The sequence below is a fragment of the Pseudorasbora parva genome, chromosome 22, assembly GCF_024679245.1.
Source record: "Pseudorasbora parva isolate DD20220531a chromosome 22, ASM2467924v1, whole genome shotgun sequence".
In the NCBI taxonomy this organism is placed as follows: Eukaryota; Metazoa; Chordata; class Actinopteri; order Cypriniformes; family Gobionidae; genus Pseudorasbora; species Pseudorasbora parva.
In genome coordinates, this window is record NC_090193.1 from 23,142,803 (window position 1) to 23,214,891 (window position 72,089).

The 72,089-nt window shown below is 36.3% G+C and overlaps 1 protein-coding gene across 1 annotated transcript; it reads right to left on the minus strand.

The window, feature by feature from the left end:
* Positions 1-993: 993 nt before the first annotated feature.
* mapkapk2a (MAPK activated protein kinase 2a) lies at positions 994-55,101 on the minus strand. Its single transcript, XM_067430859.1, has 10 exons — positions 54,446-55,101; positions 12,662-12,801; positions 4,372-4,436; positions 4,152-4,231; positions 3,931-4,057; positions 3,764-3,839; positions 3,519-3,643; positions 3,297-3,382; positions 3,104-3,184; positions 994-3,013 (listed from the first exon to the last, which is right to left on the minus strand). Exons 1-10 carry the CDS (start codon positions 54,653-54,655, stop codon positions 2,864-2,866), a joined length of 1,140 nt encoding a protein of 379 aa, XP_067286960.1. The 5' UTR covers positions 54,656-55,101; the 3' UTR covers positions 994-2,863.
* Positions 55,102-72,089: the final 16,988 nt, after the last annotated feature.

Consider the following 72,089-nt stretch of genomic DNA (forward strand, 5'->3'; position numbering starts at 1 on the left):
TGTTGACTTGACCTCAAAATTCCAGAGATCTCAATCCAATCCAATCTGTGGGACGTGCTGAATAAACAAGGCTGACCCATGCAACCTTGCTGAGCAAAACTTCAAAGAGCTGAGTGAAACTGAAGAGGCCACAGATAGAATCATAATTAAATATGAATAAAGTATTAAGTATTAGAAAAAAAAGTACTGCTAAGAAAAATAATGGAAGTACACTTAAATTGCGATGTGTGATTAGTAGAGTCAACAGCAAGATGTCGGCCTCTCACACAACAACCCAGATTCAGAAGCATAGCATATAAAGAATGAAAGGGAGAACAAGTCGAGTCTTAATGTGGATGTTCCCCTTAGCTTAACAAAAATGCTGGAATTTGCTCACCCTGAAGTTGTTTCAATCCTGTACAAATTATTTTTTTCTGCTGAATAATAAAAAATAATAAAAAGTGTAACACTTTTTAAGTATAAAAAGTGTAAGTTGATGGGCCCCACATAATATGGGGAGAAAGTAAACCAAGTCATGGGGTCCATCAACTGTTTGGTTACACATATTCTTTAAAATATATTGTGTGTTGTAATAAAAATTCATAGTTTTGGAAAAACTTAAGGTGAGTATGATAAGATGACAGAATAACATTTTTGGGTAAACTGTCCCTTTAAGGAAAATACTGCATTTTAAAAAGGGCCACCTTAGGCCATTCTAAATTCCCATCAGGGCAGGCAAGGCTAACAGAGGATGGGAAAATGTGAAATCAGTTATGAATCAAGGATCTTTAAACGTCATAAAATGTCAGGATTTTATTAATTGGTTTGGAAGATGAGAATGATTACACGACTGTGCATAATCAATCTCAAAGTGAATAAGAGGTTTTAAGAGGCAAGTTGGTATGATAAAAACATTTTTTAATTAAAAAAAAGACATAAAATATAGATGAGATACTGTTCATACTAGGAATGATGGTCATAACATAAACCTATGTTTAAATGAGACACAGGCAGTTGGTTTTTTTGGTGTTTTAATCCAAAGTTGAAGCAGACCAAGACATACGTACAGCAGTCAGATACTAAAAACTAGACGTATATCACCATTTTCCGGTTAGTATAAAATGTTGTGGGAATTCTAGTCGGTTTTTCAACTTTTCTCAAATTGTAGTCTTTGCTTTGAGAAATGAATGCATTAGGGACAGGAAAGATCTTAAGTGGCAATATCAAAGAAAATGCCAACATCAAGTTTCCAGACTTGACTAAAAATATGCATTATTTGCAAGAGGGGCACTGAAATCATTTGGGAGATATCTGCTATTTGAGAGTATACTCTACATGTTCGACATTGTGAGCATTAAATCATGTCCTTAAAAAGATGATTAATCACAAGACAAATATGAATTATACAGTTCAGTTAAAAAAAAAAAACGATATAGAAAAAAAAAAAAAAGGACAACCTTTCAGAATACATCAATCAGTGCAGCTCAGTCCATTGGTTGCACAGGATTCCCTTAAACATTTCAATAACACAAGGCCTTAAGTCAAAGGGGCATTTCTTTGTTCCTTTATCAAACACCTGGTAACCTATAAGCTGCTTTCAAACACTTACTGCATGGTAGGCATGGAAAGTACACACAAACAAAAATGCACTGGCATAATGAAGAGTACAGTCGACAGTTATCAAACACAGTATGTTCATTCCAGAGCCAAAAGAACAACCAACTTAATCCCTTTCACAAAGATCCCGTTTCATAATTCATTCATTATACACTTTAAAAAAAATACAAACGGACTTTGCGGTTCAGGGTGGTGACTATGTCTACAGGTTATTTTAGTAGGTACATGTGAAACGAAATGCCAGCATCGGTTAACATTCTTTACAAATCTCTAAGGAAAAACCAGCTGGACACAAATATGCATAGAATCGATTCGAGGCAAATCAAAGAAGTGTGCACCCAAAGCAGTGTGCAATAAGCGTATCGCAGAGCATGAATTAAGAAGAGGGCTGAAAAAAAATGTGCTGAACTGGCTTCCCATGATAAGCTTTATCAAATACCAAGGTGAAAGCAAAGCAGTATGATATTTTTTCCTCTTAATCTGATGACCAACATAAGGCTAATTGGCTCTAAAGCTCAAAAAAGATATACTTGACAGGACCCTGAACAATACTGACAAACAATTTCACAGTAAAGAACAGAGTGTATCTACATTCAAAGAGTCATTTCAGAAATACAGTTCGTCTGGACACCAGTACTGACAGCGTCTCTTGGAACTAGTCTTACTGTAAAAGAGCATTCAAGTGCAGAAATGAATGACAAATGTAATGAAGAACAAAAAGGAAAGCAAGCATTATGCAGAGGCCCCTCAGAACATGAGCAGAACAAAGGAAACTGAATAATCATGCTATTCCAGGGAAACTTTTTTACAAGCCATCCCGTAACTCTGAACATTTTTAAAACAAACAGTGGTAAATGTGTGTATAACTCATGAACTCATGTACCGATGGCTTTTGATTTTGTTTAAAAATGAGAAACAGGAAAAATAAAATGCAAAAGAAAGGTAACTAAATTAGCATTCTGATTACCCCACTAAACACAATGTGAAAAACAGTACTCGTGAACACTTTAAGGAGCAACTTAGTGGATGCCGGCTGCTTCACAACTCCAAAATGAATAGTTTTGTCTCATAATTGTACAGCCCCTCTTTTGGTAGCAAAGTGGTGTATTAGTTACAGATGTTGAGTGATTAAAAAGAAATAAAAAAAACAAACCTCTTGTTTTAACTTTGTTTTTTTTGTTGAGTTATTGCTTCCTTAAATCAAACTTTTCAACTATTATACGAGTGTAAAATGTGTGTGCGCATGTGCAACAGAGTGAACGTGTCCTTAGCAAGCAGGCGTCTCATTTTCAGGAGCCATATTTTTGGCTTTCTTTCTCCTCTTCATCAGCAGCGGATTGGATGAGTCTTCAATCGTCTTGATTTTGATTTGCTCATAGTCAACTCTCATTGTTGCCAAGGCACTAGTCATTTCCTCCTATGAAATAGAGATATTAACATGAATTAAGATATGGATCTCAAGTACAGTAATGTTCTGAAAAGCCTTTTGTGTCGGAGGAGGCCTCACCTTGACATCCTCCCATGTGTCTTTCTCTTCTTTCAGAACACGGCTGGTGTGTAGCGGCGTCTGTGGTACCTCCATTGATTGCTATAGCCACACAAAGAACCACATAACATAGTAAGCCAAATATAATGTACAAAGAAGACCCATTTGTCATGATCACCACAACGTATATTAAATAATGCAAACATTTACTCACATTGATCCAAGGGTGGTTCATGAACTCTGTAATGGTCATCCTCTGTGTTGGCTCAGTTTTCAGTAATGTTCTGATGAGCTGTTTAGCTAATAAAATAGGAAGACTGAGTCACTCAAATCTATAATCATTCTTAGAAATGTGCAAAGCAAATGACTTGAAGATAACAGCATTCTAGGAACGGTTTCTCAAGTCACTTTCACAAAACAGGAACTTGATAGATACCTTCCTCTGACACTTCCGACCACTCAGGATTTGGAAACTCGTATTGTCCCATACGAATTCGTTTCTTCATACCAGGGGATATAGCCAATCCATGGTTGGAATAAAAAGGTGGGTAACCACAGAGCCTGGAAGTTGAGTAAAGTGAGAATTTTACTATATTAGACATACTTTAAAGGTCAGGAGTGACAAAACATTTAAACAGAGAAAAATGGTGTATGCATAACATACGAGACAGATTCACTTACAGAATATACATGATGACACCCAAAGACCACATGTCACAGGACTTGTCATACTTTTCTGGACCAAGAACCTCTGGGGCTATAACATGAAAAAGGATGGAAAGGTTTCACGAGTGGGGGAAAAAAAATCTATTTAATCAACATCTAAGTACTGATTATGATATTCTTACCAACATAATAAGGAGTATAGCAAGGGGTCGCCAGAGAGTTGTGTGTGGTCGTTTCCTTTGCAAACCCAAAGTCTGTCAGTTTGAGAAGGGCAGTGGGCCTTTTAGAGGTATATAAGAGGTTCTCTGGCTGCAAAGTGGATTTACAGACATAATCAGTAAAGAAAATGAGGAAGGCAAACCACTTTCCATCATTTCAGTAGTGGTCATTATAAGACACTTACCTTGACATCTCGGTGTGCGATGTTTATCGCATGTAAATACTGAATGGCCTCTCCTATACTCTTCATGATATCAGAAGCCTCTGAAAAGACAACAGAATAAGAAATCAGACAAAATATTAAACACACAATTGTGGCAAAAATCCTAATTAGTATTTGGGCATTTTTAAACGGATTTATATAAATGTATATGATTTGCAAAGCAAGAGAGTAGACAACTTGCCTCTCTCTGTGAATGCCTGGTCCCCTCTGTCCTGAATCCGACTGAACAGCTCGCCTCCATCCATGCTTCAAAACACATAAAAAACTCAAATTAACTGGCATATCACAAAACACAAGTAACTTTTTATTATTTTTATTATTATTTATAAAACATTATATGACATTAATACATAGTTAAGTGGAAAGACTAAGATATATATTTTATTATTATTAAAAACAACATCTGAAATTTAAGTAGCAGTACATTCAGCCAAACCACAGTGGATTTGAAATAGAAATTGTGAAATAAATTAGCTGTAACAATTAGTGACATATGTAACATATGTTTCTTCTAAAAAGCAAATTCTGATTGTAGACTGCCAGACATACACGTGCTGACCTACCACCGAAACTTGCATACAAATAACTTTGATCAAATACATATAAAAACCACATGAAGGGGGGATCTTTTCACCCATGTCCCCGTGTAATCATTGTGGTTATCATTTCCGACAAGCAAACCACTGCTGGGTGTGCAAGTCGGGTGAGCTCCATTTCTTGAAAATTTGCCAGTTATGAGAAATTGGGTCAGTGGGCATAGAAAGAGTTTCTCTCAACCCAAAAGAGAGGAAGATGAGGGAAGAGAGAAAAGGGATACAAAGGAGAGATCCGCTTAAGACTGCATTGTTATGATTTTGTTCATAGGACAATGATTTAAAACCCAAATTTAATCTACTTGACGTGGTGCTTGCACATCCATTATTGTAATAAAACAAAGCAACTAATTTGAAAGGAGTACACAGTGTGCTGCTGATAATGGCACATCTAAGCAAATACGAAGAATTGTGCTGTTCTCATATCTCCACTATGGGCCACGGCGTGCATGTTTAGTTTCATTTCTACAGCTCACCTAGAACTGCAGTCAGTTTCACGTGAAATCTTCAAACGCCTGACAGAGATAGAAAAACGCAGTATGAGTCTGACTGAGAAAGCTCACTGTGAGAAGGGGCTATGAACAACCACAACACGTTTCACCACTTTCAGTCTCACTAATCCCGACACTGTGTCCCAGACAAGCGATATATACACACTATAGCTAAAAGTGTGTGTGTGTGTGTTATGTATATATATATATATATATATATATATATATATATATATATATATATATATATATATATATATATATATATATATTTGTGTGTGTGTGTGTGTGTGTTAAGCGTTGAATATTGAAAGGCATGTGTTTTATGGTACAAACCACTAAAGCCCCACTGTAAAGTTGTGTTACATCATCATTTTAGTGTATAATTTTTCTTAGAAAAGCCATATTTGAAGCTAAACAACAGTGTTGGCATTTTCCATTTCCATCACCTGCTGCACACTCAGTTCTGATGACCTGTAGATTCTGTTTCCTGTGAGCTGAGTAGCTGGATGCCTCTATAACCTGATTTCTTGTAATCCATTCATGATCTTTTGCAGTCTACGATATATACCTTCAGCCAGCGTATCTTAATATTTGTATTATGACTAACAGCAGTGATATATTGATGATTCTATAAGATGGTAATGATGATACCCCATGAGCCACAAATACCACACCATCACTCATGTCTGGAAGCTACTCACACACTAATTTCTGTCAGACAATCAGGGAAAGAATCAACGTTTCTAAAGAAATACTACACTTCCCTGAGTCTCTTACATCAAAATGATGTATGAAATCTTGCATCATCCATAAACAATATTGCTCTTAATAAAAAATTGATTTATTACTTTATCATTTAAATAAAGAGCATTTGTGACATTTAAAGAGTCAAAGCAAGTCAGTAATGTACATACAATTGAATTGTGTAGAAATGTAAAGCAGTGAGAGGTCAAGTAAAAACAGAGTTGACTCCTTATGTTCACTTCGATGAAAACATCATTAAAGGTCCCATGGCATGGATTTTATTTTTTTTATGTTTTCTGAGGTGTACATATATTGTTAGTATGGTTTTTACATAAAACATTTCATAATTGAGAAATAAAAGTCATTTTTTTCTATACTGATATTAGCCCTGTGTCTTGAATGCTGTTTCAAGGGGCGTGTCTGCTGCGAGACTTCAGTGAAAACATCCACTGTTGTGATTGGCTGACATCTTTGCATTTGAAATGAGATTACAGAGGGGGCGTGGTTTAGTGAGGCGAGCAGCAGCACTCACTGCCAGTCGAGAGAGAGACAGAGCTGGGGAAAGATTGCTGAGAAAGTATTATTGTACAGAGCTCACGTTTATTTTGTTTGTATCTGAGAGCTCTGAATAAACATGAGTGAACTTTGCAACGTTATTTGTCTCACAAAATCCTTTCACCACAGCTAACAACAAACATGGCATTGACATCAATACAGTAAGAGCTTCTGTTGAGCATAACAGCGTCATTATAACGGCAGTTTGGACAAGTGTGCACTGCAGATATATGAGTGATTGACAGATCCGAACATTATAAAGAGTGTTCTTTGATCTCTCTCTGTAGTTTAATCATTTAAATAACAGATTTGTGTTATGCTACTAACAAAAACGACGAAGTTGATCGTTTTAGTCACTGGCTTGATTCACTGATGCATCAAGACGGCCAGCGACGGGACTGACAGTAATAAACGATTTAGAAAGAAAGTCTGTGTGAACTTGAATGATTAGCTACACATCAGAAATCACTGATTCCAGATCAGGCATTAATGAACACTGTTATTCACTGTTTGTGGTGGTGCTGTCGAATCCATATGGTAAAGCCGGTGCAGTGCTGACATCGCAAATGATAAACTGAACCCATTCTCTACTAATTCTCTGTTATCACGTCATGACAGGAGAATTCAAGATCCGCTCATCTGGGCTCTCATTTTCTCAAAGGCAGAGAAAGACAGCCAGAACTCATTTTACACCAATTAACATTTCTAGCCATGTGGGGACAATATTCAGGCTAGGGGAACTTGTACTAATGTTTAAAAAACTCATAAAATGAAAATATCATGCCATGGGACCTTTAACATTTCTGGAGAACACAAGGATGTGAACAACCTCCAGTCCGAAGACTACATGCAAAGGCTAGCTTACACAAAATGGTTCTGCTAAAAATACTCTAAATATCTGTAACGTTTATATTACACAAAATTAGTCCTCACATAATAGATACTCTATCTGTCAGTCACCAGAAGCCATTTGTCAGACTGCAGTGTTCCACATCAAAGACTGTCTCTTCACAAGATAAAATAATCATCTTACTAATAAACTTGTAGAGTGTGTATCATAGAAGGAATATTACTTACAGTATTATGAATTAACAGTAAATTTACATGCAAGCATTGTCTTTTGACAGCTTGGCCAGTAATGGAGTGAAGAAGAAAAAACAAAAGAAAAAAACATTGCTACTGCATAGAAAGCCAAGTTTTGCCCAAAAAAACTTGGAATAGAATAGAAAGCATAGAAAGCCAACTGCCCCTTTAAAAATGAAACTTCAGACACTGATAGACAGTGCTGAAAACACTAAACAAAAACATTCTCTAGAAAGTGGTGTTGACTTTTATTAGAAAATGACCGCTAAGACAAGATAACCATTCATTAAAAGCCTAGTGAAGATTATCCTTGCACATCCCATCCCTAAAAAAAAACGTATATTTCTAACCTCAAAAAAAAAAAAAAACCTTTCCCAAAAAGCCTAACATTTTTCAAACACACTTTGTAATGCACTTTGTGCTGTTGAACAGTGGTGACAAGTGCAGTTTGATTTCCTACAAAACAGGCAGTAAAAACATGCTAGTCAGCACATACATGACACCAAAAGAATAAAAATAAAAAAGAAACTGGGAGGTGTGATTTCTGATACAATAAAGGTGTGCGAGTTCAAGGCCAAGCGCATCCCTTTGATGTATTCAGTAAAAGCATGCAATTCAGCTAGTCAAATCATGGTGAAACTAGGTGAGATGGAGTCATGAAATATCATATGATGAGAAAAATCAGTATAAAAGTAAATTCTCCACCATGCAAATATTATGCATTTAGGGCAAGGTCTGGTTGCATATTTAATTTTGGCTTATATGTTTAAAATCTTATATTACTAAAAGTAATTTAATTTCAAGATTATACATATAAACATTGTGCTAAAAATGTGCATGTTTTGATGTTTAGACTGCTTTTTATGCCAATCACAGTAGCCTTGTAGAAACCGTACAATAAAAACTTTAACCGGTTGAAATTTTTGTACTGGTTTTTCATTTAAACTCTTTATTGACAAAATATACACAATGAGGTAGAAGGCAATATAAAACTAAACTACAAGATGAATATTGAAATGATTTTAAAATACTATATTTTATTTGTATTACATTGTTGGACTAGTTGAGAACATTAAAATATTTTAATAGCACCTTGAGTTTAAATTTAAAAATAAAATATGGTTAGCGTTGGTAAATTGCTATCAAACTGTTTCAGCGGCATTCCATTTAAATCACCAAGACTCTCAAAAGCCTGCCAGTTTCATAATGAAGCGGAAATATTATTTCGTTTTTGCAGTAACATAAAATGTTTTTGATGTTGTGTTTTGTGGCAAAGCATTAAATGTCAAACAAACAAATCAAAAGAGTGATATGGCTTAATGTCCTTTTGAACATCACAAAAGGGAATGAATTATTGAAATAAGTTTCGTTTGTTGCGTCGCGTTTCAAAGCGAAGCGTGCACTTTGCTTACGCAATCAGCTCATGATCCGATGTCATCTGCGTATCAGAGCAGCTCAGTCAATGCAGCAAACTCCATCTCTGCATGTGCTGTGAGTTTTACTTGCTTTTGGAAACGCAACTGGAACAGGTTACAAATTATTGGCACATTCACATAATTTCCAACATCTCTGAGGACAGATAATTGCAGTATCTCACCTGATTTGTAATGAGGTGCATTTGTAAACCTTTTTTCACTGAATCTGCATGTTTCCACCAAAAAACAGCTAAAAAAACAGCTCAATGGTTTAACTCTTGCAAGTGAAGAATTTAAGACGAATGTTTTATAATTTCCTAATCTAAAATAATATAGCCTACTTAAAAAATATTAATGTTTCATTTACATTTATTTTATGTAAAGACTTTTTATTCCCTTGTGTAATTTGAACATTGGAAATGGGTTGGATCTCTTTCATTTTTAACTCTCAAAGAGCACCAGATTGATGCATTGTACAATATTTTCTACCAGTATTGTTTATGCATGCCGAGGTCCATCCCCATTGTCTCACAAAATCCTGCGGGAAAAGCTGTTCAGTTAATTGATTCAAAACTCTGATTGAATGATAGATCTATAAATAAATAGGTCTGTACAAAAAAAATAAAAAATACTTAAAACACTTTCCACTTTAACAACTGTTCCCTTCTTTCTTCCCTGAACTCTAAAATCAGTAGTATGCAATTGAAGTAATCTATTGCAGACTTAACCAAAACATGATTATTTTGTGTCATTATATGAGAACTTGCATCCATTCGACTTGCATTTGTTACAGCAGGGACCGTCCCAATGAAGCAACCTGGGTTCAACTGCCTTGTCGAGGCGAGGACTACACAATGGTGGTAGGCAGAGAAGGTTGGTACCAGCTATCATACATGTCAAAAGTGTGGGAAACAACAGCATCTGGTTATGCAACTTGAAGTCTATAAGGAGAGGTCAACAACTAAGGAGTTACGTCATCAGACAAGGGACTTTTCAATTCACTCAAACATGAAAGAGGCACAAAGGTGTATGAGTGTTTACCGTAAGTAACCTCCAAACACCTGCTGGTAAACTATTTACACATATGAGGCAACGAAACCTTGACAAAACAATACAAATGAGTTAAGGGGCTGTGTAAAAAGAGTAACTAAATGAATCAAGGTTTTCATGACAATGCAATTCAGGAGAGACAGACACAATGCTCAGTGCATCGCAAATGTCAAGTCATTATATTTATCATGAAATATCTACTCAGACTGCAATTGGCCAAATGTTACCGATAAAACAGGAAGTGATTTGACGTTGTGTTCCCATAATAATGACTATACTTGTATATAAAAACTAGGGATGGGCATTTTCCCAAAATATTGTATTCGAATATTTGGGCTCATAAAAATCGAATATTCGAATATTCGTTTATTTAAATTAGGTATTTTGAGAAAATTAGAGAGACGTTTATTTCTTTTTTTCTCTAAACATGTCGTCACCATTTCTGAACAAGCTTATGATTAGGCAATGTACACAACATGCTTACGTTATATGTTAAGGTTTTTAAAACATTAAACAGTGTGTAAAAACATGTCTAAAGAACAAAAGCATTATAAGCTCAAGGAGAACGAGCGCAGAGCGCGTCAGTTAGCATGACATACACACACACACACACACGCACACGCACACGCACGCACGCACGCGCGTGCTATAGCCTACCGACCTGTGTGTGTGTGTGTGTGTGTTTGATATGGCTGATGTGTTTACTTTGTATTGTTTCACATTTTCATGTAGAGAGAAACTATAATGTTATTGGATTATGATATTTTTCTCGGTTGAGAAAATGCGCCACTGACAGGCGTTGCAGAGACAAAGATAACGGTTAACGTTAAGTGAAGTTTGAGTGAAGAACTTTGTGTTTTCTGTTCATAAACCCTCAAAGAACTTTAAAGGAAGCATTTGTCTCAAGATCATTTTGCTATCATAAGTTATCTCTGTCTCACTCGGGGTAGCCTTCAGATGAGCTTACCTGCACTCCTGAGCAGTGATCGCTCATTCCACTGGTGTTTGGATTTCATGTGATTCTCGTTTGTGGTGGTGATATCATTATAACTCAGTTTCAGTAATTGATTTCATCAAAAGTAACTCCATTTTGTAACAGCATTTTCAATTTTCATTGAAGTAATTCCAAACATTGCGAGGCAGACGACGACATTGTGATCAAATGCACTTAACTTATTAACCTGCTCCACAACGCCACCCAGTGGATTGAGATATAACTGCGAGATTTAGAGGGATTTCTCATGGATTCACTGTGTAGCCAGTTGCTTGTGACTTTTTATTTTATGTCATCCTACTTTTATTATTTTATTTTACCTTAACTTATTTGTGTTGAAAGAAATATTTTTGTAAATGTGTTAACTTCATCAAAACTTAATGTTACCCTTTCATTGTTATTTATGTTTAATTTTCAATGGTTCCAGTCGGGAGTTCCTACCAATTGTTGTAGGTGGGGCCTTAATTAGTGGCGCTCCTAAGGATGCGTTATCGCTTCCCCTTTAAGCGTTCGCGCCAATATATTCAAACTTGTATTTATGGCAAAAACAAATGCCTGATGATTTTATTCATATGTTTTACAGCCGGATGGTTAGGGATAAGGGCCACAACAGCAAAGGATACCAAGGGGGTAATCTAGCACTCGGAAAGCGTTCCACCCATAGGAGCGGCCATTGCTAACCAAGCCATCACCTGCTGTTAGTATCCCATTGACTCCCATTCATTTTTGAGTCACTTTGACAGTGAATAACTTTACATCTTCGGTGTTTAAAGACTCCATTTGTCCATTGTTTATTTATAAAGAAACACGACAATGCATAAAGGCTCCATTACCTTGTATCTTACACTATTGCCCCGTAGAAGCTGTTTTTATAAAAATTGGCTATTGATTGCGTCATAAACAACGCGACTCTGTTGCACAGTTGAGAAATTACCATAGACAGGAGGAGACGCTCAAAGGCAATCTTTTACTGTCTATGAGACAGTCGGGGGGACGTGGAAACAAAGTCTGATAAAGTCAAGGGAGAAGAATGGAGAGAAGCCGATAGTGAGCCAAAAGCAAAGGGAGAAAATATTTAAACAATGTGATTCAGATTTTACTTTCCACAACTACTAGAAGACCTACAACTGTCAGACAGGAGGCTTACGTCACATCTACGTCGTCAAGCTCAGTCTGAGCCTGTGCAGTTCGCTCAGCCATCAGGAAGTGAGTGCCTCTGATTGGCCTCATTTTCTGCTGTTGAAGTCAATGGGATCGCTCTGTCCATTTCTTTTACTGTCCATGTTTAATACCAAGTTGGTATGAACAAGGAAGTAAAGATAGTGCCTTGCCATAATGTTGATCAGCATTTACCATGGAGCAAATATAACCTAAACTAGGGTTGCTCTAGGTGAACCGTTTGTGAATGGAACATTCATATTCACAGAATTGTAAATTGCTTATGAATGGAAAGTTGATCAAAAAGGAAGTGAAAATGGAAATGACCACAAAAAATAGGGCATTTTGATATCTTTACTGAAGACAGCAGAAGATGATGACTCACCACTCCATTACAATAAGAAGGCACTTCCTGTTTTGGTAGAGATTTTCATAGACGTCAACAATTCTGACGATATGGGTACAGGATGAAGCCCGCCAGTGCATCTCCACCTCTCGTCTAGCTTTGGGACAGTCATGAAGCATCTACAAGAGGATGAAAAAGACAATTTACTAAAGTTTGTGAAAAAAGATTTACTATTAATAATAATAATAATAATAATAGAACAAAGCAAAACATAATGACATATTGGGGGGCACAATAATTATTATATTATATTAACATATACACACATATACACACACACACACACACACACACACACACACACACACACACACACAGAGATCAGGCATAACATTATGACCACTGACAGGTGAAGAGAATTACACTGATTATCTCCATCACTGTTAGTGGGTGAGAAATATTAGGCAGTAAGTAAATATTTTGTCCTCAAAGCTGATTTGTTAGAAGCAGGAAAAATGGGCAAGCATAAGGATTTAAGCGAGTTTGATGGCTAGACGAATAGGTAAGAGAATCTCCAAAACTGCAGCTCTTGTTGAGTGTTTCCAGTCTGCAGTGGTCAGTATATATGCATATAGAGAGAGAAAGGCTGGCTCAAGAATTGAATGCTGGTTGTGATAGAAAGGTGTAAGAATACACACAGTGTATCACAGTTTGTTGCGTATGGGGCTGCATAGCTGCAGACCAGTCAGGGTGCCCATGTTGATCCCTGTATGTCAAAAGTGCCAACAGTTAGCACGTGAGCATCAGAACTGGACCACGGAGCAACAGAAGGTGGCCTGGTCTGATGAATCACGTTTTCTTTTAACATAATGTAGATGGCCGGGTCGATATCTGTATTACCTGGGGAACACATGACACCACAATACACTATGGTAAGTCGGCAGAGGCAGTGTGATGCTTTGGGCAGTGTTTTGCTGGGAAACCTTGGGTCCTGCCATCCATGTTAATTTGACACGTACCTCCTACCTAAGCATTGTTGCAAACCATATACAACGTTCACGGAAACGGTAAAAGATCTCCTGCTATAGTCTTGGTTCCACATACCACAACACACCTTCAGGGGTCTAGTGGAGTCCATTTCTTAATGGGTCAGGTCTGTTTTGGCAACAAAATGGGGACTAACATAATATTAGGAAGGTGGTCATAATGTTATGCCTGGTCAGTGTATATACATAATATAAGCTAGATGGACTAAATTTCAAGTGTCCCAGAAAAAGGTATGAAGAGTTTTTACTTAATGTAATTATTATTATTTATTTATTTTAAATAAATTTGTTTTGACATTATGGTATATAGTATGTAGATTAATTAAAAAAATGTTTTTTTACTTTTTTATTATTATTTAAAAGAGTTATATAAGGCATAAGGCAGCAACATGTTAAATGTGAATGGAAAAAAACCCCAAACAAACAGTGGTTTTTAAGTGCAGAACAACCACATTTGAAGGTGCCGTTGAAAAGATCATTTTGGAGTACTGCCTCCCTCTAGAGGTAACAAGCTCTACATACATCCAAATCTATGAATTATGCCTTTGCCAAGAAGAAAAGGTTATTCTAATCTAATATTAAACATTTAAATATTGTAATTTTCAAATTCATACCAATGCAAGTGTGATTAAAAAAATAAAAATAAATTAAAAAAAAATTTAAAAAACTATTTTTTTGATGCAGCTCACTGGTAAGTGGCGCTATGGTGATCTATTATTAGAACAGGCCCACGGGCGACTCATGTGGTACTTGCGTGCAACCTGGGGGCCATGTTGGTGACCCCTGTTTTAGATGATAGAATATTATAATGTTATATAGAGTTATATTCGAACGTGTATTTTTAAACTGATATCATCCATTGGGGATTGGCTAGAATTCAGTCATGGCAAGTCACAATTGTTGTGGTTTGATGATCAACCATGGCTGTCATCAGTGTTTGTATCAATTCTTAGGACAAGATTATATGTAGTGTATATACAGTGACACAAGTGTAAATGTAATAAGTAAGTCAAGAAACTCGATGATCAGAAAGTGGTCAATCCTGACAAAACTGATTCTAGTCCACTATGCATCTTTTGAGATTGTGCCGATTTCTTTAGATGATCATCCTCCAAGGAAATGGGATTTAAATAAATCTTAGCTTAGTACCGTATTGAGTATTGAGTCAGGGTTGCACTAAAATGAAGCGGTGCTACTCTTTTAAATGTGTTTTAAGAGTGACCTCATAAATCCCCAAAATAAAGGAAAGTAATTTACTGCAGTTAACAAGCCTACGGTTTTGCCCAAATGTAAAGACACTAAGCAGAGATAAATGTCCTGCATACATTTTAAAAGGATGGCCTTTTAAAATATGCCACCATAAATGTTAAGAGAACAGCCACTTTCACTCCCAAATAACATTTCAGAGCCATGTAAAATTGAGCAGTGTTTTATGACTGCTAACAATTACATAATTGAAAATGTCAGACTCTAATTCCCAAGACCTGTAAAGTCACTGACAGCCGAATGTGGTATGGTCATAAAGGTAACTGAGGTTAAAAATAGCACTCTTTTAACTCTGAAAGAGAAAAGAAATGGAAAGAGAAATTTGGAATATCTAGGAATATCTAAGCATAGCGATTTAGAGACTCTTGTTTCTGAAATTGATGCTTTTAGGATAATAGTTAGATATATATAGCAAAATTAGCTGTCTCGATTCTAGTTTCCACACAAATGGTTGCATACGGGGTTTTTTATTGCTAAAAAAGTCTGACCTTGAGTCGTTTCCATAAATAATTTTACGCATATAGCAAATTATATTGTATCTTTTCCCATCCCAAATATTTGTAAAATGCAGAGTAGGGAGACAATTGAAATTTGTCAAATGAAAGAAAGAACACAGGATGCTTACTATCATAAAGGAAACAATAGAAAGATATTCTTGTCCATTCAAACAAAAGCACTTGAGTGAATAAGTATAAATAGAAAGCACAAAAAAAACTTATGGGATACAAAAACAAAAAAAAAACACATGAAATAGCTTTGGAATCTCAGGTTTATCCCCTCATTAAAGTAGATGGCCACTATTATGGCATGTTGTACTGCACCACAGTTATGTGTGACAAGCAGTGGAAAGAATCCCTCTGGGCAGGGTGGGGGGGGGGGGGGGGGGGCATTCGCTCTTGTCCAGATCGACAGCTTAGAGGTCTCAGGATTCCTCTTTTTGCACACCACCCACATCAGGCCTGAGAAACCAGCCTAGTTGGCAGAGCTTTTAGGAACTTGTATTTGCTTTATGCCAACCAAGTATACAGGTGTTATTCAGACCTACTTGACAAATGTGAGAAGATGGGCATCACAAATGTAAACAAAGATGGACATATATTAATATGTAGCATGTCAACAATGAAAATGCAGACAAATCTGATGCAACCCACATACTGCACACCAGACAAAGGCAGTCACAAACCCTCTCCCAGACCAAAGCCATCTCTTCTCAAGCACAGACATACATTTTTCATTTCAAAGTGGCATTTCAATAATGCACAACAGAACAAGTTTTTTTGTTCATCTTGGTAGAATATCACCCCTTATTTTTTCCTCAAACTCACATACATCAAGGTCCAGATTCACACTGTAGTTGCTTATCTGATGTGTAAGTGGGCAGACAACATGAAAATCTAAATTTGTTTAAAACTTTTGAAAACATGCCAATTATTTTATAATTATTACCCAAAACATTTTCATGAATTACACTAAAGTTCAATGTATTACACACTCATTCTCTAAAGTGTTCAGGTTAGGGGACTGGGACTGTTATGGCAGAAGCTTTATTTTGTGCTCAGTGACACATTTGTTTGTTGATTTTGATGTTTGTTTTGGATTGTTGTCCTGATGGAAGATCCAACCATGGGCCCTTATAAGATTTCTAGCAGAATCCATCAGGTGTTGATTGTTAATCTTTTGGTATTTGCTAGAATCCATGATACCATATATCTGAACAAGTCCAAGTGCAGGACCTCCAGCAAAGAAAAAAAAAAGTGATCCTTGGAGAGTCTTTGTCCACTCAAACGGTCCCTCTTGCCGTGCATTAGAACAATATACAAAAAATGTAACATCCTTTTGTGGCATATTTGTAACATCTTTAGTTGATTGGAACTTAATTATTGCCCTGATGGTGGAAATGAGGATTTTCAATGCTTTAGCTATTCTTCTGCAGCCACTTTCTATTTTGTGAAGCTCATCAATCTTTTGCTGCACATCAAAATTATATTCTGTGTGAGATGTGCAGATGTGACTCATTGAGATGAATGATTAAGGGTATATGGCCTTAGTGCCTCCTTATTTGTATACTCCTGTGAAAAAAGACATCATAGCTAGACAATTTAATGTCCCTTGTCACCCTGGTGTGCTAAAAAATGTAAATATGAATGTAAATATACTTAAGATTTTTATTCATAAAAAATTCTAGGGGTACCAACAATCGTGGCCAACGTGTTTTGGAGAAAAGTATTTATTTAATAATGTGATTTAGCTCCCATTTTCAATTATTTTACTTCAATGAAAGGTTGGTTTTTTGTGATTTTTTTTAATAAAAGATCAAAAGAACAAACAATGCAGATTTATTTTTTACTGTCATTTTTCATCATATTTACCAGGGCAGGGGTACCAACAATTTTGACCACCACTGTGTGTGTGTGTGTGTGTGTGTGTGTGTGTGTGTGTGTGTGTGTGTGTGTGTGTGTGTGTGTGTGTGTTAAAATCAATGAATATGATTCATTTTCTTTTGGTTTCTCTACCCAATATATTCAAAAATTATAAATGCAGTGAAAATACAGGAATCATTATTGGACTCGTGGAAAAAGGCATTGGTGCATCCCTAACCATTACAATTATCTGTTTTTACAAAGAGGTAATTTTGTTGCAGCTTACACACAAGCGAATTATTTAAATAGTTATATACAGAATTAATTATTTCAACCCTGCTGTTTGCATTCACTTAAGACCTAGGCTAACTGATCATGCTTACAGAATACGCAGGCCAACCTTAAAATTATTCTTCTTTGCCGTAACCCAACCAACCCTGACAATTTAGGACCGACTCAAATCTCATTTTAATTTTTTTTTGTTTTTAGTCCGCCCGATTTGCCGGTTGTAAATTTGCGTCAACACCGACCAATTTCTTTTTTTTTAATTATCAAACAATACAAAAGCAATAAAATCATAATTATATTTTAGTGAGTATTGTAAATATATAAATTGCCTAGGCCTACCTACAAAAGAAGGCTACTAGGGGTGCAACAGATCGAAGTTGGACCCACGGTTTGGTATGCACGTGACCCGCCGCTTTTTTTTTGTTGTGTGGATTAATCCTAATTGTTTAGCGATCGCAGAGTAAAAGACGGTTTCATTTGCCGATATTGCTTTTTAAGTAATGTTGTTCCTTTAAACTCGATGCCGTGTTTCAGTGAAACTACACACAGCAGTCGTTCACATGAACAAGACATAATCAGTCAACAATGGCTAGTGGAGGAGCAGAAAAACTTAAAAAGCCTCCTGCATCATTTACATTGCATGGGAGCATTTTGGCTTCCCCATGAAATATAAAGATGATGAATTACAAAACTGTAACAGTATGTAGGTAACGTTACTGTGGCAGCATGAGAAAGCCGTGTGAAGACCTGCTGATGCCTGTTTCACACACAGCCTACTCTGTTCACAAAGCGTGTTTTTTTTTTCCGTACCCATGTGAACAGATTACAGTTTTCACACTGCACGCAGTTTCAGTCCATCAATACGAAGTACAATGATATTTTCCGCAACGACTATTTTTTGCCGTGCTAGACGCGCTGAATTAAAGTGACCGCGCACTGTCTGCATTAAAACAAACATGTATTGATTCGAAAATCTAGTAATTTCTCCACAGATGCATATAATGTAAAGTGTACTCTGTTTCAAAGTCAACACATGGCTTTTTGCCTCGGGTAAAGCAAGGAAAATGGCATTTAGCTTTAGGTAAACAAATGAAAAAATGGAGAGCACTCTTTCTTGGAGGTGGAAAAACAAAGTTATTTATGACCTGTCGGATTTCTTTTAAAAAGATTTTTTTAAAATTAAAGAAAAAACGAGTTGGCTGTTTTTGTCTATTGTAAGTTCTAATTTAAAATGATAGTTATTCTAACATAGTCTATGGCCTGTTTCTAAGGTACTAGGCTATATAAATATAGAATAATACATTGATTTAAACATTGTTTAAATGTAGTGTGTTAAACATGATATCTATAAAAGAGTGTAGGCCTACAAAGAGAATTGCAATGCTGACAAGCCATGTTCAGTACCAACTTTTGGATTTATAAATAAATAAAAATAATGAATGTGTGTCATACAGGCGAAGGAGGTCTACTCTCTTCCTTGAGAATGTTGACGTCCTAATCTTTTGGATTTTTATTTATGTTTCATTATATGCTCAGGTTGTTTTTTAAATACACTTTAACAACTGAGTAAAATGTGATTTATTCAGCTGATCATTTATTTTATATTTGTTAAAACCATAACCATATAGGTTATGCTAACACCAAAAGTTGTTATACAATAAATGGAAAGCAAATAATAATAGTCTCATCCCCTTTATAGTTTCATCTCCCCTAAATGCCATTTTCCTTGCTTCTGATCCAAAAAATGATCCGATCCGTGACTCTTGATCCGTGATGTGATCCGAACTGTGAGTTTTGTGATCCGTTACACCACTAAAAGGCTGTTCTTTCTTTTAAATAAAAACCTGTGATGTCATCTATGTTTACTCTATTGGTTAACGGATGTCACACTATGGCCTGTGCGTTGGCTTCGTCTCATAACTCTCATTCACTGTCAGAGTCAACAGTTTCGGTTTCAAGAACGGTTCGCGCTTGGTAACGATGGCTGCGGCTACAGTAAACAAAATGTTTGCGGTCACCGTTCAAAGTCATATGGGTTCGGGCACCATAACACATCGAAGGACCAGGTCCTTTTTTTCCTGCAATAATGGCGAGTTTGTGTTCTTGAGTAGCACAGCAGATTTTTTTGTTTTAAAGCTAGAATGCATAACCTACTAGCTTTCCGTTTAATTTTAGAAGCTAACTTCAAAAGTGTATGAGATGGGGAATTATGAGATATGCTTGTGAAATACATCTGTATGAGCCAACATTTAGGCATGCGTTATTCAAAAATATTAATGGTCATTACCATGGAGTAAGCAATGCATTGAGTCACAATGAAGGCTAACGTTACGCAGTGACTGATGTAACCTAACCTGAAATACAAATAGGCAAAAACATCATAGGAAACACCATACTTCAGTTCTCAAAAATATAAATGCATAACTTATATATTTTTTTAAATGAATAGCCTTGTCAAATGACTATCGTTTTAACTTATATGGTGGAAAAGGTGATGTTTGCTAGAAGGATCGAGTGAACGATCTACGCAAAGTATCTACGGTTGTATTTTGTAATACAAAATAATACTACCCTTTGTCATTAGACACACTATTTAGTTTGGTATGGTACTTGGTGTTTCGTATTGTTACTGTACTAGCATCTTGCGTTATCTAGACAATGCTGTTTTTAAGAAACTTTCAATTTAATCAGAAATTGATTAAACGGTCAATAAGTGGATAAAATCGCTACTTACTGATTGTAGGAATATAGTTGCCACTTTCTTTAGTTTAAGACGCTGAGCGAATTTAGCTTGAAATGGGCCGAACAAACAAACGATCTTGAAATAAATTGTTGTGGTATCAGATTATAAACATCAACCATGACTGTTGATATGTTTTATCTGTGGGAAGGGTAGAGAAGCCCTCAGGTCTCCTGCACAGCCTGGAACATGACGTGTGTCCATGCGAGCAGCTTATTTTGTTGATTTGCTCCATTTCAGCCTGACAATGAACATGTTCGGACAGATGCAAATGTTGGGGTCGTGCATATAAATGATCCCCAATGCTTGCGTCACGGTTGGCGTTATTTTGAGAAGCACTTTTTTTTCGTGAAGTTTTGGATTCACGAGATTTAAATAAGAAGTAGGAGGCAATGATGTTTGAGACTCACAGTATGTGATGTCCATGTACTGAACTCTTATTATTTTGCCATGGCAAGGTTAATTCCATTTTTCATTCTAGGGCACCTTTAAGTTTAATTGTGGGTGACAGGTTTAGAAAATAGAAAACAAAAAGCTGTAAGAAACTTTGCTTAGGACTGTTATCAGTGTCCCTGCAACGTCTGTCAGTGGAGCACATTTTCTCTGCACCCGGCCTTATTGTTATCAGACTGAGCCACCAAGTTTGACCAGAGCATGTATATATCCTTTTTTCTCAACATGAACATGTGAAACAATATAAACACGATAACCATATGCTGACTTGAGTGTGAGTATACGTTCTGCGGAAAAAATGGTCCATTCTGCTTTTTATTCCATTCGCTCTGCTTCAGATTAAATGCTTTTGTCCTGTATATTTTTTTGTTTAAGACGACAAGATTTTAATAAAGTATTAGTAAATAACAATTAAAATAACAAATAAAACAAAGATAAAAAAAATGCCTCATAAGTCCAGCTCATTATTAGTTTGTTAACTAATTAATCTTTCTGTAAAGTGTAACCAAAAAAAAAAAAAAACTTGTCCTTTGTTAATGTTAGTTCATATTATTACTTTATGGTTTTATTATTGTTACACACTTTAATAGCCTTTATTTTAATAAAGAAGTTTAAATAAGCCAAATTTTAAAAAAGCTTTAAAAGTATTCATTGTTAGTTAATGATAACTATTGTGTGCGATAGTGTTAATGGCTACACAACCTTACTAAAGTGTTCCAGGCATTAAACATGCAATGCTTCCATGGAGAGGAAATATCAGGCACTTTTCAGCTAATCCAAAAAACACGTTTCCAGATTGATGCATATGCATCGTCAGGATTTGTAATCGATGCAATCGATTGGATTGTATGGAATCGAATGGATTTGTAATCGAGAAAACGAGTAAAACATTACACCCCCAATTATTTACCCATGAGCTGCAATTAACATTATATAAATGTGTCTAATTCCCACTTCAGATAGAGCTTCTGTGCCACTTCCGCAGTGCAAAGACGGATCGTTTGATGCTGATTTTATTAGATTGGTTACTGTCTGATTGTGTCTAATTGTTCTAACTGAATGTATTGTTTAAATTAACATTTTAAAAACAACTTTTTAAAAAGGAATTGACTCTTATAATGGTAAAAATGCCCCTGGGCAGTCATTTCAAAGGGACAAATAGCATCCTGTAATGGGAAAGTTATAATTGGAATGCATTTGATTGATTAGAAAGTGCTCCAAAATTTTTGACTGTGCTCCTTAAAAAAATGTTTTTAGAAGCAAGTGCTCCTCAAGAAAAAAAGTTAGCGTAGAGCCCTGCTATGCAGTGACTGGATTGAACAAGCTCGTTCTCATGAATAAATGCAGAGAAGTGCTCAAAACCGGATGACGTGGAATCATGCCGGCAGCCAATTACACACTCTGCATATGAATATGGAGATGGAAATATTTATATATTTATATATTTAATTGAATCAGTCGTTTTGAATTCTCAATAGCTTCATCTATGCTGTAGTATGGTATTAAAAAAGTTTTTAATAAATCAGGAAGCCTTTAAAAACAGTCTAATACGTTTCTTGGACTCCCATCCAAGGACTCGACATGGGTAACGCATTTATTAAATGGCAGTACTTTTTTCAAATAAACGAAATTTTATCGCAGTCTATTGCAAACCTAAACAAGATGACAAGAAACTGTGCCAGGTCTGTGAAAAACACTATTGTATAGATCTAAAATAAAGCCCAGTCTGGTAAGTTGAGACACCTCATTGTTCAAGAGATGTAATTATATGCTGAGCTGACGAACGGAAAGTGTTGCCAAGCCAACATAGACCAATTACTGCCGTCACTGGTCTAATGCCTTCTTTTTGTTAAGATGAAGAAGAAAAGCTTGAAACACATCCCTCAGAAACAAAGCACAAGGTTTGATCTCTCTCAAACGCCATGCGTTTCAGAGTGGATGGCAATTTACAAAGCATATGCGCTCAAAAAATAATTAGTATTTTTGGACAATTATGCACCAAACTGAAATGTCTTCTCCAAAATCGAGAGCCATTAGAGTTTTAATTTAAGTGGCACCAACTTTTGCATAAAATTACACTTATATAATGTTGACAACTTAAACGGTTTATAAAAATATTTTAAATGACAAGACTTTAATTTGCTGTCTGAATGCTAAATCATTTGTTACACCATAACTTTGGATTGCACAGTCATTCTGAGTAAGGTTTAAGAGTACACATGCTGTGACTGTGTAAATAAGGGAACACTGAAAGAAACTGCGTCATAAAGGGTCTGAAGGTGCACTAGGTGGATGTAGCTTGCGTCAACGGATCAGAGATTTGAAAGGCAGCCACCTGTTTACCTGAATGCAACTGAAACAACTATATTAGACTGTAGTGCCTCTAAGATATTAGATGGTTTTAACAAATCTGGCATGGATCATTTTGATTGACAGGGAGGAAAGGACATATGGCAGGTGGTAGAAGCTTTGTTTTGCATGTGAAGGGGGATATGAAAGAAGGGGTGGTGTCATGTGTGGTGTCTTGTTAGGGGGAGGGTGTTGGTTTTCTCCAATGAAACATGTGGTGGGACTGACAGTGCTCCAATTTCACTGCCAAGCCCCAAAGCAGCCTTGATATCCTGCTAATATCCTGACGACAAACAACTAACAGCTAAGACTTCAACATACAAACAAATAAGACTAACAGTGGCATATGGGTTCAATGTTTAGGAAAAACAAAAAGTAGTCATCGTAGTATTTTACAATACCATCAATCAATAGTTAATTTAAAGCTACACTGTGTGATATTTCCCCCCATCTAGCGGTGTAAAGGTATATGGCAATACAGTGAATAATAGTTTCTGTTCCTTTCAATTCTGATTTCGTTTCAACTCCTACGGTGGCCTATTTAGTCCAAGATTAACAGGGCAATCCCCCTCTTTACATTTGACACGGTGCCATTGAGTGTTAAAACGTGAAAGGCGAAAGTTGAATTTACGGGTATGTCCCTCTTTGGCTACTGTACTTTCAAGATGGAGGGGCAACATGGTGACCTGCATTCGAACCCCTCACCCGTATGTATTTTCAACGGCATATTATAAACTTACGAGAATACTTTATTACTTAAAAGAAATATACATTATACAAATATACATTAATGAGCGCATCTGTTTTTGAAAGAACTAAGTGTTTTAGCTAAGAATAAACTAAAAAAAGTTACGCAGTGTAGCTTTAAAATATATTCAAGTTCAGAACACCAATATGGAGGACCAAATTACTCAAAATGAAATAATTAAATAAACAAAGAATTCAATAAAACAACAATTAAATGTACCAGTTTATTCTGAAATAATTAAATAATTTATAAAAAAAATTTTTTTTATTAATTTAAAGGGATACTTCACCCAAAAAAGAAAATTCTGTTATCATTTAACCCACCAAACGGTACAAAAACTATGGAAGTTAATGAGTGCAGTCAACTGTTTGGTTACTAACATTCTTTAAAATATCTTTTTTTGTTCAATAGAAGACAGAAACTCATACAGGTTTGGAACAACTTGAGAGCTAGCAAACTTTGGGTGAAATATCCCTTTAAAGAATTAAATAATTTAATTAAATATTTAAATAAATAAATGTATCTATTTATTTTGTAAAATTACATGAACACAACATTTCTTGTTTAATATATTTCACAATTACCACTTCCACACACACACTATTGTTGTTTAAAAATCTATTTTTTTTCCTTATTAAATGTGCTTTTTCAAAAAGCTGCTTTTCATAATAATATGCTGCATTTACGAATGACGCCTATTTGACGAATCATGCATTTCCAAAGCACAATTTTCCCAAAGATTTTTTTCATAATAATAGAGGAAATATTACAAATGCTAATCAACAGGCAGTGGGCGGGGCTTGGTGCTGATTGGTTTGAAGTTGAGTCAACAGACACGACAGATTGATCTGTGTGTGGTGTTGTGACATCACGGAACACCAAGGGTGTTTTTCATTTCTTATTTGTGAGTGAAAATGTATTTTGACTCTATTGAATTTTCTAAAAACCTGAAAACTATGAGAACTGTGGCTGTGTTTATGTTTAAGGCAGTGCGTTTTTCTCTTGATCAATTCCTACCGTCATATTAATTTCCAAACAATTCCGCAATTTCCTCTCGCCACTTGCCAGACCCAGACAGAAAAAGTAATCAATCTGAAAAGATTTTCCAAATATTGCCAAGCTCTGTCCACTGCCTGTTGATTGGCATTTGTGAAAAGTCCTCTATTATTATGAAAAAAATCGTATTATTATATTCTATTATTATGATAATATTCTATCATTATGAAAAAATAATAATGATGATATTGCAATAATTTTTCAATGTTTTCAAATAATGTGATCATTTTGACATTTCAACCGATCAGTTAAGACACAAATCATAAACTGACATGATTGCGACTGCGAGTGCGTCTCAAAATCCATATCGAGTTTAAAAAATATTGATATATTTTAAACATCGAGATATCGCCCCACCCCTAGAATTAAGATACAAATGAAATAGAGAAATGTTATTGGTCTAACACCATTCATTTTCTGTATTATTTCGGTCCTTAAATACTAATCAAATGTTAAATAAGACTGGTTAGTCCTGTATAAATTAAATACTTTTAATCCAGACTCCTTACAATTAAAGCTATCTTTTGTTATTTTGTCAACATTAATTACAGACACATATTAGACGGCTGTCACTTTAAGCTGGTGCACAGATCCATTATACTGTCACAAGACATGCTGTTTCTTTCTCAGCTGTATATATAATTAAGATATAATAGACTGCGTTTACAGGGATACTGTATACTGATTGTTAAGACCAGAATTTTTAAATAATTTTGTAGGTTTTTTACTGTTAAAGTGCTCAAATCCATGAAAAATAACTTGCTCGCAAGCTGTTTGTGATGCGGCTCTATGTATGTTCTGAATAGTTAAAAAGATTAAAATGGTAAGACTTTAAATATATATATATATATTATGCAAAATATAAACTGTAGTGAAGATGCAACACTGGCCCGATTGTGTAAAACAAGGCTTCAACATATTCCACAAGAACAGAGAAAAAAGTTCTCGCTCCCAAGGTTGCGAGAACAAAATTACGTCATTTTGTTCTCGCAGTGCTGGTTTGGAAATTCTCTCAGCTTGTTCTCGACACATCGTCTGAGCAGAACATTTTTCTTGCGGCTGTCTGAGAACTATTGTGTGATTGGTCATACATTTAAAGTGGCCGTGGTTAATGCGGAGAAACGCAGATGATCGGCACCTGCTTTTCTCGTGAAGTATGGAATGTACTGGCCAGAACAAACTTTTATTCTTGTTCTTGCCACCTCAAGAAAAGAGTATAGAAATACTTGCAGAGTATGTTCTAAGCTTAAGTGAAAACTCTGTCAACTGTCCCGACTCAAAACAGAGAGAGACAGAAAAGACTCAGCAACACTGAATCACTCAAGTGGTTTGCAAAGTTGCGTCTCACAGAGTTTTAAAATGACAACATCAAAATACAAAATACTCCAACTATACTATCAAACAACTATGCAACCATCAAAGTCCTATCTTTAATACCAACATGTGTGCTTGAAAATCAGGTCCATCTGTTATCAGTGATTTGCCTTTTACTCGCTCGGTGGGAGCATAGCAGATGTGGCCCATTCACCTTCCTGAGGCCTAGTACAAAAGGTCCCCGCCGCAAGCACACAAAAGAACGGGGTGAGGGGTTTCTAGAAGATGGGAAGGAGGGGTTCGAGGTGGAGGGCCAGCATCTTCCACCTGCTTCTCTTTAGGAACTGAGGAGACAACCAGTAAGCTACTTACCATCTTACTTTGTCCCTGAGGATATGTTTGGGGAATGTGCATGGGTGTTTGTTTGTGATGAAAGACTATTGCTCATTGTGATGACTGGCCATCCACATGTCAGAGTAAACATGTTTGTGTCTTGATCTGATTAAAGACATCTGCCAGCTACCCCTCCGACTTAGCTCAAAAGAAGCTTTGTCTATGAAACATAATAACAAAGACACATCACAAATTACATCCTCTTATTCGTTCAGAACAGATATACGTTTTTTCATATAGTACTTTACATCCCCTTCCAGAACATCTCCACCAGCTTGTAACACTTACGGTCACCGCAGCTCTCTAATGTGGTACACCATGCTTGTCTTCCTGTGACAGAGTTTAGGGCCAGACACATTTCGGCTTACGCTCACATGAAGAGCTGTGGAAAGGGAATGTGTCTAGAGTTCACTCCGTTGCTCCCAAAACAACATGTCATCTGAACAAAATTGTCACAAGGTTTTGAGTGTGGAATCTGTATCTGAATGTGCTAATCCTTTAATATAAGGTCTGCCAAGTTTTTTTGTAATTGAACACTGAAGGACAAGTGCCAGATTGAACCAAGCATCATTATACATGGACCAATAGGGTGACCACCTGTCCTGCTTTACGTTGTAGTGCACGGCATTTTCACCCATCATCCTGCATGATGTCGCATATTGAGAAAATGTCCCTCATTTTCCTCACTCTGGGTTTTCAATCATCATTAAAACAAGCATGCATTATTTTGCCTTTTTAAGAAAGCATTTTTTGTGGCATAGTTTTTCACCTTTATTTAACAGCGCTTTGTCAGAAGCAATGTCCTGCCTTACACAAATACAACAGCCATTTTTAAATCATATTCAATGATTGAAAAGAAAGAAATAAACATGGTCACTAGTAGTTTGTGACAGCTGTCAATCAAAATATGGAGCTGTGATTTGTCAGCATGTGTCCTGTCAGAAAATAAACGGATAATTTTACAAGGTGGCATAATGAAAGAAAAAAAATGTTATTAGTAAAGACTGGGCTAGGACATATAGCTGAGTGAGGCTGATAGAAGGGGATATGAAAGTGTTTTGCAGCATTTATGTAAAAGCAGCATTTTCTATTTCACATAGAGTAGAATATGACGTCAGGTGTCAGTGCGAATCACACAAGAAAGGGAGCAACAGAAATAAGGAATTTAATGTTTTATATTTCATTTGTTAATTTTTGGGGGGATTTTAGTTGGATAGAAAATAAAGACATGTTAGGCTACATTGTGAGGTAATTGTGTTTTATGGAAGGGACTAAAGAAAGTATTTTGGGGTGATGGGGGTCACCCTATGGACCAATAATTTCATTAGTTAATAAAAAAAGCGTATGTGTAACATGCTCTTCTGATGCACGTTAAAGGGATACTTCCCCGCATTTTCATATTAAACTATGTTATTCCTTTAACTAAAATGAGTTGAAGCATACCTCTCTAGTCTCCGTGCGTGCACTTAATCGCTCTGACGCGCGGTGACATTGATAGCATTAAGATTAGCCCACTAAGCCCAGTTCATTCAATATGGTACCAAACAGAGATCAAGTTAGAAGCAAACAAACACCTCCACGTTTTCCCTATTTTAATACATTTACACGAATAGTTGAACGATCAAGTATGGTAAGGTAAGGTTTACACTTTAGTAATGCTACTGCTTAATGTTAAATAAAATGAGGCATGGTATGATAACTGTAACTTACATAGCTTGCATTCAACCAAGGGGGTAATCTAGCACTCGGAAAGCGTTCCACCCATAGGGGCGGCCATTGCTAACCAAGCCATCACCTGCTGTTAGTATCCCATTGACTCCCATTCATTTTTGAGACACTTTGACAGTGAATAACTTTACATCTGAGGCGTTTAAAGACTCTATTTGTCCATTGTTTATTTATAAAGAAACACGACAATGCATAAAGGCTCCATTACCTTGTATCTTACACTATTGCCCCGTAGAAACTGTTTTTGTAAAAATAGGCTAACGATTGCGTCATAACCAACGCGACTCTGTCGCACAGTTGAGAAATTACCGTATAGACAGGAGGAGACGCTCAGAGGCAATCTTTTACTGTCTATGAGACAGTCGGGGGGACGTGGAAACAAAGTCCTATAAAGTCAAGGGAGAAGAATGGGGAGAAGCCGATAGTGAGCCAAAAGCAAAGGAAAAAAAATATTTAAACAACGTGATTCAGATTTTACTTTCCAACTACTAGAAGACCTACAACTGTCCGACAGGAGGCTTACGTCACATCTACGTCGTCAAGCTCAGTCTGAGCCTGCGCAGTTCGCTCAGCCATCAGGAAGTGAGGGCCTCTTGGTTGACCTCATTTTCCGCCGTTGAAGTCAATGGGAACGCTCTGTCCATTTCTTTTACTGTCTATGCATTAAACTCTATCTCGCGGCTCAACTATTTTACCTCCTACCGACCAAAATCCAAAGTACTTCCAGACATGGCTTTTTATATTTTGGAGGGTTAAAATCCCTTTCTCTGCCGCCGTTGAGTTGGGCTCTGCACTTTCTGCCATCTTCCATGCAAGACTGCCATCTTACTTCCAAGCTTCCATGCAAAGCAGACAGCTTTCAACAGTGACTTTTGTGACCTGTCCCTAAATACGCCCATGCGCAAAGCAGACAGCCACGCCTCTACTACCGCGGGCCTTTTTTCCCCACTTTTTTAAAAAAATTTGAATATTAATTTTCACCTTTGAAATACTTTTTTTTTTTAACTATTCAAATAGATATCGAATTTAGAATATTCGTTGACAGCCCTACTTTTTAAATAAATAAATAAATTGTTAGAGAATATTAAAATCAGATAACAGTGGAATAAACCAACAACACCATAACATCATAATCCATTTAAAAGTTGTACATTAAGACAATGTTAAAGAGCAGTCACACTAAAGCACTCCATTGACTTCCATTTTCACATACAAACAACAGAGACCGGAAACAAAAGCACATGAGAGGAAGTTTCATCTTCCACTTTGTATTTAATTCGGTGAACTTTGTCTTTAAAAGTTCAAAAAAGTGAGAATTTAAAACAGACCTTTCAGTTGAATCAAAATTACAATAAGATCAATGCATTTAGAAAAAAGATAATTTTTAATTTAATGCCAAATATATAAAATAACAAAATACATCAGGAAATTACTCATTTTAATAGGGTGCTATGAAAGGAACATGGAGCAATTTTAGACAAATTTGCACAAAAAGGAAGACAAATATTGCTTTGAAGAGCCATTGTCTTCACACTACAAAATTTCTCCACCAGGTGTCCTTAAATGTAAAAGAATACATGCAACGGTTAGAAGTTTCACTTCTACAAGTCCTCCGAACATCCTTTCACCACTTCCTCCAGTTGGCTGTGCAGTTGACACATTAAAGCTCACTACACTAACCCATTTGATTCCCACTTCTCATAAATGCAATAAAATAAATAAGTTAAAAAAAACTGCCAACAAATCTGACATTCTGCCTGATGTAATTTCCCTGTTATCAGATGACATTTCAATGTAAATCACCATCACTGAGCTAATGATAATGATCCTTTCAGCAGTAATGACTCTCTGTTTGGTTAAGTCATCTGTTTTCCCTTAGGGGGTTTCCACCTGTCTTACTGTTTGAGAAATGGGAAACTCCTTAGTTGATGTGGTCAATTAACATTCATGGAAATGGAGGGAGAGCCACAAAGAGATTTCTCCTGTCAAAGTCTAAAAAGCTGATTTCATATTCATTAAGCTGGGTTGACAGCTTCCAGAGACAGCCTCCATCTTTGCTAAAATAAAAAGAGAATGCTTTTGCAGGGCTCTAGAGTGCGACGAATTTGGTCACATGCGGCCAAAATTTATAAGGGTGCACCTACATTTTTTTACTAGGTTGCACCAGTGCACCTAACGTCCTTGCATCTGCTCAGCAGCCTCCACGAACCAAGCGCTTTTTATCTCCTGTGATGGAAACTCACACACACTCATGGTTGGATGGAGTGCCTCTGATTGGCTGTGGTCCGCGCGTGCGTGCGTGTGCGTGCGAGAGAGAGTGCATAAACTACTTCATTGTCATGACAACCGCCTGTCAGCACCAGCTAAGGCAGCGCGAGAATCAAAACATCTATTCCGTTAACAAAATCATTGTATATATGCTTTTGATGTTCGCCGTTTGTAATCTTCCTTTGAAGATTGGATCAGAGATGGCAGATCATGCTCCAACATTTCCCTCAGTACGGTAATGCTTAACGTTAACCCAGTCAGTTGGCGTCACTGTGATTGTGCATTGCTATTTTATATTACAAATATAATCTCTTTGAGAACAATATTTGATGATATACTGTCCTAACTGAAACGCTTTGAATCAACATTAATTTGTTGTGCCTGCTGCAATGTTACTTTCTGGCTCTTTGAGAAAAACTTTCCTGCGTTGATCTACCCATAATAATTCATAATTTCATAACATTTGTTCCAGCTGGCCCAATTTTATTAAGAAATATAAAAAATATAGTCTACCGCAGCAGCCTACAATAGCCTATTAGAAACGTTCCCACATAACTTTGACAATCAAAGTGTAATATAATATAGCAGGCAGAGGAAATAAAAAGAAATGTATTTCATTGTTTATAATTTGTTTTTTTAATTATTAATTTATAACGCTCTGTTAAATATGTCTTTTTAAAATAGTAGGCTAATGTTCATTGTTTTCCTTGATTTTAATTCCTGTGTAACTGCATATATCACGTTGTCCTTTACAAAATATATATGAATTTATATAGAGCATGCTAAAAAAGGTGACCTTGAAATTGGTATTAAAGGTGATGCAAGCCGGGGAATTTTTTTGGTGCACCTAAATAAAAAAGTAAGGTGCATCAGTGCAACCAAGGCAAAAAATTATTCTGAAGCCCTTGTTTTGTGTAGCCAAGCTGGTCTGATGTCTGAAGGAGATGTGAGATCTTGTGGGTTGAGAGATGTTTTGTACAAAACACAATGGCCCTCATTTATCAATCTTGCGTAGAAACTGGTGTATATGTTGGCGTAAGATTATGCTTACACTCCTCTCACCGCCTGATTTATGAAACTGTGCGCACCTCTGCAATCCAGGTGTACGCAATACTTGCCCTTGATAAATGTGGTGGCTGAAAACGATCGTCATTAGAATAACACGCCCTATATATTCAAGTCTCCGCCTCTCCCACACCCTCATTTTACGCCATGGACAAACATTAGACGGCAAAGAAGCGAAACTTCTCCGACGTGGAGATCGGGTGCGCTCAATCATCTCACTAGTCCACTAGTCAGGGCACTGATTAGGACATAAGTCAATGGGCTCACTCCCTGATCAGTGCCCTGACTACTGAACTAGTGAGATGATTGAGACGCGCCCATCGAGACCATCACCAGGGAAGTGGAAAAAAAAAAAAAAACGAAATTGTTTTATTTGGGAGTTTAAAGAGTGGGATTAAAGGCACCTACAAAAACAAAATATGGACCCAAATAACGAGTACTCTTAGGAGGTTGAGAAGCGCACTACAGCAGTTTAAAGCTGTTTGGATGATAAATTACCATCACAATGCATTATTTTAAAGCACGTTTTGAAACAATTAGCATTTAATTTCGTATCACGGCACATGTATTTGGGTGTACAATAGTGATGATGATGTGATGTGGAGTACTACCATTCATTCACATTAATAACTACATGACAATTTGTAAGATTCTTCTTCTTATTATTATTATTATGATTATTATTCTTAATGACGCTTGTTATTCAGAAGAAGAATGTCGTTTTTATTGATTTTATTATTATTTAAAAGAAGAAGGTCATTTTTATTATTTTGTCAGTCTGAATTATTTTAGTCCCAGTCCGTGCGCAGCTGCCGGGCCAGGCGGGCCTGAAACGTCAGGCTTGCGACTGGAGGAATACATATGCTGACAAATCAAACGCTTTGGTAAAGTCACACAAATTAAACATTGACGTTCATGTTGCACAAAAATAAACACTGAATGTTGTTGTTGTGGTTTTTAACAGTGGGTTATAATATAGCATATCTTGTCAGTGCGTTTTGTGTTGTTATGACTTGTTTTTCTGCGCATTTTCACACTAACTCAAATGTGCGTACACCACCTCCTGAGCTGGCGTAGGATTTGAGCGTGCCGTACGCCAACGTCCATATTGATAAATCTCAAAGTCACAGTGGGTTTGGGTGTACGCAAGGTGTACGCTGGAAATTTGGTGTACGCACTTTTGATAAATGAGGGCCAATGTCACTTTAAATCAGGGTGACTACTGAATTATGGAAGAAAAAGTGTGATTAACGTTTCCATTACCACACAAAGGTTAAAATGTTAAATGACCTTGGTCATGACATTTGGTCAAACCACAAGAGTTTCTAATTCATGCCATGATCCAACCTAAAATTATTACATAATCTTAGTAGGGCTGGCCATTATGACGACATACAGGTCCTTCTCAAAAAATGAGCATATTGTGATAAAGTTCATTATTTTCCATAATGCAATTATAAAAATTTAACTTTCATATATTTTAGATTCATTGCACACCAACTGAAATATTTCAGGTCTTTTATTGTTTTAATACAGATGATTTTGGCATACAGCTCATGAAAACCCAAAATTCCTGTTACCAACCTTCAAATAATTATGTTCAGTTATGCACTCAATACTTGGTCGACGAATTCTAAACAGCATAAGAGAAAGAAATCCATGTATGTTACAATATAGGGTAAAAAACAAAAACAAATTTAGTTTGCAACTTTAGTTTAGTCACACATGCAAGTACATTCTTAATATTGATAAAATGTTTAAAGAGCATCATTTGATTTTTTTACATTAATTTTTCCCTTGCTTTCTCCAACAAGGGTGTGACCAAGATATCCATTGATGCTGTCATCATTGTAAAGTTTCTCATCCAAGCCATTCAGTTCTTCTTAAAGGGATAGTTCACCCAAAAATGAAAATTACCTTTACCAGCTGAAACACTGACAAGCAAGAATGCTCCACTGTATCTACTTTGACTGTGTGTGTAGTTTCCAAACTAAAGGTGCATTAAAGACATTAAAGATAAGTTACAAGGGCTTTGGTCATTTTATTTAAAAGAAATTTGAAATTAATTATGAAAATGTATTGTTTGTATGACAAATGTTATAAATGCAGATGATACAATGTGTTTTCATTTGTTTTTATCCTCACTATAACAGTTTATGCATTTTATTGCATAACTATTGCATTTTAGTTCCACTGCAATTTCTAGTAATGATTAAAACCATTGAGTGAACGTTAAAAAAAAATCAGTGGAACTAGTTACTAAATAATAATTAGTTGAAAGCACTTGATTTTTTTTACAGTGTATTAATGAGTCGATAACGAAGCTAATAAATCAATATTGAATCGAAGCCTCATGAATCTAAATGGAATCGAATTGTGAAATTTCTAACAATACCCAGCCCTAATTACAAATGTCAAAGTTAATATTATTTCCTGACAGTGTTGCCATACAAATCTACAAAATACAACCGTAGATGCATATGGCAATCCCTTTTGTCGGACAGAATTATAATTAAGCCTATAGGCTATTTTCATCAACAACACACAACTCAGGAGCTAACTATGTTAGTTTAGTTGCTTACAGATCGCTCACTCGATCCAGCTAACTTCATCTCCACCACTTAAGTTGAAACGGTAGTAATTTGACAAAGCATCGTCAATTTGTAAAAAAAAAAAAAAAAAAAAACCTGTAGGCTACTGTACTGCACAAACAACATATTTGTGCGCTAACATTACCTAGTTCACTGTTTAGAGTTTGATTCAAAGTAAAGAAGCTATCAATGTAAAATCAAACGGTGACGCATTTCAGTGATTAAAATGTTCTTAAAATGATAAAAACAAAGTTGTGACTGCTGACGATATGAGTTAACGTGTAAAGTTAATGCCATATGCTAGTTCATATGTAGGCTGAAGTTATACTACTGACTTTACATTTTGCAGGTCTTACTGAAAATAAAGACTAAACTTACCACTCAAAAGCTTCCATTTCCAATCTCAAAACAATTGGTTGTTCCTCAAAATGTTTATCTCCGTCAGAAACAGGATCAAACATAAGGTTGATTGCATAATCGCTCCATGATTGACATACTGTAGATGTGTTTGTCACTGAGCTGCGCAGTCAAACAGCCAATCAGAGCCAAACTCCACATTAATATTCATGACCCTTCCAAATAAGGCAAACAAAAGACCATTACACCCTAGGGACAATTTCTGAGGTTGTAAATGGACCTGTATCAAAACCATAAAAAAAAATAAAAAATTGTATCTGGACAATTTTAACCCTTAAATAAGTTACATATGGGCCAGGGTGTTGCTTTTTCAAACGCACGTTATAAGCGACTCAAACTCGCAGTCTTTCAGACGGAGCAGCGTTTATCACAGAGCTGCTCTTCGCTAACACACTGGGCATTTATTTATTTAATTAAAGTCGCAGCCTTTGAGCTTTCATAATCGCACAAGCCAAATCGCGATTGCGGTTTGATATTCGATTAATCATGCAGCCCTAGTTAGCACGCTGTAACAGTGTTGTCAGAATCCTTTATTTGAGGTGCTGTTCTATGATTCATGATCACTGATCAGACTCGGACATGTAGCCCATGGGCCAGGGCTCGCAAAGCCCAATATCCCTGGGCTGTGTGTTTTCCAGACGGGCTACCATGTGTGTGGTTCACTCTCTCGACTTGATATTTGAAGGAAAAATGCAATCATGGAAGTTGATCATGCTTTGATTGGTCTGACTCTGCAGTGAGGCTTGTGCATGTGTGGTGCATACAGTATGTATTAGTGATGAACGGTTCACGTTTATATCCACCGATCGGGTGGGCCAAGAAATTTAACAAAATTAACATTCCAATTAAATGGGGGTGGATGAGAGATAAATCATTCTGTTGGTTTGATAAAGACATTTTGCGAGCTGGGTGAATCTTTCCGATTGCCGTTTCCTCACATGCTTTCAAAACAATCCCTCACGTGTTAGGGATGGGCATTTTTGTCCATTTTTTATTTTGATCATCGATAGGTCTCAAAAACAAGTAATTATTAACCGTGGGCGGGGCAAGGCATCTCCGTCATGGAGATATGAAACTATTTTAAGACTGTTACGAAAATTCATGCTGACAAAAACATGAGATGTCTATGCAAATATGAACATATGACTATAAAAATATAACTGCTAAATTATGCTGCAAAAATGTCTTTAAAAAAGAAACGAAATAACCGTCTCAAATCACCCAGTCAATGATTTCGGGCATTGTATTTGAACTGAAACTGTGAATACACCACCACAGAGCTTTGCTAGAGAATTAATAAACTCAGTCAAACGCATCCTATATGAGATTAATCAGACATCTGCCCAAAAGGATGCAAATGCGCACGTGAACTTGGCCACGATCGTGTTTTACAGGCTTGAAAACAACACTAATACACAGGCAACGAAAACCAAAGATAATTTACAACACTAAAATCATGTTCTTCTTATTATAATTCTATGTAGCCTACATGACAGATTGGCGCTGCACATAATTTTCTTTTTCATGATCAAAGTGAGTATAGCATTACTGCACGTTTTCGAATCCATGAGAAACAACTTTAAAACAGATCTAATGTTAAAAAATGAGTAACACTGCTGCATTATTAATATCATCAATGATTTTGAAAAAGAAATAGCCCTTCGTAAAAATAACATGACCGTCACAAATATCCCAGAGTTGATAATGTCCGGCTGTTCTGAATTTGAGCTGAAGCTGAAGAGAATGAACACCAGCTGAAATAACGGCAGCGTTTTGCTAGCTGGTTATTAAACTCAACCAAACGACGTCCTATATGAGATTAATCAGATATAGACAACATATAATCAAGTATTTAACAAGTAATCTTACAAATTGCATCTGTGGAAAAGGACGCGGATACACAGATGAACTTGACAGCGCTCTGATCTCGTTGTGGATTTCCTTTAACAGCGTGCTGATACACGGGAAACTAAAGAACAGATAATACAACATTCTATTATAATCATGTTCTCATTATAATGCTGTGTCGCACATCTTGCACTGTATTTCATGATCATTCACAGTGCTTCCGGGCATCACTGCGCCCTTCAATTTCACTTTATTTCGCAGTCTGGAAGACGTGCTGTCTAATGCTAACCAATCAGACCTCAGTTACCGTCAAAAAATGCCACAATAACCAATCCGAGAAATATATACAAACATGTTTTTTAAAGTCAGGGCGATCATTGTTTTTGTGATCGCTCGTCGCTGTCACGTTCGAGTACTCGACCACTGTTGGCCATCCCCATCACGTGTACTCACGGGGGAGCTGAAGCTCATTAAATATGCAAAGTTTTTCCAATCATAGCAGTGGCATTTACTTCCAAGTCTTCAGTGCAGCATGCCCATAAAAATCGAGTGTTCCAGGAGAGAGGCTGAAAACAGACAACAGTGTATAAAAAGCCAGTTTATGACCCCTTTAATTTAGAAGCGCAATATATCCAGAAAAGGTATTCGGTGCAGTGCTTGTGCAGACTGGCACGCTGGCAAAGTGAGAGCACAGAAAGCTGCCCATCTCAGAAGGTGATTGCAATTTTTTAAAATTGTAAAGTGCAATAAGCAGTGAAAATATACACAGTGAGGTGCACATGCTGAGTGACACTACGCCGGCATCAATGTGACTCAAACAAAGAGAGAAAATAATTTATCGCTCTTGACAGAATAACTTTCTTTTAGCTTTAATAAGAATACATTTATTTAATTCATACAGACTTCATACAGATACAGAGTCCAAGACTGTGGAAAAGCTTATTTTTACATTTGATTATTACATTTCTTTATTAATTCTAAGTAACTACATGATAAATAAACCTAGGGTACCTGAAAACTTAATTTTTTTAATTCATATTTTTGTTGTATTGTATTTGTCCTATTGTTTGTAATTTGTTTGTTTTCCTTACTTTTAATAACAGAAACAAGAATAAAATAACAAAATAACTAATAAAATAAAATTTCAATATAGCAATATCTTTTATAATAATTACAGTCATTACGTTCACAATTTAAACAATTTATTTTCCAGTTTACCCATAGGTGTGGTTCTGAGGTTGGTTTACTAGTACTACTAGAAAAATACCTCTAACAGTCACAATTTCATAGAGACAGAGAGGAATTACAGCCATTTGTAACAATGCCAGCCATTTTCATACATAGAGACCAAAAGGCAAAAATATCAGGTGTCTCTTCCACAGCCTACTTTAAGCTAAAGAACACCATAGCAACCTTAACCAAAGCCACAATACGGATGTGTGAATGCTCTGCCTGGGCAGACTGGTGTGACACCTTTTTTTATATGCCCAGAACAGCCAATGTATAATCTTAGCTTCTCGGATATTAAAATAATTTGGGCTGTCCAGCATCAACATTTTGATTGACGATTAATTACGATAAAAATATTTGAGATTTACAACTTAACTGTTGTAAACATGCACATGCTTTACAGTTGCACAATTATACATAAGACGGGGGGGAAAAATCACAACTATGAAGAAAAGTCTATTTCAGTGATTTACAAAACCTGTACATTATGATACAAAACAAAACTAGATTCTGACCAAATGTTTATTGATTCAGTCTCCTTCAGTCCACATATACAAACTTCACCAACTGCATAAGCACCCCTTAGATTATTAGCAGGGATCCTCTAATAAATATAATTACCCATTATCAATCAAAGCTGCAACTTTAAATACTCTGTCTGATAGATTACAGATTTTATTTATCATAAGCAACACAGACGTGCTTATTTCCTCTTCCTTCCAACATGCAAAAAAGACTGCCTGTTTATAACCACAAATCATGAATGAGAAGAAAGCTCTTTAATGGCACACACAGGGGTTAACAGAAGAGCTGGAACAATATTGATCTTTTACTAATAGCTGCTCAACAGTCAATGGGCTCAACTATAATATACAATAATGGACAGACGTTTTTTTGTTTGAAGATGAACATCAGTTCAATTCATGCAGATAATAAATCGTACAAGAGGCAAGGGGAATTCATTTCCGAAACAGCCTTCAATGAGGGTGAACCACATGACTTCCTTGTTTAAGAGGTTGTAAAGGGCACCAAGTCATTGCTTTTGTGACACAGATGAATTCAGTTTTAGAATCTGATCAGTGCTTTGAACAGCTTAAGTAAACAAGCTAACATGTCTCTTGACATGTACATTCCCTTTAGTAACATTGTTGAAGTGCAAGCTAAAGCAGATTTCACTGGCCTAAATAATAATAACTATTTTATATAGCGCCTTTAAAAGCAGCTTCTCAAAGCGCTGTACATAAGAACATAAAAACCACAACAAAATATAACTATTATACGTGTGGTTGCATGTGTCGACTATGCACCGACACCATTTTTTCAGAACCGATCCGATATTACAAATTCTGAGTATCGGTCGATATCCATACTAAACCGATCCGATACCAAAGCAGTTTTTTTTGTAGAATTTCTAAACCTTAGTGTGTTGAATTAAAAATCACTCTTTTGTGAGTTAAACACAATCAACTAAATACAGACTTCATTATAAGGAAAACAACAAATAAAAAAATTATTATAAAAATCTAAATCGATGACAAAAATAAGATGGTGAATAAATTAGATTATTGAATAATTCAGCAGCAAAAGCTACAAAATCATGAGTGCACAATAATTGTATAAAATCTAAACACTGAGTGGGGAAAAAATAAAGGAAACCACAAAAGTTAATAAGTGTAGCTGTAAATCTGGTAAAATGCTACACAAAATATATTCATGAAAAACAAGTAAATATATTTATAGAAATAGGGCCTATATAATAAGAAATTAAATAGTGCATATTTTTAATGAGGCAGCAACATATTATAGATAGGGCAGAACAAGAAAGGCTATTAATAAGGCTTTCATAGAGTAAAAGTAATATAGAGAAGCTCAAAGCGCGCACGGTATGCGCATCCCGTGTAGGGCTGGGACGGTATGGATTTTTTTTTACCGCGGTTGAAAAGCAAGAAATTCCCGTGGTTAAACGGTAAACCGCTTTTAAACCCATGATATACAAAAAAGGGGGGGGGAAGACGTGCAACAGGCGTGGCGCCGCGCCCCCTCTTGCACGTTTTGTTGCGAGTGCCACACACACATTAATCTTTTTGTATAGTTTGCTCTGTAAATTAAATTGAGAGTATAACTAATGCATATATGCTATTTTAAATACTGTACTGTATTCCAGATATATATAGCCTACATTTTACAATAATAAATGCAAACATCCATTTCATAAGCATGTGAAATCCATGAATACGTCAGTAAAACAACACATAGGCTACAGCCAGTAAAACATTTAAATTATTATAAGTAAATAATGGTAATCTTAAGAATATAAGAAAATTAAATATTTGTTAAAAAAAATATTTGTTTTATATATTGCCCCGCAGAGATGCGTCATGCCGGTCTGCATAAATGTGTCTGAATGTGGGACACGAGCTGGATGGACACCGTCTCGACTATCTTCGTCTTCATGTTTTCTCCTGATGTTGCAAAGCAAAACTTGTTGTAAAACGTCTGAAGAGTGAATTTTATCTTCCACAGAGTCAAGACATCTAGGCTATGTTTGATTATGCACTGCTAGAGAAAACGAAAGTAAAACCGCTGGGTGCACGTGAACGGCACTATTCAAATAAACTTGACGCGTCTCAAGTCTAATAACAAGCACAAACTGTGTTAAATAATATTTCGTCCTACAGTGTTTTCTACTTTACCACAGTAAAAGATGTGAACGGGTGCAATAGACAAAAACGAAAGCAAACGAAAGGAAGAAACGTTTATAATTCCCTGCAAAAATGAGTGCGCCGGGAGTGAAGATTTAGGAAAAGAAACAAGATGTCCCGTGGGGATAAAATGGACTAACGTTAGGCCTATTGTTAAAATTCACGGAAATCGAAATATCGGATGACCAGATTGCAAAACAGAATTAAAAAACTGCCAAATCTTAAATTAGGCTCAGCCTCCCTCTCATTCGGCATGAATCCATGGTTGCGATGTAACATCTGCAAATCTATTTCCCTTAAAAGCTTTGTGCTTCACCTCTGTGGTAAAAATCACGTAAAACCGCGTTTGCATAAAAAACACTGGGTCAATATTATAGTTCGAAATTATAGTTAAGCAGAAAATATTATAAAAGGAGATATTAAAATGAAAAGTGCACAGCTCCTCCTGAATGAAAGCAAGCACATTTTCCCCTCACGTGCAAACTAGCGCGGATGAGTCCTTATTCGGTGTTAGTAAAATAACAAAATGTAGTTTTTAAGTAGAAAATATATTTATGTAAAGAGATAAAATACAGCCTATAGTAACTTATATCTTTTTATACAAAAAAGATTTTAAAAAAAAAGATTTGAAGAGACTGGAGACGTTTTTGACAAGCCCAGGTCAGGCAGACCCCGCAAGACAACTGCTCGAGAGGACCGTTTGTTGGCTCGAAAATCCAAGGCCAGCCCATTTTCCACTGCAGCAGAGCTCCACGAGACCTGGTCACCTGAAGTCCCTGTGTCAACCAGAACAGTTTGTAGGATTCAGCCTCGAAATGGCCTCCATTGTCGAATCAGTGCCCAGAAGCCAGCACTAAACAAAAGACAATTGAAAAACCGTGTGGCATTTGCCAAGGCCCACAGCCTGCTAAAAGGATGGACGCTGGAAAAGTGGCAGAAGGTTAATTTTTCAGATAAATCTTCTTTTGAATTACACCACAGTCGCCGCAAATATAGCAGGAGACCTACTGGAGCCAGAATGGATCCGATATTCACCCAGAAAACAGTGAAGTTTGGTGGCGGAAAAATCATGGTCTGGGGTTACATCCAGTATGGGGGTGTGCGAGAGATCTGCAGGGTGGAAGGCAACATCAATAGTCTAAAATACCAAGAAATCTTAGCTACCTCTTATTCCCAACCATAAAAGAGGCTAAATTCTGCAGCAGGACGGTGCTCCATCGCATACTTCCATCTCCACATCAAAGTTCCTCAAGGCGAAGAAGATCAAGATGCTCCAGGATTGGCCAGCCCAGTCACCAGACATGAACATCATTGAGCATATGTGGGGTAGGATGAAAGAGGACGCATGGAAGACGAAACCAAAGAATATTGATGAACTCTGGGACGCATGCAAGACTGCTTTCTTAGCTATTCCTGATGACTTCATCAATAAATTGTATGAATCCTTGCCAAACCGCATGGATGCAGTCCTTCAAGCTCATGGAAGTCATACAAGATATTACATTTGGATCTAACAGCACCACAACTTAATTTGCTGATATATTTTTGTATTTGCAGTAAATTTGTTCAATTTCTGTATAGGCGACAAAACTTTTGTCTTGCCAAAAATTGACCTTTCTGTCTTGATTAAATGATAAATATTTTTTCTATGAAAATTATTTATTTCAGTGCATTAAACATCATTTGGGAGGGTTTTAGCTTTTCATATGAGCTATTTCTAACACCAATTAATTAATTAAAAGTCAGGTTAATATCAGGTATTTCTAGAAAATAGATAAGCGACAAGACTTTTGTCAGGGACTGTATGCCATTTATTTTAACAGTTTAACATTTCAGTTACTGTGTGTGAAGAACAATACAATAACTACACTGTAAAAAATTATTTAGAAAAAAAGTTACCTGGTTGCCTTAAAATTTTGAGTTCACTGAAATTAAAATTGAGTTAATACAATGAACATTTTTTGAGATTCGACAACTTTATTAAAATATTATTCAAAGATTTTGTAAGCATATTGGGTAATTGTGTGTGCTTTATTTCTGATAGCGCAGTGAAACATGCCAAATAGTGCTATTTTCATGATTTATCAATTTTTTTATGTGGTTCAGATACAATAATATTTTGAGCTTCTATTTATTCAACAAATTTCCTTCATTGTATCAACTCAAATTTGTAATTTCTATAAACTCAAAACAGTAAGTAACCTGGTTGCCTTAATTTTAAGTTAAATCAACAAAAACCAACAATTTTTTTTTACAGTGTTGTAATCTAACAGACACCCGGTAGAAAGTAACACGATTTTACTGCAATAAACGCCAGCAGATAATCTTTTTTTTTTTAAACCACATAGAGCGTTATCTACAAATCAAGCATAATAACAGCCATAGTCCTAATGGGTTGTTATCATGGCTATCAAAATCCAGTGTACGGCATTTTGCGTACGTGAGTTTTTGTTGTAGATGTCTCAAAAAAAAAAAAATTGTTGTGTATTGTGCTAATTAATAGAGATTTCTTACAGCTCTTACAGGTTGTTGGCCTTGTCTGTTTCGTTGCTTCTATTACTCTCCCCTTTTTTGTAAGTCGCTTTGGATAAAGGCGTCTGCTAAATCATTAAATGTAAATGTAAATGTAAATAACAGAAACAATAAATAATCTTGGAGAGAGAATCTTGAAGAGATCATTGATCATGATGGCTGTCATAATCGAGCACGACATACAGTTTAAACCTGAATGGAGAGTGACTGACAGCTGCAGCAGAGGGAAGCATGCATTGACGTGAACTTGAGTTTAGTGACTTAAATATTCATCTGTACTCGCATTAAACTATGGAATGGCTTCAGAACACTTATAATATAGTGCACAAATCGTTGATGATGTTTATAATGTTTTTGTGCCTTTTGTGGGGCACTGGGGGTTAAGAATAACACAGAATATTATACGCACAGTATCGAATTTGGATTGGCCCTGTCTGTTCGATACCAGATCCGGCAAATAATGACAGATCAGAGCCGATACCGATGCGGAGTATAAAAAAATTTATATATATAAAAAAAACCTTTAAACCGTTTAACTGATAGTGTTAATCTGTAAAAATTCTTATCGGTTAACTGTTAAACAATCAATATGAGCATCCCTAGCACCGCTACATTGTGTGGAGAGAGGACAGCACTCATTTGAATTTAAAGGCTTATGCACAAAAACAGCCTGTTATTGACAGTAGTCAGAAATGGGTAACTTCACACACACACATTTATTTTTTGTTTTTTATGACCGATCGCTTCATTAGATAAGACCCTATTCCTCGGCTGGGATCGTGTAGAGCCCTCTGAAGCCCGTTGAAACTGCATTGATTTGGACCTTTAACCCATTGGTTGCATCAAAGTCCATTATGTGTAGAAAAATCCTGGAATGTTTTCCTTAAATCAAACATCATTGTTACAAAATTGCAACAAATGAAAACTTAAGGTCACTAGGATTTATATTTGAACCATTTACAATAAACTGATCCTTCTTGTTCAATTTTAGAAGTAAGATTCAGGGCATGCTGATGCAAATATCTCAGAGGGCATGGCCTACACAAAAAGATAGTACCAAGTTAGGTTAAACACATAAATGGCCTTATCACAAGACCATGCTAAACATAAACTTGAATCATAACATTAGAACAGAAGGAAATTGGAAACAAACAGGCAGACATATAAAAAAAATGTAGGGATGCCCCCGGTTACATTTTTTTCCTTTTCCTTATACGTAGAAAATGCATTTAAGAGTGTAACGGTATGCATTAAACAATCCACATATGTCCTCTGTTTCTTTAATTATAAAACACTCCATTTATCATTTTTGTAGTTTTAAACACAATGGCCAAGCATTGTCAAACCCTATAAAAGACAGCTGTGACAAATGTTGGATGCGATTATTTTCTTTGGCCCCAAACTACATCCAGTTCCTTTACCGAAATCCTCAACAAGCCGGAATGAAATGGGCTTTCATGCTATCACCAGATTCATAATTAGAACATAATTGGAGCCATAGACTGCACCCGCATTGCAATAAAAGCACCATCAACCAATGAATTTAATGATGTAAAAAGAAAAGGTTTTCATTCTGTTAACATGAAATTCATTTGTGATGCAAATTTGTTGTTGTTGAACGTTGTTGTTATTATTGCAGTGAGGAAAAAACACAAACATGTGATTTTGAAAGGGAAGAGTTATCATAAATGGTACATTGGAGGTGTTTCTGAATGCAAATGACTGTCAACAAGCCTTGCCGCAAGAACTGTGTGTGCACAGTTAATAAACACAAATTTTCTTGTCCTTAGGCACATTGTAAATTTATTTTGTAGGACAAAACTGACCCTTTTCTATGTAATGTTGATAAATGATGGCACTGGTCCCCAGTGCACAGTTAATGCTGACACCAGAATACAAAAAATATTCATGATTCTAAAGCTGAATATACAAAATTATGTTAGACACAGATACATCGACATATAATGTAGGCCCTTTTTAACTAATTTTGGCTGATTTGATATTACTAACAATTCTGTGTCCCACTACAGACCTTTAAATAGAAATCTGCATATAGAACAGAATTGCAACTGGCTTTGATCGCAGACTTTATAGATATTTCATAAGTTTATACCTGCGCATTCATGAATTAAACATCACAGTAAAGTTTAAAAGGCATGAGTCCTCAAAGCTAATTCATTTTGGCTTGAAATCAAGAGAGTTCTTTTCTTCCTCATGCATCAAATTACACAGAAAGATACCTGCGGATAAAACTGAACTTTCACAATCATGTAATCAGGAAATGCATTATTGGTAAAATGGGTCATAACCATGTCAAAAGCAAAAGTTTTTCCTGGTTCAAAATGAGACGGAGTAGCTAAAATCTTGCTTGGCCTGGCTGTCAGTTGTAGGGCCTTGTCATAAATTTTGTGACATTTCTTACAATTCTGTTTAAAAACATAGTTGCACTGTATACTATCCCTGAAATAATTTGTACCTCATCAAGACCACAAGCAAACTGCAATTCATAATGATTTTATTTAACTGTGTGGCGAGGTTGATGAGCAAGCGAGATGGGTGCGTGATTGAGAATCAGCTTCACCTGCGAGGCACACCGGTTGACTCCTCTCATTAGGGAGCTCAGAGGCATATAAGGACAAGCGATACCAGTGAAGGACAAGAGAGGACCAGACCTGGACTTTTTATGTTGTGTTTTGTTTCTGTTTTATTATGTGTACGTGGCAGCCGTCCATTAGGGGCTGCCTGCATTACTTTCGTTTAGTTTATTTATTTATTTATTAAGGTGGGGGGGGGGGCACTCAGTTTCAGTCAATCTCATGTCCATCTTGAGTACCTATAGAGTAGTATTGGATCCTTCATATCTCCGTCTTTAGTTTTATTATATTTATTAAAAGTAAATATACACACAGAAGTGTTTGAAAGTGTTTTGAAAGCGGGAGCAGGAGCCTTTGAAATCACAAGCAGGGGTTAACCAGCAGACCAGCTGATAGACACCTGCATTCAAACGCTCTGTGTGCATCTGTGTAAGCGCTCTGTGAAAAGCGTCATTTAAGAATCAGTGTATAGTTAAATTATAGAGTGAAGACTAAGCAGTTTTATATTTTATTATTTAAAAAATTTCTTGACTTGCTACTGTTAAATAGACCTAATGTAGCTGAAAAATAAAGCACTGTTTTTGTCATATTGTTTGTAATTTTAATTTTTTGCTTATTTTTAAAAACAAAGACACAATAAAAAAAGAAGTATTTTAAAAAATATATTTAATTACTCGTATCATGAAATAAGATTTTGGTCATCCCAACCAGAATTGAAAGGCTAGCATGATTGATAATGTGATCTCTGTAAGGACGTTCACACTGGCCGTTATTATAGCGAGGGAATGGTCAAAAACCAGGGCAGGAACATGCTGGCCAAGTTAATTTTTAGTAAAAAAAATTAAGCAATTAATAATAAGTTCTGTTGTCATGTTATTCTTTTTTTGTTTTTGTTTGTAGGTTTTTTGTTTTCGTTACTGTGGTATCGATTTAGTATCGGCATCAAGGTATTTTAGTCTGGCTAAAATACAAGCATGTCACAGTTTGAAGGCTTTTGTGGTTTCTTGCAAACATGTCCCCCGACAGACCCTTAAATAGAAATCTGCACATAGAACAGAATTGCAACTGGCTTTGATCGCAGACTTCATAGATATTTCTTAAAGGCCCACTGAACAGCTCTGATCGCAGCTTTGGAACGCGCTGCATTATTCAATGTGTTGACGTAATTTCCCCTGAAACAGCTGAAACAGCTTTAGCTGTCAGCAGCTCCTCCCCTTTTTTGAAACAGCCAATAGCGTTTTGTTAATATACAGTTTGACTGGAGCGCAAGAGCGGACCCTTCTCTGTTTGGTAAAGCCAGTTTCCTCTAAAGCCTAGTTCAGACTGCACGATTTTCAAACTCGTCGGGTCACTGCTCTATTCACACTGCATGACTATCTGGGGTATCATTCAGTCACTGCTGTGTTCACATTGCGCGATGGTTTGACGACAGAGGGGTTCACACTACATGACTATCTGGGGTATCATTCAGTCACTGCTGTGTTCACATTGCACGATGGTTTGACGACAGAGGGGTTCACACTACATGACTATCTGGGGTATCATTCAGTCACTGCTGTGTTCACACTGCACGATGGTTTGACGACAGAGGAGTTCACACTGCATGACTGAACAAGAAGAAGAATCACCGACAACTCTCTCTCTCTCCCGTGCGCAAACTACGTTTCCCAAACACACGTGCGATGTGACAAGTAAACAACGCGAGATCACACGTTTGTCAGACCGGAGTTCTCGCGCGTGGCTTGGAATTGTTATTAAAAATGATAAACTGCACAAAGTTTGCTTCAAATTGTATGTGCGCTGATTTGTGGAGAAAAAGATTATGGCGGAAGAAATTGTTGGAGAGACAGAGGGAGCCAGGATTTTGTTCTGCAAAAACAGTTTGAGGTAAATAAATAATTTTGTAATGTGCTGCTGCTGTGGCTGGATGTGCAAATGTTTGCCCTTTGTTTCTGTTTGATAGAATTGTAAATATATCTATTAAAATACTGAAATTATGCTCTATAACTCCTCCCTGAACCTCCTGCTGCCCTGTATCTCACTCTCTCATTGGCTGTCGGTGTAATTTTCAGTCAGAACGCAGTTCACACAGCAGGAGTTTGAGTCGCCGACAGCTCCAGATATTTAGCATGCCAAATATCTCATCGGCGACTCGTCGGCGATTCTCTCTGATCGCATCTTTGATTATTCACACTGCGTGATTGTCACTTGCGTGCACGAGCACCGATTTGCCTGTGATCTGGGGCATTTGTCGGCGATTTCACAAAACCTGTCGGCGACTCAAAATCGGGGCAAAAATCGGGCAGTGTGAACTAGGCTTAACTGTTTATCATCATAATCTCCTCCATATCGCTTTTGAAATGCAGCATTCTGTGCAGAATTCAAATGGGTCAATGTGTTTGTTGTCAGCACGGACTCGTGCATATGATCCGCTCTGCGCTCTCGTGTCTGTTGTCTAAATTTACACCAGAGCCGTTGGGGTGTGTGCTGAGGCGGTGCGTGAAACTAACGTGAAAACAGACTTTATTCGCCTCAAATGAAAGCATATTTACACTAAATCATTTCCTATCACATATATAGTGAGCTATGTGCCTTTCACCATGTAGAAATTAGTAAATGTGTGTAAACAACTGACCGATTTCAGCTTCAGCAGTGTAAGGGGGCGGGCTTTAGATTCTAGAGAGCATTTGATTGGACAGAAGATTTGACGAGAAAGTGAAGTCTGCGATGATGTCACCAAAATCTGAGATTCGTTTTAAAGGAAGTGGGAGACTGTAAATGTTGAATGCTTATATCTCCGAAATGCAAATGTTGTCATAGTTTTGGAACATACCAGCTTATTCATAACTTTAAGGCTAACACAGTCATACTAAAAGCTAAAAAACTTAAATTTTGATTTCAGTGGACCTTTAAGTTTATACCTGCGCATTCATGAATTAAACTTCACAGTAAAGTTTAAAAGACATGAGTCCTCAAAGCTAATTAATCTTTGGCTTGAAATCAAGATGGTTCTTTTCTTCCTCATGCATCAAATTACACAAAAAGATGTTACCTGTGGAACTTTTACGTTCATGCAATAAGGAAATGCATTCATTTGCACGTAAAATGGGTCATAAGCCTGAGTTCAAAAGCATGTGTATGTGTTTTTCCTGATTCAAAATGAGACGGAGGTGCTAAAATCTTGCTTGGTCTAGCCGGCCTGCGATTATGTTGTTTAATGGTCAGTTTAAGGGCTTTGCCATACATTTTTTGTGTGTTTCGATCATTAAATCATTGTGAATTTATTCCTTTTTTTAAGTATCATTTTATAGTGTAAGTTTAAAGTGATCACAAAAAGGATCCCGTTAAAAAAATTCATATCAGTCGATGTAAATGTATTACATCAGTAGATGTAAATGTATGTTCATTAACAAAAACTTGTACATCTGTAAAAATTGTAACAACCTCATTTCTATATGGTAACATTTTTATATTTTGAATTCATATATCAGATCTTCCATAGTATCATACAATTAGATCATGATAACCACAGTTAAAACCATCTCTTCATACCACGGTAAAATGTGTCTATGGTTTATATGGTATTTGTATGAAAAACAGTAGCCTAAAAACATTTAGTATAAATGCACAAATTCTACAGCTAAATTAAAAAATACTGTAATAATATGCCATTACTCCTTTAATACATTTAAATACATGTCTACATTAATAATATAATACAATTCTATATGAATATCCCACATTTCTGCCACAGTACCATAGTGCAGTTAGTGTGGACAAAATTTCATATCTCGATATCAATACAATACGATATGACTACGTGTTCGGTGAAAACCAAGTATTTCTTTGAAAAATAAAAAGATTTAATCCTACATTTCAAAAATTTGTGTCAGAAAATGTATTGTTTTTAAGTAGGGCTGGGCGATATGGCCAAAAAAAAAAAATCCCTGATTTTTTGCCAAAAAATTCGATTTACGATTTTAATCGATTTCTTTCCCCCTTTTGCAATATACAGTTATACATATCAAAGGTTTATTAATTGATATGCAGATCAAATTAAGTTTTATTAACAACAGTAATGTGCAAAAAAGTATAGGGAAAATTTAAATGGTATGCTATTTAATAATACTAATGATATTATTAAATATAGATTACCATTGTTCTTCAATACTCTCACACTGAACTGACCAAAAGCTTCAGTTATTATAAAATGAGCTCTTTACTAGCTTTCTGTGTAATTTAGTTTTTCATGAGACTTGGTGACTTCATACTTTTCTCCATATATTAAGGAGTGGAAATGGCTAATAAATCAATAAGTGCTCTTCTGCTAGTTATAGTGGTGGGCACTGCATATCTTTTTTAAATAAAAAATGCTTTATTGGCACAAAATGGATTAAACACACACAAAAAAAAAAGCTAAAATACTATTTCTTTCACAAGAACCCTTTAAACTTTTAGTTTTACAAACCATCACATTAAAAATAGTATATTTTGGATATTTAGAGCTTTGAAGTGCTGGAAATAAGTGCAGTACGTGTACAAATAAGTAAGTGTACGAAACCATTGTGAAGTGCTTGAATTTCAATCTCAAAAGGTTGTACGAATCCTGAGATAAATAATGACAACAACATTAAACCCATGTGGTTTTACTACAGTAAATCATAGTGAATGTTGGTGATTTGTGACTGAAACCTCTGACCTTCGCTCATGTTGTCTCTCAGCTCTGTTTGATCTGATATCTGTGGTTCATCTGAGATCGGCCCGTGTATGAGCTCGCGCTGCATTCATTGTCCGCGCAGCTCAAATGAGCGCAGTTCCGTTCAGACTTCAAACACACTTTGCAGCGGGGTATTTGTTAATAGTTCTGTGAAAAACTGAACCAATGACACTGGATGTTGTTGTTAGACGCTATCTTTGTTGTTTGTGTTGTTTGGGAGCGTTGGCGGATTTAAAAAAAAACGATTTTCATTCCCAAAAATCGACATGAAACTACAAACTCATGTAAGTTTTACAAACATAATTCAACATATAAATAATACCTGTTAATAACTTTTTTATTTGTTTAATTCATTTAAAAATAAAAGTGTACATATCTGGTAAAAATCAATTCCCTGTTTTCGAAACTTGTGTTGGTTGGTCCGATCGATTGTGCAACCGATTTTTGAATGTAAAGTGACAGCCCTAGTTACTATATAGTGATTGTTATCGTAAAATAAAACGTCTCATATCGCCCAAGGTCAGCTATAACTAAGTTTTCCCCAAACATTCAAATCAAAAGCACCCTGACGCAAAAAATAAAAAAATAAAATCACAGTGAAGGGTGAATATCGGTGTTCATAACTCAGATCATAAATGGACTCTCCAAAGTGCCATCAGTCGTTATCTATCTCATGCTTCACAGTCCCCCACAGGTTTTCCTGCCTCCTACAAGTATGCAATGGTCTTTTGCAGCTAAAAATAGTCAGGCCGTGTGTGGTGATGAATGTGGGGCTGAGCCAGATCAGTCACCGGAGAGCACAGAGATCATCCAGCACGATGACAGAAAGCCAGCCAGGGTGCTGACATCATCAGTGTCCCTGGAAGATCAACAGGGCTTTCCTTCATCCCATCCCACCAAGCTGAAGCAAAAAAGTAAATGCAGGATCTTACAGAAGTGCCCTTGATTAAGAAGACGTCTTGTTTCCATCTTTCTCTGTGATTGTGATCACAGCAACATTTTGGAGATTCACTGAGATTCAAAAAAGATTCACTGTAATAATCAATGTCTCTAAAAAGGCGAAATCAAATGAATGTTACAGAGGTGAATGAACACCTCCGCAATTCTACTCTACTGCTATAGCAGCACAGACAGCGAGTGGGAAGATGATAACCACAGAAGTGGATTGTTTTGACCTTTGAGACATATTTTTGCCCCAAGTCTTGCCAACTGCCTTTTAACTGATGGGTCCAAGTAGGGCTGTGTGATTAATCGTAATTGATTTTCTATTTAAATTTTGTCTTCCAACAATTATTATGAAAACAAGATAATTCGAGGTAAATTATAGTGCCACTGCCGCATTCAGTCTAGTGCACCTTCCTGTCATTTCATTTTCTTTCGCTCATCCCTTGAAGTCATCCAAATCAACCAGATGCAGCCTAATGTTGCTAAACTGCAGGATGTGTTTGATATTAGACAGTGTTATTAAAAGTCGGAGCTGATGGCGGATAAGCAAAAGGGCTTCGGATATGCTTCTGAATTATTACACATAAAAATGTCAAAATGCCTTTTTGAAGAGTATTCGGGTGAACACAGTGGGTTAAGTCTTAAGCAAACGTAAACATGTGCATTACAGTATATTGGATCCAAATCACTGAATATAGCCCCATTAGCACGGGACTAGAATTATCTAGGGACCGCTGGTGATTTGTAATAATTGCAGAGAATGTGTGTGATCTTAATCCTGTGCGAATCGGCCATGTCTGTAATTTGTAAGGTAAAAATTCCCCCGCAAATTACCTACCATATTTCGCCAAACACCGAGGTCCTGTGATAATAGTAGTCCCGTGCGAATCAACATCTCTGTGATTTGGCCAGGATAAGGCGGATCGTATATAATTTTTGCAAGCTTTTTTTCTTCCTGTGAGCATTTCTATCTTTATCTTGCACGAAGAATAAAGTCTGTATTCATAATGCGCACCGTTATGAATTCCCGCGCAGCCGCACGGATTATACTTTCACTTCAGAATGATTATCAATTTGGGAGTAATCTCATTGAATGGTGTGTTTAATATTAACATCAATACTGTTCTTAAAGAAAAACAGAACAGTATAGTACAATGACAAGCTTGTTTAAATAGGGGCTTTTAGTTTTGAAACGGAATCCTCCGCTATATATTGTCAGCTTCTCACTCGTGATAAATGAAATCTGATTCCTGCCGCTGGTCTGAGCTCAGTTCATGGCGTCTGTTCGCTAACTGAACAAAATTATGTTTATTTATTAGGCTACTGTAAAATAACCGAAACGATATCGATGCCTGTTTATGATTTCATACAGCTATCAAAACTCAGATGTAGGAGAGTCATTTCTAAATCACAGAGGTCCCTAGATAATACTAATTCTGTGCGAATAGTGCTTAAGCCGTGTAGTTTTACAGATTATTTAGTTTTTGTATTTACTTATTACTTATCTGAAAACCACTGTTACTGCATATTCCATCTTCCTCAAATAACATTTAGTTAATTTGTATTTTAGTTGTGTTGTATTTATTAGTCTATTATATGCATAGTTAGTTTCTTTGTTCTTATTTTATTGCTGACTGTTTACTTGCCTTATGTAATTATACTGAGGAAATTTTTCTTACATTCGTTATCCCATCCGTTTTGGCTAAAGTATCGACAATTGTGAAAGTTCACTGATATTTAAAATACCTAATATTGTGAAATAAGACTTCGATCATATCACCCACCAATAATCATGTTAAATAATCATGATTTCAATATTGCAAAAATATAATCGTGATTATGGTTTTTGCCATAATCAAGCAGCCTTACGTCTAAGTGCAAATAAAATATAAAATGCAATCACTTTGATAGTAGAAGAGGTCATAATAATATTACAACTCTACTGACAAGCCTTCACATAAGACTACTATTATAAATATAATTTGATGTTAATAAAAGTAAATTTTATCATGAAGTGAGGTTGTGGTGGGCAGAAAGTAATTGTAAGTTACGTAATTACCCTTTTTTTCTCCAGAATGAAGCCGTGTGATCTGTATCAACCACAGGTCAGATAATAGAGATAATACAACTGACAGAAGAAAGCTATACAATTAGATACTGATATAATAACGAAGAATACTTTGTTATGAAGGGGGAAATACCCTTAATAAAAAATGTCTGACAAATAAAAAACTTTTTTTTATTTATTGTATACTAAATTTATGGAATTTTGCCTATTTTTTTAGTACAGTATAGAAGAAAATTGGAGGTAGCAGCAATAGGAGAAAAAAAGTGGAAAGGGCCTAAAACTCAGGTTGCTCAAAGCACTACTGCATCATATTTCAGTGCACTGATCACAAGGCCATGGCTCGACCTGATGACAATTTTAACCACATGCCCAAACATATGTACCCTAATGATACCTGATGAGTTTTAGTATGCAAGCAGTTAGTTACTAAGGCGTTTGTTTAAAACGTAGGAGACTAAACAACTGAATCAGAGTAAAACCAAATACAACCCAGCACTACAAACAATTTATTTTCTTTTTTTGAAGAAAATAAAAAACACCTGCCAACTCCATCAACATACTACTGAGTGAACTGACACACCCATTCCAAACACCTGACCAAAACAAGATTTGCCTTCCTGTTTTACGCAACTAGGAGTGGATTTGCGTCAGTCTAAATGAAATAAATACTCCTCCTGATGGAGGTGGAACATCTCGTCATTCTCTGCCCTCTCCTCCAAGCCATTCTGCCCAATACAGTCGTTAATATCAAAGGCCAGCTGGAACAGGAACCTGCCACCTGGTTCTTAATAAAACAGATGGCTTCCCAATTTACCTTGTGCTCCTAAAATGAATGATTAACTCACTCCCAAATCACTGTGTACCCTGAAAGAACACCTGTAGAAAGCTGACCTGATTACTTTTAAATCGATCAAACATAACTCAAAGACAAACACAAAATAAAGCAATGGTTGTATGATTATGAGTGGATAGTTGTTCTTTTAAATACCGGTAGCTAAAGAATAATACTGAGGAGTGTTTTACTTGTTAAATTTAGCCACAAAAATAGCCTCGTCTTAAACATGTTCATAAGGTTGAACAGCAGATTTATAAATGTCTGTCTTACCTTTAAAGCATACTTTTCCCCAGTCCTCTTGTGAAAGATCTCCAGAACCCTGCCATTGATGCCCAATCCTAGAACCTGACTTGTGACCTTGTAGTCGTCGATTATGGCATTTTTCTTGATCTGAAGTGAGGCTTTACCCAGCATAAATTGGGCTGGATTCTGTTGTTGCTGGTTTGGAAACTTCGGCGGACTGTTGGCGTTAGTCAACATCTCCCACCTCTTTTCTTCCTTTACTTAAACAACTAAGCTACTTCTCCCGAACTTCAGTCCTTCTTTGGCAACACCCAAGGCGAAGACTTGCCCCAGAGAGCTCGACTCCAGGAACATAAACTATGTTTAAAAGCGATAAAATTGTGACACAAACCCTCTACAGCGCCGTTATTTCGGTTTCTTGGTGACTAGCTAAGCTAGCTAATATCCATGTCGAGGGTCAACCCACCAATTCAGGGCTCAGGGAGCTAAAAAGGCGACTTACATAAACTCACTTCAAGGTTAAACGGCTTCGAAATGTCACAGGCTATTTGAAAAAGCCGCCGACCGAATTAAAAACACAAACGTTGAGTTAAAAAGTCGGGAATAACATGCGTTCTAACACTAGTCCTCTGCGAGAAGCGCACTGGCCTTTCGCGACTTTCGGCCAGCGTCTTACTGCTCTGACGTCATGGCGGAGTTTGGAATGCCTAAGCTCTTAAAGGAGCCACCACCTTCTGAAAATGCAAGTATATATATATATATATATATATATATATATATATATATATATATATATATATATATATATATATATATATATATATATATATATATATATATATATATATATATATATATATATATATATATATATATATATATATATATATATATCCCATCCCACAGCCCTTGCCATTCACTGATGGGTTCTATTTGTATTTAATAGTTGTATGTTGTTGTTATTATTATTATTATTATTATTATTATTATTATTATTATTATTATTATTATTATTATTATTATTATTATTATTAGGCTATTGGTTATATTTGTATTAATTGTTATGTTCAGCTTCATGTATCTCTAGCTAATCTTCTGTATATTATTTTAGCCTATATGTTTTGTAAATAGGCTCCTGTAAATGCCCGATCATGTCAGTAAAGTTGTGACTTTATGAGTGTATTTCTGTAGGCCTAGCCTAGGCTATGTGACAATAAATGAGCGGCTGTTTTTATTTACAAATGTAGCTTATAAATAGACAGCATGAATAATTTGTCATTAGCCTATTAATAGTCTATATGTTAAAAGAAGATTTAAGCTACAAAAGGGTCAACCGTTTGGTTATTGAGATTCCAAAATGATCTTCTTTTGTGTTCAGCAGAACAAAGAAATTCATAAAGGTTTGAAACAACTTGAGGGAGAGTAGCCTAAACAATTTTTATTTTTGGGTGAACTATCTGTTTTACATTCTGTTATAGGCCTACTTACAGTAGCTATCATATAAGCTAGCAAAGTTTTGTAAATACTGCTCCTGGCAGTCATCCCAATTAAGCTTTTATTAGGCTATATATGACTATAATCAAATAAGCATACAATGCTTTCAGATAGTAATTAATAGGCCAGGGCCTTGTAATAATAATAATAATAATAATAATAATAATAATAATAATAATAATAATAATAATAATAATAATAATAATAATAATAATAATAATAATAATAACAATAGCCAATAGCCACAATATCATAATATTAAATAAAAAATAAATAATCAATAAATTAATTTGAAAGGCTCTGGGATGAGATAGATATAAATGTTTTCTTGTAGGCCTTTATTAATTTATGTCCTTACATAATCTTTTAACATTTATTGATTATAACAAACTTCATTTGAATGCTGTCGAGGCAACATCGTGCCCAATACAGTATAGGCTAATAGATAATATAGGTTAATATTGTTAATCATTTCTTAATTTCGCAAATTCTTGTCATTCTTACTTCAAAATAAAATATAAATTCATTAATATAGGCCTAATATCCGTTTCTTATGATCCAGTTGCTACGGTCACGCAGGTTTTTTGTTTTTTTTTAAACAAATCAAACACAGCAAAAAATTGTATCACGTTACCAAGGGTTAATATTATGTCGTTGCCACGACAAAACCGTGTGAACCAAACTTGTCCCCTCCCGAACACCGTAGGTTTTAGAGGCGTTTTCTGCACTTATTTCGGTTGGCCAGGCTGACAAACTAGCTGAAGAGTAGGCTAATCCTGCCTGCCAGGATGGGAAACTTAACCAGCAAAGATTAAAAAGTTTAGGTTGGTTTAAGATTAAAGCCGGATTCTTTAATTGTAGGCTTTGTGAGCTTGTATTTTTGTTGAGTTGGTTTTATTTTTAATTTAGTTAAATATCAATAGGTGTCGCTGTTGTGTAAAAATGGCAGGAAAATGTGAGGTAAAGAAGAATAACCGCAAGAGGGCGGAACCTGCTAGCGTTTCAAAGTTACACTTGTTGTTTTTTTTAAAGAAAAAAATAATTAGGCATAGGCTACATAAACATAATTAATTTAAGTAAAAACAAAAATGATAACACACTTCTAATAATAGTAATAATCTTTACATTACTTTGCAAGAAAGATTATTCTATTGAAACCAGATGATCAGAAAAGACGCAAGAGGGCGCTTTCGATTAGTTTACCCTTTGAATACAGATTTGAAATTATTTCAACAGTCTTTTTTTTTGTATTATGAAATAGGCACAAAACAGATTTATAGATTGTATTTTGCAAAAGGATCTGAATCATTAACAAATAGCTTTATGATCAGCTGGTATTATTGAGAAATGACTGAAATCCTCCTTATGTCATTTCTGGCAGTGGTATGCTTATTTAGCAAGCAAAACAACTCAAGTCATGTAAATTATTACAAATATTCAGTTTTTATGTGAATACTTTTGTGGCATGTTTTATTTATATATAAAAAAGTGTTATTTTAAGTCATGTGTCTCTTGTTAACATGTGAATTACTATGATTAAGTCAAACTGCAATAAAGAGATTATTAAAATATGCATGATCCGCATAAGCAACCTTTGGTGGTTGGCAAACAGACATGTTGTAAAACACACTTTCTGTTTCTGAGGAAGGCGTGTGTGTTATTTTGGCAAATATTTAATCAAACTTTGGATGGTTCACTGAGCATACAGCTTTAATTTTCACACCCTCACGCCTTAACACTTTTAAAGGGTGGTATGGCTGTTATCAGTCTGTCAATCAGCAAAATTTCACACTTGCAGCCTCTTTTTCTGATAGAGGTGGAGACCTTAAAAGAGCAGTTTTCAAAGAATGAAAAGAGATGTTAAATCCCTTTTATCAAACTCTTATTCTGACTTACATGGCCGTGTGCATTTTTGTTAATGTTATGAAAACAGTTGGAGACAGTGTTACTATATTGATTATAGTTAGTTGTGAAAGTGACAAATGTTGAGGCACATTTTTTATTTTATAATTTTTAATTGTATTTAATGTGTCCTTGTTACATACGTCACATGTACGTTATTGTAGTAATAACAGTAAATTATATATAATTACATGCAACTAACCCTAAACCAAACCCTAATCCTTACTCACTACTTAAATGTATATGTATTACACTGTTACAAGGAGAACATAAAATTGTGTAACCATTTTATTTGATATATTTTACACATTTTATTTTTGTAAGGCCCACATTTAAATTTTTCCTCGCAGTCTAGCCTATTACACCCATTTCACAGCTTTATAAAATCTATAGAAGATTCCCCTCAATATTACATTTATTGAATTAGCAAATGCTTTTATCCAAAGCAACTCTCAAATGAAAGAAATAAAAACAGTTTTGTATTCTCATGTCTGGTCCTTTCACATGTGCAGGGAATGTTGTAGTCTGGAGCATACGAGCCAAGGCGCATTGACAGAGTCTATTTACGGCAACCTGCTTCCAGTCGCGCTTGCTTCCCAAAAGCTAAAAACAACCGAGCCAAGTGGAGAACTTTATATTGAGAGAAGGATTTGATTTCACACATAGTCTGTTGAAAACGGACTTGGCTTGTTTCCGTGGACAGATGTGTGTGTGAACCCACTGCACCCAACCAATTCAACCAGTGTTTACCATATGTCATCCACCTTCTGCTAATGACCCTAGGCATGATATGACTGGCTGACACCCACAGATAAAGCTGACATGGTACTGTTTTTTTCACCCCAGATATTTTAGCTTTGTTTGTGCATGGAAACAAGACATTGCATTGAAAGTGTATGCTCACAAGCTACACCAATCAGAGCCCAGGTATAGTTAGCATGTCTTCCCCCCTCCCACCAGCCACAGAAGTCAGCTCGACATGTTCCAATTTATCCAGAGACTGTGGAATTTAGGTGCTGTAGCTTAAGAAACGGTGCTATATTAACATTAAGGTCAAACATATTAAGTAGGAATGCTAGAAATGCTACTGTCATAAAACTTTACACCATTAGCCAGCAGTAAATGGATTTAAAAAAAACATTAAGACGATGTAAAATGGTCATGATGTATCATTTGATCTCTTTCTTGGTCACTTTCCAGTCTGCATGTGACATTGTCATTGCTAAAGTGGAATGTTTCTATGGTGATGCACCATCTCACGGAAAATACAAGAGTGGAATTTGCCTCCCCTCATAGTTTAATCATAGTTTATTAATTTTATTCATTGATTTTTCAAGAATATTCAAAGGGATAGTTCACCTAAAAATGAAAATCACCCCATGATTTACTCATCCTCAAGCCATTCTAGGTGTATATGACTTTCTTCTTTCAGGCGAATACAATCGGAGTTATATTTAAAAATGTCCTAGCCAATCTAAACTTTATAATGGTATTGAATGGGAGCCGAAATTTGATGCCCAAAAAAGTGCATCCATCTATTATAAAAGTAATCCACTCAGCTCCAGGGAGTTAATAAAGACCTTCAGAAGCAAGTTTGTGTTTTAGTTTTTTTGTTGTTGTTGTATTTTTTAAGTTCAGAACCATTATGGTAGATACTTATTTATAATGTGACAACGTAAGCCATTAAAAGCAATGGTTCATTCAGATATAGTTATCATTCTGCATTTAATATACAGTAAGTGAGGCAAAAATCATAAAAGCATCAAGAATTGAGAAATCCAACATGCAGAGTAAACACTAATAAGGAACTTCTACAGAGTTCCCTGCCCATACAATTGCTGGGCAGTAAGGTCACATGATTCTGTGTGGAATTTCCCCTGTTCTGCAGAAAGCAACTCTAAAGGAACACAGAATAAAAGCATTGTTGAGATAGGAAGCACATTGCACTCATGTTCACCAGTCATTTCGTCATGACCTCATGCCAGAGCAAGAGATGATGGACGAGTAAGAGATAAGGAGGAAGGGCTAGGTGAGAGGATGTCATCACCAAAATCAATATATCTGATAGCAAAAAAGCATATAAGTTCAGTCATTGTGCAACTGTTTCTGAACAGCAGGGCTTGTTTGTTTGTTTGTTTGTTTGTTTGAATGTCATTGCATTCTAATCATTTGAAACAATTTAGATAGCATCCTTAGTTTAATTTAGATATAAAGCAGTTTTCAGCTTAAATAAAAGCATAATGGCAATATTTTGGACTAATGACATCACATTTTTTTACTTAAAGGGATAGTTCACTTTGAAATTAAATTTTGATATGTTTTAGCTTACCTCATGGGCATCCGAGATGTAGGAGTATTTGTTTCCCCAGTAGTTTCAATTTTGATCATTTTAGGTCAAACCGTTCTTGTCTGTGCCTCACATAATGCAGGTCTATGGTCACCACCTCAAAGAGCATACACAGAGAAGTCCAAATTAAACAATCCCCCATCGTAAGTACACATTGATGGCCTAAGACACGAAATGAGCGGTTTGTGTGAGAAAACGAACAGTATTTATATCGTTTTTAACTCTTGTGCACCACTACGTCCGACTGATCTGAGGGCACGCGTGCGTGTTTACTCTGTGTATGTTCTTAGAGCTGGTGACCATAGACCTGCATTATGTGAGGCACAGACAAGAACGGTTTGACCTAAAATGATCAAAATTGAAACTACTGGGGAAACAAATACTCCTACATCTCATTACCATGAGGTAAGCTAAAACATATCAAAATTTAATTTCAAAGTGAACTACCCCTTTAAGGGCTAAACTTATACATAAAGTGTTCTACTGTTGTTATTTTATTTTCTTCTTTGTGAAAAAAGTTTATAATGTTTTGCTATTCAATTACAAGATTAAAAGTCACATAGTGATATGAGTTGCAATTGTGAGATATAAACGTAATAACATTTTACTCAGAAACATACTTCCATAGTTTTTCACATAGACAACAAGCAAAGACAGTTTATTGATCTCATAAGTTGTTCATCCACCCATCCATCCATCCATTCTCCAAACCACATATCCTCTGTGCGTTATGGACACAAGTTGCTCATTGAACCCTATTCCTATCTGAAGACTAGCTGAATGCAAAACAATCATATCCTTTGTGTTTTAGTGTTTGAAACTGTCCCACATCGCTTTTATTGGTGTACAATTAAAGGGGCTAACAAAATGCCATGACGAGCAGGTTAGTAGGGCACCACAGGGTCTGTGTGGACAGTCGCAGCGCTTGCACGTTTGTGTCACATGAAAATGCCTGTCGTCTCCTCCTTATGTCATTTCCATAAACAACAAAGGGCCTGTTGGTGGAAATTTGTTAGCCTACTTCTGGGTGCCAGGTTTCCTTGTTTCTCACTCAGCTAGAAAAACTGCCCCACTTTACACTTCACTTCTCAGTCACAGGAGCAAACTGATGACACGGCTAAAATGCTCCAGTTGTCATGTACAACTGATTTGGGATAGTTTTTTTCCAAACGGGCCTCAGATAAACTTTCAAGCAAGTCTACATTGCTGTAGCTCCGGACCCTGTAACCCACTATTTTATGGGAACCAGCCAGGTTGGCACAGGCTACAAAATAGCGAACAGAATTAAACTTGACATCTCTTCGGTGGAGCAATCAACAATGACCTACATTAAATCACCAAAAAATTGTGCTTTAAAGTAGTTCTAAATAAATAAAAAAATTCAAACCTTAACAAAAAAACTATATACTCAAAACTCAAACACAACTATTAAAAAAGGTTCAAACATTCATTGAAGCTCCAGGAGGAAACATACAGTCATTGCTGGGGAGGGTTCAAATATGCAAAAGATGTTGAAGAACTAATGAATTTGCATTAGTAGACCTGAAGGATTTTTCTCAAGAGCATTGGGCAGTTTAACTGCTCAGGACAAACAAGGGACTCAAGAACAACCATCACAAAATAAAAAACCGCTGTGGATCATCTAGGTAACAACATACAATATTAAGAATCAATGGTTCATGAACTTTAGTAAATCATTTGATTAAATTCAGCTAAGTTTTGTCTTGTGTATGTAAAAATAAGTAAAACATTTTAATGTATTTTTGTAATAATTCAGGACAGTACTAAATAATACAATTAAAATAACTCTCTCTTATTTTGTTTAAATTATTAGCATTTTCACAGATTCTGCAAGCAGGCAAAAAAAAAGTATGTGACAAAAGAAGTATATCTGAATTCACAGTACTCATAAAAGAGTAGGCTACCCAGATGACCTACTACTTTCGACAAGATTCTGAAGTGTGCATACGGTGGAAACTTTACTATCATCCCATGTGGCCACTGCATATAGAAGAGAATTTGTGAGTGGCAGTGATGCGACTTACGCGGGTAGGTCACATGATAATGACAGCATGGCGAATGTCAGATTACATCCATACTACACATTCATACTATATGGAATATACTTTTTTAGTAGTTGTGAAGTAATTACTTCAAAATAACTACCTACTAAAGAAAGTATATGATTTTGGATGCAGCCACTGGCTTTATGAATGAGTCATTGAATTTGTTAAAGGTCCCGTTCTTCGCGATTCCATCTTTCAAAGTTAGTGTGTAATGTTGCTGTTAGAGCATAAATAATACCTGTAAAATTATAAAGCTCTAAGTTCAATGCCAAGCGAGATATTTTATTTAACAGAAGTTCCCTTTCAAAGCCTACAGCAAACGGCCGGTTTGGACTACAGCAGGAAGTGCAGGGATGTAATGACGTCACTAGAACCATTTGTTGACTAACCCTCCGCCCACAAGAACACGCAAAATAGGGGCATGGTGTTGTTGCTCTCCCACGTGAAGAAGAGCGCGGGATATAAATACTTGCATCTCCCTGTTATGGTAAGAGGCGTTCCGGGCAAAGTGCGCTAAGCTGTTGTCCAATCACAACACGGGAAGCGCTGGCCCAATCAGAACTCGTTACGTGTTTCTGAAGGAGGGACTTCATAGAACAAGGAAATCATCAGGCCGTTTTTAGGACAGAGGAAACAGCGGTGTACAGATAAGTCAATTGTGTGAAAAATACTGTTTTTTTACACGCGAAACATGAACTCATGTTATATTGCACACTGTAAACATAATCAAAGCTTCGAAAACACACGAAGAACGGGACCTTTAATGCAAATCATGCAGAAACAAAACCACTGCTGTTACAAAGGTTCTGCTGTGGTTATTCTGCTGTAGAGCAAAACTGACAAACTATATTCATATAAATAATATAGCTTCATATATCATTGTCAAATCAGGCAACATATTATCTATTACAGTATCATCTGCCATGCTGCAGACTAGCTTATTTTGGCTTTCTGGCCTATTGGCAGTCTATCCAATCTATGAAGCACACGCTGGCATACAAAAGATCCACACACCTGCTGTCGACTCTCTCTTCCCATACCCAGCTGATCTCTGATCAGTTCTGGCCAGTAGGAATCATGAAATGTGAGCCACTTGCTTCATCTTACAGATCTATCGGTTCATGCATTAGGCCTTTGTGCTTCTGGGCACAGACGCCAAATCCCCCTAAACCTTCTGATCCTGCATTTAGATTACAAGAGCCACTTGTGTGCAAGATTACCTTGAAACATAAGTCATCCCTATGCTACAATCTTTGTGGATAATCAATGTAACTTCAGGCAAGTGTTAGTATAATAATAAAGTATTTCACCCAAATTGATTTTTTTCCTACCGACCATTCTTCTCCAGTAGAGGCCTTAAAGTCTAAGCACTTATTTCTGTTTTTCTTTACATTGACTGTGCCGACGTCAGTCCAGTGGCTTACTAATGCTTGACCTGTCTTGATCTCAGTCACGTTTCAACACTTGACACTTCCGACCTGCAAAAACAAAGCCTACTGCCCTGGATAAAACATATGGCATGGCTTTTTCCATGCAATCGACTCTGGAATGAATGAATGAATGAATGAATGAATGAATGAATGAATGAATGAATGAATGAATGAATGAATGAATGAATGAATGAATACATAAATAAAAAGAAAAGAACAGTAGTAATAAAAACTAAAATTAATCCATATTAAAGTAAATAAAACAATTTACATTAATTCAATGAAATTAATTCTTGAAATGATAATGACATTCGAGTTTTGAGGGTGATAGCCACTGACTGGTAAAACGTATTGGCAAATGTACTGTTACTTCATTGAATGGATTTAAAATAGATTATCATTTTCAGTGGATGCATTTTGAATTCTGTCCACCTGGGTTACATTTAGTCCTCCAATCTGGCATGATGTTCGCACCCTCAGACATACTGCACAGACCTGGTATGGGCGCTCATGGAGACTCTACTCATGCATACACAATATGGCCATCTTGGATTATTTGAAGCAAAGGCCATCTGAGGTGTTTCCTTATCATTCTTGCATGAATGGTAACCTGTCTCTAAGCCAATGCCACTCTGTGTCGTGTAGAGGAGAGAGTTATAAATAAACTGCCATGCCTCAGACATCTGCATGCGTATCACATTCTAATATTGCTGCAAATACGAGCCTCACGTTTCAGTGTAGATTTCACTGCTAATAAGATTAACTGAATTACCCCTTGTAAGGCCTCTTGGCCAATTAGACATCAACTCAAATAGTATGCACAGATGTCTCCTACACAAAGTTTTCCAACCTTGATAGTTCTAACCTTGAACTATATAATGCACTGGATTACACCTCAATTCAAATATTTGGTCAGCAATGTAAAATGCTAATGAACACTGAGCTAAACTGTAGCCTGTTTCAGTAAAAGTCATAAGGGAAAGTCACAAATGAACTTCCTCTATTTCACAAGAGAATAAACGCAACCCTTTATTTTATATCAATTGAATGGCTTTATTTGAATTAGATTGACAATAATGTAGCTTGACAAGATGCATACATTTCAAATATTCTGAACTCTTTATTAAGGATAACTTATAAATCAGTGTATCAGGATGGCACAGATAAAGATGTAAGTGCAAGCTGCATTATTCACAAGATGGCTAAAAGCATACTTATATGATTTGTGCTACAACATTATCAGCAGTTCAGCACTTACATAAAACTAGTTTCAGCATTCTTAATAGCACAACAAAATGGCATTTATTTGAGATAACTAAAGAGCTGAATTATTCAGAGATCTCTCATACTGATGGCTCAGTGGTGTTTTACTCTATTCTCTATTGCAGAGGCCTAGTTGTTTTCTGCATTCTTTTATTGCAGAAAAAAGCTTAAAAGAAATATGGAACCATGTATTAAATGTGATTTCCCTCTCATGTCTGATCACATTTTGTCCAGCACAAGATAAAGCAGACTACTTAGATAGAAGCAGAGTAATAAGAGTAGTTATATTTCCATGGCTGTGAATTTTCTAGACTTTGAACATTTAAATGTCTCTGACATTTCCAAGTTGTTCTCATTATTCTGCTCATACTGTATACATAAAAAACTGAATTTGATGAAAACTTAATAATACATACATATTAATTTAGGTATATATTTAGATATATTAAATTTCATTTTACAGCTCAACTAAATATTTCATAGTTGTTATAGGCAACCATTTTTCTTTTTTTTAAGTTTATTGTGTAATGTTTTTGTCTGAACTTGTAAGTAGGAGAAATGTAACTAATATGACTTCATAATTGCCATTTTAAGCATTTAGGATCGGTCTAGACTGGAATACATATTTTCAACTCACACTTATAATTGTGTTTAACCTAAGCTAAATATTAGTTTAAATACTTTGTCTCACCAAAAAACTAAAATGTTTTACCTAAAACCTTTTTTTTCCAGTTTTATTTGATCTTAAAACAGACGTCACAGAGCATACTTTGGCAGTTTGGTGTTAGTTTGGCCTTCAGTCTGCATGTGACGGGTGTTTAATCCCTGATCAAGTGTCTGTAATTGCTGAGGCTCTGCGGATGAGCCGAACTCCCACACTTACCTTGATCTGACAACTGCCTTGTTTCTTTTTAAACTGATCCATGATCAGCTGTGCTGACCCAATTCATTATTATAATCAGTCTAATATATGGTGCAAAACTGACCTTGGACCAGTGGAAAAGGAAACTTGTGAACAGCATCCTGTCATGAGCAGACGGATATAGGGTCCTTCAAGGCCTTGCTTTGAGCCCAGTCCTGCTGACACGGGAAAGCACTCAGCGGTCAGTGTGGAAGGAGAGCAAAGCTGAGCTGCTCCTTCAGCATGCCAACAGCTGCTCGGCAGGAGGCCTGGCCATAGACAGCCTGGGCTTTTTCACCATTTGCTCATATGCAACAAACAAAGAAAACAAACACACACACACACACACACACACACACACACACACACACACACACACACACACACACACACACACACACACACACACACACACACACGCACGCACGCACGCACACACACACACACACACACACACACACACACACACACACACAGGCGCACATACACACACACACACACACACACACACACACACACACACACACACACACACACGCGCACACAAACACACACACAAATACAGTTTTATGAAAGAGCTTACATAAAAAGCCTTGTTTTCTCCAACCTGGCAGGTTTTTTAATATGCAAATATATGCCTGATTAGTAAAGATGCATTCCTTGGAGTCAAATTTGCTGGTCAGTAAACACAACAATGGCCCTATCATACACCCGGCGTTGCGTAAGTGTTTTTTTTTTTTTTTTTGTGGGTAGTTTCAGGCCGTCGCAGTTATCATTTTTACATCCACTGGCACGTTGTTTACAGGGGTAAGATGATATCTACAGGGGACGATGAATCTGTATTTAAACTGGGTCATTAATGTAGTAGAAATGTAAAATTATTTTTGAATTTGGTGCCTTCTAGACTGAGAAAAGACAGAAATGTATTTTTGTCTCATGGGGTGAAAGACTACAATTCCCAGAATGCTTCGCTGCCCTGTGAGGCCACTCCTAAAGCCACCGCTACTGGATTACTGTGACTGAGATGGAGAACAGACACTACAATTAAATACTAAACGTGTCTGTTCAATATAACGATCGAGTTGCCATGTGAGTCTCACAGCACTAACTCAGATTAGGAGTCGGATGAGGACTGAGCTAATGAGCTCTCGTTATGAGAGTTCACAATGCAATACATTCACAACACGTGTGTCTGACGCTTTTTCAGTTCATGACTTTGGAAGCTTAACTTTCATAGAAATTAATTTGAGAAGTTAAAACACTTACATTGCTTAGCATCCGTTTAAATGAATGCCTGCAGCTCTGTCTGCGAGCTGTGCTGTGAGTGTGATCTCCATCCCCCGTGTTCGGGTTGAATACATGAGGAAATGGCTCCCTCTGCTAGCTGTAGTCTTTAGCCTTTGGGCAAACATTCCAAAGATGATGCAAATATCGTCAGTTTGCGTCATGGGAGGAATTTTTCCAGAAATAAAATGCATAAATCTCTTGTCTCATGGGGATATGAGGGGTGGAAGCACGATCAAATCCGACTCCTAATCTGAGTTAGTGCTGTGAGACTCACGTGGCAACTCGATCGTTATATTGAACAGTCACGTTTAGTATTTAATTGTGGTGTCTGTTCTCTAACTCAGTCACAGTAATCCAGTAACGGTGGCTTTGGGAATGGCCTCACAGGGCAGTGAAGCATTCTGGGAATTGTAGTCTTTTATCCCCATGAGACAAAAATACATTTTCTGTATTTTCTCAGTCTAGAAGGCACCAAATTCAAAAATAATTTCACATTTCTACTACATTAATAACCCAGTTTAAATACAGATCCATCTTTCCAGCGCTGAAGTACCCCTTTAAAGGGTGTGTTAATATGTGCAAATAGGCGGTGCACACTCTGCTTATTAAACAGACAGGGATGCAGACAGGGATGCAGTAGCACAAAAACATTTTTAAATATTGTTAATACCAAATCCGCCACGTTGCAGGTGCACATGGCTTTTAAAGGGAGAGTAGACTCTGATTGGTTTATTGCACGTTATGGCCAATTATGTGAAACTTAGCAAACTGGCAGCACTAGTAACAATGTATTTTAACAATCGTAACTAGTAACAATCGATCCCTCGTTTCCACAATTTGGCCTTGATTGATTTGATTGATTGATTGACCTTTTATTATCCCGAAGGAAATTTGTCTTGGACACATACAAAAACACTGTCGGCCTACAAAGCGATGTCATACCTGCACCACTCTATTACACTAGCCACACTGAACCAGCGGTTTGGAAAATGGATGGATTCGGAACAATTCACTTGCAGGTGCCATCTTCTGGTCAGATGCAGGAATTAAGTTGGCACGTGACTCTTACAATGCATTATGGGTATTATCTAGTCGTTGAGCGTGCATCGGTTGTACACTGTTATTGCAGTGCATTGTGGTACTGAATAAACACATTATGAGTGCACTCTATATGGTTTCGGAAACCACTACAAAAGACCCTTTAAATAATGATTTTGGACACTTTCAACTTACAATGACAGCGAACATAGACAAACCGGAAAAGGGGAAACACAATGAAAGCAAACAGAGCAGAACGTACCATAAATTGTACCATCAATTTTTTGTACCAAAATTATGTTCCATAAATCTTTTCAATGAATAATTTTAACTGGTTCACAAATCTGGTCTGACATCTGAGTATTTATTCGTGAACAAAACTTGCTGATATGAACATGTCTGTCAGTTTTGAACTTATATAAAATATGTAATGCTTATGTGACTCATTTTTGTTTTTCCATAAATCACAGTAATATTAAAAGAGTCAGTAAGGTTTTATTTCTTTGAGGGAAATTATTCAGCAATTATGCATTAAATTCATCAAAAGTGACTGTATGGACATTTACTGTAAGATTTCTATTTTAAAAAGCAAATAAATGCTGTTCTTAACTTTATATTCATTGAATGCTGAAAAAAGTCATGGTTTATACAGAAATATTAAGCAGCACAACTGTTTTCAACATTGATAACAATAAGAAATGTTTCTTGAGCATCAAATCAGGATATTAGAATGAATTCTGAAGGATCATGTGACAATGAAGACTGAAGGTAAGGCTGCTTTGATATCACAGGAATACATTTATTTTTAAAAATATATTCAAATAGTTATTTTAAAGGGTTATAATATTTCACAATATTAAACTTCTTATTGTATTTTAATCACTTAACTGCAGCCTTGGTGATAACCCCCCCCCCCACACACACACACACACACACACACACCACCACCTTTTTTTCTTACCATCTATAAACTTTTGAACTGTAGTGTACAAACAAGACTATAAATAGTTGGAGTTGATGACTTGAGTCATTAAATGCTTTTTATAACCACAAAGGTCATGTTATAGAAGGCTGAAGATGCAGACAAGTTACGTGTTGGTCCCTTTTGTAAAACACCTGACCCGATACACTGATCTGAATGAAGGTGAAGCCGCTCAGCATTGCAAAGACCTACAAAGAATCATTATTACATATCAGCAATTATCAATTGTAACAACTTTTTGAGGGGCCCCCTTATCACAGGGCCCAGGCTAACATTTCAGTTTTTTCCCCACCTGTCACCATGCCCTGACCTCTTTAAAAGCATCCATCCGGTTGCACTTTATTTGACAGTATGTGCACTTATGTGTACTTACACTGTAAAACCAATGAAAGTATTGGAAAATATAAGGTAACTACATGGATTAAGGTTAGGTTCAGGGCTAGTACAATTACACAGTTTTATTACTAAGTACATAGTCATTACATTGGGAACAGGACTGTAAAATAAAGGGCTACCAAGAATCCTTTTTTTCAAAGATTAAACCTGCTGAACCCTGTACAGACAATGGTAATGTAGCTAAGATCTGAATTATTATTCATATTACTCAAAATAACAAATTTGTGAACCATATAGGGAGGATAACTCTTCCCACAAGGGAAGGTCGGGATAGAAAGTCACCTGTAATCTTGTCCTGGAAGTTTTTTTATGCATTGCAACCTCCCAACTGAAACCTGACACTGGCTACAAATAACTTGTTTACTTAGCAACAGTGATGCTAAGCAACAAGCTTCCTGTGAAATGAGACAATGTCCATGCACAATATAGTGTAGAGTCGGATAGATCCTTTCTGCATATAAAGATGCACTATACTATAAAATAGAATACAAAATAAAATGAAATAAAACCAAACATTTTGGGGGGAGAAAGAGAAGAGATCTTCGTTTTATTTACAACTACAAAGTTTTAAATGTTATTGTTGAGATTTTTACCACATTTTTTGTTTGTTTTGTGACATCTGGAATTCATTTTCTACTGGTAACACTTTATTTTACAGTGTCCTTGTTATAAATGTTACATAAAAAAAAAGTGTGACTGATCACATCTACATTTTACAGTTGGCTAAATTGAATTTCTGTGAATTGATGCAATTTAATTCACAAAAATTAAATTTGGCCAACTGAACAATTTAGATGTTATCAGTCACTAGAACATTTTCACTTGGAGACCGGATTTTTTTTTTTTACAGTGTAATAATAACAGTAAATTATGCATAATTAAATGCAACTAACCCTAAAACAAACCCTACTCCTACCATAACCCTATAGCAAGTACATAGTAGTTAATTATTATTACATAGCACTTAAATTACACTGCATGTAACAATGACACCTTAAAATAAAGTGTAACCCCACCGTGTAATTTAAGTAATGAGAAACATTACTATGGGGTTAAGGTTATGATTAGGCTTTGGTTAAGGGTTAATTGCATGTAATTGTGCATCATTTATAGTTATTACTTTAGTAAATACATGTAACACACAATGTAACAAGGACATGGTAAAAACAGTGTTCCCATGTTTTTTATGTTGAGTTCAGATATGGCACAGTTGAATCTTAAACCTACGTAGACTCTGTTATTTTCTGAGGTATAAAATTAGTTTTTCAGTTGACTGTTTTCAAGAAAACACCATAATTCGCAAGCAAACAGACAACTTTAGACTCATGAATATCACTGACAATACCCAACACTGTTCACTCCATTAAGTGTACTTAGCTACATAAGGAGTTATATTGAATCAGGCCTGCGTGAAGGCCGCATAAATCACATAAGACTCAAACCCCAATTACATCTTTATGGAGCACACTCTGAACAAGAAGTTTGCCCTGGGGGAAAGTAGGCCACTCACATGATGCTAACAGCAATTGCTTTAGAGCAAAACCTTTCCTGAGAGAACAGGGGGCTGCGATCCAAAAGCTCCTTTGCTTTTGTAAACAGCAGCATATATGGCAGTCACTAAGTCTATTTAATGCATTAAAAGTCAGACTTAATTCATTCCCAGTGCTGGTGTCTATAATCCCTTTGGTATAGGTCTGGTGTCCATCACCATGTTTCTTTTCTTATTTGGTTTGATGTTGCCCTAAGCATAGACATAATGTTATCATTATTAAATACACTTTGCATAAACATATCGGGGGTCAGACTTTTGTCATGATGATAAAGATTGCCCTGTGAGTATGGAGTCTGTCAGTGTTGATGTGTTTTGCCTGGTTATTTTAAGATCAACGTTATGATGGCCGGGTAAAGAGGCTACTTGAGAGAGTTGCATCATATAGAGAGGTCTGTTTCGTGACCTCTTTAAGGACTGTGCCAGGCAACATCATCAGAGGACAAAAAAACTGAAAAGAGGGAGGAAATTACTTCTGGGAGCCAGGAAGAGAGAAAAGTAACAGCAGATGCTTTGAATTTTTTTTATTTTTGTTTTTTTATGAGGGTCTCCATAGCCTGCTGGAAAAATCCAGCATGAATTCAATGTTGGTCCAAGCTGGTTAGAGCTGGTATAGTGCTGGTGATCCAGCAGATTTATAGTTTGGTCCTACCAGACTCTCGTACTGTCACAGGATGTTTTGGTGTTGGTTTCATGTTTTTAGGTTTACATGTTCACTGTCAGGTTTTGTCATGCACTTCCTGATTTTGTCATGTGTTCCCTGGTCATGTGACTCTATGCCCTCGTGTGTTCCAGGGTCATGTTGTCATTGGTTTATGGGTTGATCATTGTTCACAGGTGTCCCTTGTCTTGTCATTAGCCCTTGTGTATTTTAGCCCTCGTTTGCCATAGTCTTTGTCTGTTATTGTCAATGTAACCCACTATCGGTGAGTGTTTGGTCATGTCTAGTCTAGTAGAGTTAAGTTTATTCAAGTTAAGCCTAGTCAAGTTTCGTCAAGTCTTTTGGTTGGTTTTGC

Bases quoted from the DNA above. Each gene is read 5' to 3' on its own strand.
- mapkapk2a (XM_067430859.1), bottom strand. From the start codon at position 54,655: ATGTTGACTAACGCCAACAGTCCGCCGAAGTTTCCAAACCAGCAACAA. The intron at 12,802-54,445 runs GTAAGACAGACA...ATCCTCTTGTAG, and splicing joins GGGAAAAGTATGCTTTAAAG to ATGCTTCATGACTGTCCCAA. The intron at 3,644-3,763 runs GTAAGTGAATCT...CTCAACTTCCAG, and splicing joins GGTGTCATCATGTATATTCT to GCTCTGTGGTTACCCACCTT.